The sequence below is a fragment of the Raphanus sativus genome, chromosome 1 (assembly GCF_000801105.2).
Source record: "Raphanus sativus cultivar WK10039 chromosome 1, ASM80110v3, whole genome shotgun sequence".
NCBI lineage: Eukaryota > Viridiplantae > Streptophyta > Magnoliopsida > Brassicales > Brassicaceae > Raphanus > Raphanus sativus.
In genome coordinates, this window is record NC_079511.1 from 6,481,288 (window position 1) to 6,549,206 (window position 67,919).

Below are 67,919 nucleotides of genomic sequence, written 5' to 3' on the forward strand. Positions count from 1 at the left end.
TACACATATCTGAAGTCACATTCATCACATCCAGTTTATTAGAAAGCCCACCTCTTGCTTGTGATTTTCACCATTTTAACTTTGCCGGAAAGTACTGCAACCAATAAACAACCGCCCGGTTAGGTCTCCAAAACAATAAATTAAAGTTTGTTTCAAAATTGTAAATATGAAAATTAGAATTTACATTTTGTATATAGATATACAAACCTTGTTGATAAGGGAGAGATAGTATGGTTTCACTTCCTCCACGTTTATACGGACTTTGCTTTTGCTGTAGAGATCATACTTGTTGAATACTTTCAGCCACTTCATGTTCTCTCTGTCTTCATCGTTCATCAAATGCTTGTATGCTTCTGATTTGTGAAGCGCTATCAACACACACACACACACACACACACACACACAAAACATGGATAAGAACCAGTAGCTGTATAATCTTACACTTCTTAAATTTTTTAAAAAATCAGACTGTATGTCATATATACCGTAGAACGAGTGGTATCTGATAATGAAAAGGCCAGCCGATGGTAATGTAGTTTTGTTCGCCTTGGCAACCTGTGAAACAGAGCGACTGCATCAAACAAAGATTCTTATAATAAACGTAAACAAGTGTTGAGACTGTAGTTTGTTTGCTTACAAGGTACATGTAATCATCATGTCCCCAAGACATGAACACGTTGTCAAGCCCACAGCCTTCTTTATATATCCCGTGCTCGGTGTTGTAACTCGGGTTGTTGAAGTCTGGATTCTCCTTGAAGTACTGCATCAAGAAAACATGGAATCAGTTTTCAAAAGTTTTCAAAGTGTATTAAGGGGATCTCTCTTATAATACCTTGTGGTGAACAATGGACTCATCAAAAGCACATCCCACTGGATAAGTATCACCAACAACAGCCCATTGAGGCAGCTCACCAAATGAAGGGTGGAGAAGAACTTTTCCAAGATCTGATTCACATAGACACACACCAAAAACAAAATCATTACAAAACGTTGGTTTAATATACTATCAATATATAGAAGTTACCATGGATAAGACCGGTCAGATGGAGCCAGTCTTCATCAGGGTAATCTTTTCTGATAGCTTCAGCAGTCTGAAGCAAATGTTCGATCTGAGGCTCGTCCAAATCAGGATCACTCTCGTCGACAAACTCATTGAGAAGCTCACAGCATTCCCAAATGCTCATCTCGGTTCGGTTTAGCTTCCCGTATTCCTCTCTCATCCTCCTAACAAAGTCAACTGTTTGGCCAATATGATTGGTTTTGTAGAACTCCTCCACGCTTCTTCTCCTCTCACTTTGAGCATCATAATCTCTTTTTTTTTTTAATATGACAACAAGAAGTTTCAATATTGCAATATATTGACCTATGTAATAATAAAAATTATGAAAATATTCCAAGAGAGAAACTACCTGAAGGTGTGACCAAAAGAGTTGGTGTGAGGAGCCACAAAACCTCCATCTAACACCAACTCTGTTTCTTCCTCTGTTACATTCTTCTCTACGATATCATCCCCTGCATCTTCATAAAGGCAAAACTCAATCATCAAAATGGATCCAAGATCCCAAAGCATAATCCAAACAAACCCACACACAAAAAAAAGAGAAGCTCTTAAATTTTATCTGAAATATCCACCGGAAGATCTTATGAGCAGACAAGAATAGGAAAAGGAGAAACAAAAGAGTCACTAACCATTGTGATCAGAGTGGTGATCGATGAGAATCGTCATGGAGATCGAGAAACCAAAGGATGAGGAGGAGAGAGAGACGAAGCTAGGGTTTGTTGGTGATGACGGCGAAAGAAAGAATGACACTAAGGTTTATATAGGAGAGAAGTGTGTCCTGAAGTGTGAATAAAGGAGGAAGCGAGCCCTTCGCCATGTTTTCAGAATCAGGACTCGTAAAGAGTCCTTCGATGGCAATAAGTTCAAAAGAACTCCCTCTTTATTAGGTTAGTGTTCATGCAGACAAAACGGACCAAAAAGAAACAGCTGTACTAAAAGTAGAGATGAGTTAAGACAATGACTTGGTGCGTGATTAAGTGTGTTTTTAATGATTTCTTTGTACATTTGTTAGATCTTAGTGATTAATTAACAAAACGTTTTATCTTACTCTTTTGCTTTTAAACTACTTTGAAATTTGCTTTTTCTCGGTTTTTAAAAGTTGACAAACTACTTTTGATTTGATAAACCTAGGTTTTGTAAAAAGGTAGTAATAAACCTAACTGGTCCAAAAAGGATCTACAGTATATGTTATCAAACCAAATCATAATAAAACACAGCAGTAATTAAATTGGTCCTGTGATTCTGTAATCTTAATAATTAAGTAGATGTTAAAATTAAAACATAAAAGATTCATGTTTTTTGGACAAAACATAAAAGATTCTTTTTATAAAATGAAAGGGCCTAAAATGTAACGGATGAGTACTCATATTTATTTCATTTTGTTTAAAACCTTGTATATTACACGTGAGCCGCAAAAAGATTGCTGAGCAACCACGTCACTTTAACGTAAGATTCACAAGAAAAAGCAGAAGAAGCCAACTTCGGTCGGCTCCACATGACGGTGGTGCTTCTCTCTCGTCTTAAATAGATAGTTTTATCCTTGTGCTATATCACACCGTCATTTTCTTGAGAAAAGCGATGGAGGCTTCTTATGAGTCCTTGGATCGGTAAGTTTTGTTTTTTTATTGATCCGAGGACGTGTGAGAGTTTAAAGAGGAAGACGTCTCGATTGCATGTGTGCTTACTAATCTTAGCAGCACGTAACAAAATAATACCCTACAATTCTCACGGTTTCTACTGGTTGCGTCTTCCTTTGCCTCTGAGCTTTGTTGTAAGCTTTAATTAGAACTATCGAATTTTGATCAATTGACGAAATAATAAAATTTGGAAAGATGATTCTTAATTCTTCCTGTAATCTCAAATTTATCAACTTAAACCGTTATATACCACTAATTTCGTAAGTTCTACATGCTTCAAAATTGCCATAAAATAGGTAAAAATAAGTTGCGATGCAAACAAATAAACTTCAAACTAATTAACATCCAGGCAAGGGAGAACAATTTGTTATGTGTACGTGAAGATTTCACCTAAGCTTCAATTGGGTGAAACAGAGAGGAAAAGAATGGTAGCAAGATAACCAACAACCAGTCAAAAGCGATCAATTGCATCTGTTCTTTTCTTAAAAGCAAACACTCGACGAACCTGGCAACCATGATCCATAAATACCAATGATCATTAAATTTTAAACACAAACCATTCCTTCTTCGCATAACACAAAGTTAGAAATCTCAATTCCTTTGTCTCATAACACAAAGTTAGAAATCTCAATTAAACCACTGAAAGGTATGAACTAACTACTTTGAATTAGTTAAGAAGAAGAGAGACTATACTACTAGTTAACCATATTCATTTAGTCTAAGAAGAAATCACAACTGATCATTCTTCAATCCTTTTACATGTACAAATTATATATCTATGAAGAGCAATAAGAACTCCCCCCAACGATCTAACTCCTGCTTAAAAAACAAGAGATTTAACTTTCCACAATTTTCAGCTGTTTGACATGCTCCTCTTTATATTATTGTATTACCTCAGGTGTTTCGATTGTTTGCATCCATCTCCATGGGACACAATCTCAGTTCACTGAATCTGATGGTACTGTGTGATACCACGTTTTGGTGGAAGCTTCCTTAGGATAAAGAGGACCAGAGTAGAAGGCAATATCTCCACCAACTGTAATTTAAACCAGATAACACAACTTCTGTTAGAGATTCTCAAAAGAAGTTTTATACTTCCATTTTAAGATCCATGATCCACTATATATATATGGCAGTCCAAGAGGTTGATCAGAGAGCTTACCAGGTAATATATGAAGTTTAGGATTGGGTGATCCAAGACATCAAGATCTGCTGCATCGTCGAACGCATTAAAGCACATCTACACCATTAATAAAATAAAAGCTCTGCTTAGCTGTAGGCTTCAAAATTTGATCACTAGAATCACTAATATGCTTACCATGATACACCTGATGAGGAAACAGGTAAAGCATATGGATGTCACGTAACCGACCTGTCATACAGATAACAGCAAATACAATAGGTAAAAGTTCCAAGAAACGGAAATAGGAAACATTTTAGTTTGAAAATTCAAGTTTAACCTCTTGCAGCTTCTTGCGCCTCCCTTTGGATTCTACTGGAAACCGTTGCAGCATTAGGAAAAGCCTGCAAGGAGATAGTTTTTGTAATCAACAATGAAATCAAGCTCAGATGCGCCACTGCCTCCACAGCAGTGGCAGCAGGTTAACAAGAATATAAACTTAGCTACCATATGCAAGTGAGAAACGACTTATTACCTTCCTCCATATAATAAAAATCCAAGGGCTGCGAACAATGACACACCTGCAATATACATTCACAAGAGGTGAGATGTAGAGTACAAAAAAAAACGAATACAACCAATCTGTGTGCGCAAAGGATGAATACCACTTCAAGCTATTACCTGCAAAGAACATCTTGGAAATGATTACCATAACGTGAACAGGCTTCCACCACAATACCAACCAAAGAGCAATCTGAAATCACACACGAAAGAATAAAGCTGGGGAAGCCACATCAATCATACACAATGTATCCTCAGGCCTGATGGCTCCACTAAGTTGAAGGTTAAAAAATTTCACAGGATTACAAAGGCCTCACCTGAACTACATATACAAGAGCATTAATAGTGAAGAAACTTGGCCTCAGTCCATCAGTTGATACAGCACGTGCCTGTTGGGTTAGGACAGAGTAAACATCAAAACTAACAACGAACCATAGTAAACACTAATTAAACCAAAAATCAGTCTCTACCAACCTGGTAGTATATCTCAGCCCAAAAGAGGACGAGAAGAGCATACGTAGTGAAGAAAACAAGACTTGGAATGTCAAGCAAGATATGCTGTAGAATCTACAACAAGCAAAATTAGACCCATCAATCAGAGGTGGTTTAATCAACAATAAGTGAATGAAGAAGAGACCAAAACCTCTGGCTGCATGTTCTGCGCATCACGCCTGAAGACAAACACTAGAGCTCGAACTACAAAGACAAAAAATCAACACAAGACGACAAAAAATAATCATGTATTTGCAGCTAGCTAGCTACACACACAGACCTCCGTTCACGAGGAAATTGAGAAAGTGAAAGACTTTCTGCGTCGTCCATCCGTACTCTGGAACTCTCAATTGTATTCTCACCAATTGAATCTATAATAAAGAAGGGAGCTTTGATCAATTAATTTGAACCACAAAATCAAACCGAAAAGCTCAAAGAGGTGGTACAGGTACCACGGCAATGACGGAAACGATTGCGTATAGAACAGCGAGGATGTGGAAGATACGGTCCTGCCAGACCGGAGATTCGTTCACGTCCCACCACCAATTCGTTGCCTCCTTCAGATTAAGCGAAGAAGAAGACGACGACGACGGAGAGGACAGAGAGTGCATCAGATACAAGCCGCCGCCGGTTCTCATCGCTTAGGAATCAATGTAGTTTGGATTCGTTGATGGGTTTAGCTTCGATGAACGAAAAGAGAATCGATCGAATCGCTTTATCCTCTCTCTTTCTCCTTCCTTCCTTGTTTAGTTCTTTTTTTGCTTTTGCTTTTTCCTGTTTTTATAGTGTTCCAGAAAATTAGATTTGAGAACGACCCGTGACGGGGAAATACCGAGGATGACGTGGAAGCAATAGAGGGCATATTTATGAAGTCACTGGAAATAGCCGGTGATTCTTTCCAAGGGGAAGAGTTGTGGTGACCGACACGCGACGTTGTAACTATTGATCCGCGTGTCGCATTCGTGGAAAAGCCAGTGTTAGCTGGAAATAAACTTTAAATTTTTATAACACCTCTCGTGAATTCTCAAAAGATATCTCACAATTAACAAAAAAAAAAAAAGAAGGAATTTTGAGTCTTATTTGAAATATTTTTTTTTTGTTACTAAAATATTTTTTTTTTGAAAATATTTAAAATCTCATGAAAACCTAAATAATGTTTACCTCTCATTTATTGATTAGTTTATTTTCTAAACTAAATTTTAATTATGTAGTAAGAATATTTATCTTATTTTTGTTTGAATACTACGTACATGAATATATTGATGTTCTTAATAATGTAAACCATAGTTATAATTCAATCAAAATTATAAGGAATTTGATTTCAATTCCATTTTTTCAGGTTTATTATCAAATTAAAGAAACTTCAGTTTTAAAAGAAAAATAATGAAATTTGGTTGGTTTAGTTTTATAAAATCAAAACCATGTAAAATATGAACAACATGAATTACTATTATTTTAATAATATTCAAACGACAAACAAATCAATGCAGAAATAAGTTACATACAATTACAACAATGAAGCAAACTGAATGAGTAAATTTAAAAATAACAACATGAATTACAAGTCTCGAGACTTTCTTGGAGAAGGGTGGTAATCAATCTCTTTTTAATTAACAGCAGTGCAGATCCTTCGAATTTGTCCAGCTGAGCCGGTGAGCGTCTGAATATCTCCCATTTTGATCATTGCATCTCCAAAATCAGACGCAAATCTAGAAGGGTTTCTGCTATATTCCGACACAATACTGTCCGCGGAAGCCCCGGTTCCGAACAAAACTTGATCAGACGCCAAGAGTCCTTTCTTCTGCATCAAGTTTCTGTAATAGTTATTGTCGAACGAGTTTGGTGTCACTAGATCTAGAGGTGCTAGATTCGTATCCCCACCGTTGACCGGACAGCGACGCTTACGGGTGCTGGAGAATCCGGCGTCGATGTCACTCGAGTTGTCGTACAGCCTTTCCTTGAACGTTACGCATTGAGCCTGCCCTAATGTATGAGCTCCTGTACATAGGGTTCATCACGTGTGTCAAAAGCAAGCTATTAAGGAGAAAAATCGATAACAAATAAGTTTTTTTTTATTGGGACTGACCTGAGAGAGCGACAAGGTCTCTAGTGTTGAGACCTTTTCGAAGGAAGAGATCAGAGAGTTCGTCGAGACTTGCCTTGAAACTGGGGAGATCGCCACTGTCAGCGATAGCTCTGAACGCAGCGGTGGAATCTCTCCGGCCAACCTTCACTGCATATCTTGGACCTCCGACCTATTGATGATTCCAAAGTTTACATTATTTAAGATTTAGTTAAATTTAGGAGAAATCGAAGTAAACTGTTGTAGTCCAATATATTGTTTATGCGTTGCCTTTTATATTTAACTGTTATAAATAGTAGCAGTGCATGTGTTTTCCTCAAATTTAACAACGCACGACACTTAATGAACATATATGTGTTTGTGATCGAGTGACAGATATTCTTAAGGACTTACGTATTCAGAAGCGTCTCTAGCGGCAACGGCAATGATATCAGCGCAAGAAACGACACCAGGACACACTCTCTCAACAGCAGATTTGGCTTGATCGATAACTTCAAACCCTCTCGCTGATTGAAAGTTTGGCACTGCATCTCTCTCACTCTCCATGGTAGGAGTTGCCACGAGCATGACTGATGCATCACAACCCTAGAAAAAAGACACAAATTTTAGACCGGTCTATGAACATGAACACACACATGACACATATATATACATGTTAGATCATATGTTAATAATATACATACATTAACGAAGCAGTCGTGGAAATGGAGACGGATGAGAGAAGCAGCCATTCTACGTTCACGGCTGATGGCAGTTCGGATTGAGGATCGGATGGTTGATAGAGCGTTAGGGCAACTTTGGTCGTAGAAAGTAGGAGAGAGTTGTGCTTGACAGAAACAAAACAAGCTTAATAACAACACAAGAATCTTGAAGATCGCCATAGTATTGTTACAACAAGAAGCTTTCTCACTTTCCGAAGTAATAAACAAATTTTGCAAAGAGCTAACTGGTAAGTGATTTGATGAATTGAAGATGTGGAAATGAGAGGAGCTTGCTCTCAATATATATACAAGGCAAATAATCAAGTGCGGTCCCTTTTAGCTGCGGGAGCGCGTGGAAGTACCCTTCTGACTTTTTCAAATACGTTACATATAGTTTTTATTATTTTGCTTGATATTGAAACAAACAAACAAAATAATAATTTATCTTAAGATTAAACTATTTGAAATTATAATTATTTTTATGTTGAATACTAAACTGTAATAATTTACTTTGATAATGAATTATATTTTATTTTAAATTCAACACTTCTTTAAACTCAGATTAAATTTTTACGATCATTAAGATATATACTAGATAATTACCCGCGCTACGCTGCGGGATTGTCTCTTCAATATTCGGCCATAGCATCAAATTATGTATTTTAGTATGTTTAGTCTATAGTCTCTTAGGTTAGTTTTTTTCTTCTACAACCTCAAAGGTTTTGTGATGTAATTACCCATTGCAGAAGATAACTCATTGATGTGCACTGCATCTTTCTGTGCAGATTTTCTTTCTTTTAGACACAGATTCCACTTACTTGTTGGAACCATCTAACATAAAACCTAAGTTTCTTGCTTATATCAGGCATGTGCTCAATCTCAGCCTATGATATCCCAAGAAACCAAAAAATAAACAGTTTTTCAGTGAGACTGCAATAGGCTTTTTCAAAAATTTCTGAGTGAAACCTAATTGGATCTTGGTTAACAAATCTTGGAATCAAAAACTATCCAGCATTTTTTTCAGTATCGTCGTTATTATTCCAACACTTGTTGAAATGATGAAATATAATAATTCACTGGTGTCATTGTTATTTGCCACCAAGCTTGATATTTCGGAGTACATGGAAAAAAATGAAGAGTTCATCAAACATATTTCCAATCCACAATGATGAAATCTAATAATACTATAATCTGTTTCCAAATTAAATTTTCTTTTGTTATCCAAAATCAAATCTATACTATTATTTAAAAAGTGATTTGGCTTATGTGTCAGCTTCTCCATATTTTTAGGTTTTTTATTTATTTGTCATGTTTTCTATAATTTTAGGTTTATTCATATTTTATTCTTAATTATTAATATTAGTAAATATTTTAATGATTTACTTATAATTTATCATTATCTTTATCTTGAGAATAACTTAAAAATTCTAATCATAATGTCATATTTGAATTGATATTATATATATTTAAGTAAAATTAAAAAAATTATATAATTTTTATATTATATTTGTCATGTTTCCTGTAATTTTAGGTTTAGTCATATTTATTTTTAATTATTAATCTTAATATATATATTTTAGTGATTTTGCTTATAATTTGTCATTATCTTGAGAATAACAAAAAAATTCTAACCACAATGTCATATTTATATTATATTTACTTAAGTATAATTAGAAAAAATATATATATATATGTTTATATTATCTTTGGTTTAGTAATATCAAACCGATTACTTTTCATACTCTCCATAATTTTAGTTTTTTTGCTTATTTGTCATGGTTCCCGTAATTTTATGTTTAGTTATATTTTATTTTCAATAATTAATCTTTATAAATATTTTAATTATTTTTCTTATAATTTATCTTTATATTTATCTTGAGAATAACTAAAAACTATAACCAAAATGTCATAATTAAATTTATATTATATTTATTTAAGTATAACTAAAATATCTATTTATATGTTTATATTATATTTGGTTTAGTAATATCAAACCGACTTTATTTCAATATATATATATAGCAAATAATTAAAAGTATTTATATTTATTATGTGAAGTGACTTTTTTGTTCTCACTTTAATCCATAAAGCGTTAAAGTCTTTATTATTTTTAATAGATAATTCAATAAGTTTTGTTAATACATAATTATTCAGAAATTTTTAAAAATTTCATTAACTTGATAATCATCATTATCTAAAAGATTCTATATTATGTTATCCATAAATATTGTACATCATAAGATTTTAAAAATAAATATAAATCCACATATATAATTTTATGTATATATGAATGTTTTAAGTTTATTCTGCATAACGAAAGATGTTTTCTTAAAATAGAAAAAAATTGTATGATAAATTTTAATTCTTAACTAATTATTAAATATTTCAAAAGCATAAAAATACTTTATTTTAGTGAATTTTGAATTGATAATATATTCATGTATAACTTTTTTGTAAAATTGTTAAGCCCGCAAGTGCGGTTAAAACTCTTAGTTATATAAATATAATAGGTTCCTTCCGGTTATAAAAACAGGTTCTCGTCTTCTGCTTTTTTCTTTAAAAATCAACATTCATATCAGATTCAACATCATCTAATCGCTTTGGTTTACTAAAACCGGTTTGGTTTGTCTAATTAATCTCTTTTATCAAACCAAAGCTCAATTTTTCTTATTCACGTTAACCTAACACGTGTATAAATTATATAAGTATATCTATCTCCTTCTACCTAAAGCCAAACCGTCATCTTCCTTGTGTGGTAATCACCAATGCTTCTAACCACTTCTTCGTATTATCTTCTCTTCTTCCCCTCGTCAGCCTTCGTATTGTTCTTGGTTCTTCCTTCAAATCTTCTTCTCTTTCTTGTGTGAGGAAAAGATGTGGTGTTTGTCTCAGATCGTCACCACCACCTTCCTCTTGCGAACTACTCACCTCTGGATCCACCGCATCTGCTGTCCATAGACTCATCTTTGCTCTTGTTGGTGTTATGCGGCAGAACCAAGACGTGGAGGAGAAAGGAGCGACGTCAGAGCTGCCGGTCTTCACCATCACTCGACGCCCCGAATCTTCACAATCCACCGATGATACCATCCGAGCGGTACCAACCACCAAAGTCGAGATCCGAGCAAGTCAGATTACCATCCACTCTTGCTTGCGCCCCAAGAGTTTTCCTTCCCCACTTTCAATCAATCTGATCGATGGCGACGTATACGGTGGTTAAGGCATGAGGAGGGGGCTTACGGCGTGAAAGGAGGCCGCACAGTAGCAGTAGAAGCCCATCTGATTTTCAATATTTCTGATCGTAAATCTTGGACAAGTGAAAGTGGTGATACAAACAAAGAAGAAAAGGCAAAGCACGAGACAAAACTGATGTGTAGAAACGAAATGATTTGATTGGTTTTCATAGTTTTTTCATTTATTGACATGGCAATCTCACAAACTTCTAAAAATCTGATGTGTCATGTTCTGGAGAGTTACTTGTGTTATTATTGAATATTTATTTATTAAGTTTTATTCTGTTTGGTAATAGTTATTTGTTTAAATTTAATTTTATTAATACTTTTTGTGCAAATTTTGATTAGTAGAAATATGATGTTCTGTTAGAAAAATTAGTCGAGTAATAAAATTGAATAAAATTTACATTCAAAACAATCCTAATATTGGCGGTGTCACAAGTGTCCTTCTAAAGTTGGCAAATCACAAAATCGATATCAGCACCAACTTCCACCTAAAAGCTATTGCTAATTTGCTATATTCTTCACGAGGCCAACAAGCATTTGTATTGGAAAAAAATCTGTAACCAACAACCATATATACATATTGTTCTTGAACGGAAGAACTTAGTGATTTGAGAACTAACCAACAAGCCAATTGCTACCAAACTCCGGAACTATAAATCAATATCTGCAAATTCTCTTATGCAATCTGTTTAGAGATTCATGTTTTCTAGGCCAAAGATTGATAACACAATACACTGGTTATCATTCTGATATATTACTATGCCAGAAGAGATTCATTTCAATAGTAAAATATGAATGTGATATATGCATGATGGTGAAAATGACCAAAGTTAATCTTACCTGCAACGCTTTGGAAAAGACTTGAGCCTGGCCTTAAGCTTTCGATGGTATAATTGGAAGATATGATTCTCTGTTGCAAGATCCTGAAAGAGTAACACAATGGAAGTATAAAAGGCTACACTTTGGAAGTAAAATACTATCAATGGAACTAACAAGTCTTGGATTCAATAAACATAGATTTCAATTCCACTAAGGTCATACGACTTACATAAAACTGATTAGCCATCATAGGTGATGGATCACACGTTCCAAGAGTAATTTTCCACTGCTTAAACTCTCCTCTGAGAATCCCTTAGATATGCTTTCCATTCCACTTCTGCAATAACCAGTACTATTTGTTCAAAATGTAAGCCACAAAAATTATGGCCAGCAGAACCAAGAGAGTAATCTGCTTTGATACCCCCATTCCTCTGAGTGGAACCCCTTGGGAATTGGGATGCATATGATTAAAAAATTTCTTTGGTGAAAGGATCGATGGTTACTTTCTGTAAGCGAACACAAATTAAATCTCTAAGATAAAGACCAAAACTTATCAGCAGAATATTACTAAACTCTATATGAACGATAGTACTATAAAACACTTTAGTTATTGATACAAATAGTTAAATTACCCTTCCATGAGAAGATCTCTTCTCTAACGTAAGACCATAACCATATCCCCAACCGTACCTGTACATTTGGGATATTTTGGCATCAAAGAAAACACAAACCATACACTGATACACATATGAAAATAAGGAAACAATAAAAGAGTTCTGGGATACATGCACCAGATCAGGTCCATGTAACGGTAAACCCATAGTTAAACCTGTAGCAGTGCCGCCGGCTCAAATGTTTCCGTCTCGGTATTGTCGCGGAGGCCTCTACAGACACCTGAGGAAGAGACAGATGAAGTAGAAGCTGGGCCAGAGCTAGAGCTACGAATCAGGGTGGGATCGATCATCGGAATCAGCCGCCGACGACAATACTCCCTTTGATGCTTCGTCTTTGAGCATCGTCCGTGAACGGTAAAATTAAGAAAGTGGAAACGTTTAGAACAAAAACAATGTGAATGACGTGTATGAATGACATGGAAAAACAAAATATTTTCATTGGATCTTCAACTTTTTTCATTTATTGACATGTCTATCTCTGATGTCTCTAAAAATCTGATGTGTCAACAGCATAGGAGAACCTTGTTTCATTACTGTGTGGATTTGTTTTTAAGAGAAGAGTCATATACACTCGGAGTATTCGATTGCATCCTCTACATTTTCTACTCTTCAATCACTTTAACATGTTAATCAAAAGAAAACTTAATAATGTATCCGAATTAGGTTTAGATTATGGAGAATGGCCTGAGTTGACCACGCCATATAGTTTAATATCTATCCTATTAAAACAGAAACATTTTGTTGGACCTAACATTTATTTTGTAAGTTTTTAAATTAAATACACCTTTATACTTTATAGTTAAACATACATTAAGTCACTAATGTTCCTTTCTTTATACTACTATCTATGTTTCCAAACAATATACTTATTTCTTTATACTACTATCAATGTTTCCAAACAATATATTTTTTATACTACTATAAATGCTTCCAAATAATACAATAATTAATCTTAGTTATTTTATATCTATCATTTTCTCTTTAAAATTTTGTAGAAACGTCATAATTTCATAAATTGCAAAATAGTGAACTTTAAAATTTCGATTATAAGATTACAAATTATGAAACTATTACAATTTAAATCCAATTAGATTACATATGGTCATCCATCAGTTCAATCGGTAGTCTCGGATTTTAGTGATTTTTTAATATGAATATTTTAAAAACATAAATTGAATTGTCAGATCTCCGGATTAACCGGTATAATCACAATCGGGTTGAATTTAAAAATACTGATTTAAATGCAAAAGTATTTTAAATACACACTCTTTAAAAATAACCAAAATATTTGTTAAATTATTAGTGAAATTTTTCATTGTAAAATATCTCGCGCTTTAAAAGCGCGGGTCAAAATCTAGTACATAGTTAAATGGTACGCGAAATTTTGAAAACTGATTTTTTGACTTTGGAAATGCAGCGAGAGCATCTTTGATAGGGCTAGTGTCATCAGGAATTGTCCATACCATAACCGCAACAAGTGGTGATGAGGTTGCTTCTTAACTTGTTCTTCTTTGCCTTCCTCTTTTTGGGATTCTTTTCCCTCCTCTTTTGGGAAGACAGTCTGGAGCTTACTAGACGAACAAAATTGAGTTGACCTTTTCATAAAAACAATTAAAAATGAAAGCTCGAGACAAACACATTCATATGTACTACATATGCATGCATCTATAGTTCTATATATTTGTGGTGGCTGACAAATTTTTAAAAAATCGGGGTATTTCAGACAGGCTAATTTTCAAAAGGAAGTGTATCCCACACATATAGATTATTTATCTGAACATTCAAATAAGCCGTAAACATAGATCCGTATTTGTGACCACATGATGGAATGTAATGATGGAGTGTATTGATGGTTTCAAATCCATATTGTTTAGTAACCCAAATCCCGTCTCCCATTAGACCACCATCACGTAATTAAAGTTCTATACATTTGTGGTGGCTGACACGTATTGGTGTGAAACTAATGGTCCTAGGTTTCCACTGACATAATATCTAGTTTTTATCTCTTTTACGGTTTTTTTTTTACATTCAGACGTTTTGAGATGCTTCTGATAAAATTTTAAGAAATAATCAAAAGAAAAACCCAAACAATGTATAACACAGAATTTAGAGTCTACATGTAAAATTTTAACGTATCCTCAAAGTTTTAACTCTTGATGTATATAAAAAGAAAATTATTAATCGAAACCCCTTAAAATTTAAAAGACACTTCCATTTGGATTCAAATATTGTGATGTTTTTTGTGTTTGATCTCTATCTACCATTGTCCTTACACATATTAGCAATCCAAACAAAACTACTGCTCAATGAATAAAATTTGACCGTAAGCATAAACATGGGTATAGTGATCACTGATCAGAAAATGATGTATTTTATAATGATGGCGTAGAATTGTAAATGAAATTGTACCGGAAAAAGTAAACACATTTTGATAACATATATAACCAAAACAATTCTTTTAAACATTTATACTACGTATACTAGAGATTAGAAATATTCCACCAGTCAGATTCAGAACGTTTTGTTATCGAACATATCATTCGTCTGTGCTGAGGTTTGTTTTGTAAGTATGGCTAGGAACTTAATTTTGTTTCTCTAATTAAAAACTTCTGATCATTGTTTTATATAGTGTTCTTCAAATTTTGACTTTGAATTTTCTTGTAGTCAATTATTCCTTTCAAACTAATCGTACTAAATAATTGCTGGCAAGAGGTCTTCAGATCCTAACTCCAAATCTACATTATTATAAGATTAAACTAATCGCTTACTAATTAATATGATGTTCTTTCTTCCTCGTTTTCTTACTTTCTTTTAGTTTATAATACAAGTTAACAAGTTGACAATTGACCAAATCCAAAGTAATAATTAATCCAATTTTGGATTGTGTAGATGAACTCGACAACAAACTTCTCAAATATCATTCTTGATAGATATTCCCTAACAAGAAAATATAATGAGTTTTTATTATCAGAAAAGAAAAAGAAGAAAATTCATTCTCATGTTTTACGTACGGAATAGAGAGAGACCGAGTGTGATGCGATTTCATTAACGGTGAAGATGCACAAAAGAAGCCAGTTATAACTAATATAACATACTAAGTATATTTTAATATTTTTTAGTTATGTCATTATTTTATTTTCTAAAAAAATATAAAACACTAAATATGAAAACTTGTCACTTGAATTAGAGGACCGATTCTTAAAACTCTAGATAAAGGACTGATCACATATTTCTCCGAACATTTGTCTTCATATGGGTGCACCGCAAAGGGTATTCGTCGCTCATTAGTGTTAATGGCGAGTTGATCTAGGGACTGATCAGTGATCACATATTCCATTTTCCGACATATGACAAATGACAACAAATGTAAGGCTGTAGCAAATGACTGATCCAGATAAAGGACTAATCACATATAACAACGATCTGAGGTCCAAACTGGCGGTGAAAGTCGGGAGGAGAGATTCCGCTGAATTTAAGGCTGTAGCAAATAGTGGTGACCTTGATCAACTTTTCTTTTCCGAACACTTGTGACCTTGATCAACGTTTCTGGTCTCTTCACGCTTTAACACAAGATATATATCTCGTCGCTCTCTCGAGTATGTCAAACAAATTGTTTTAGTATGTATAACGTTCTGTTAAGATTAGTATATATCAGTGTTTTTACACTCGGACCAAACCGACAATTGGAATGGATTAAACCACAATCCGGATCAAAATCCAATTAAATTTGAACTAGTTAAAAACTTTTATCTAATCGTAAAAAATTTGGGAATCGGTAAACCATTGAACCGACCAAACTCTGATTTGTATATAAACCAAAATTTTATTGATAAAATAATTAAATTTTCTTCTTTTAAAGTAAAAATAGGATTTATGAAAGATTAAAAAAATATTGTTTTTTGTTTTTTTTACATCTTTACAATTCACAAATCAGAAGATTCGCAAAGTTTTATTTAGTCGAGATTCACAAATCTTTGTTTTGGATAAGTAAGTTTGCGTAACATGCATGCAAATGCAATTCGTTTGGATAATTTTTTTTAATTATTTGTTGTATTTGTCTTGTTATACCAAATTTGATACTTTTTGGATATTCGAATCAAGTAAAAAACAGGGCCTTATTGGTAATGGGCCAGGCCAACAAATGTATCAGTATGGTCTAATGAAAGAGTGTCACGTTGTATACAAACGTCGTTTTCGGTGCGCATGGAATATACTTACTTCACCTCGTAAAAAAGAGTTAAAAAAGAGGGAAAATGCACTGCGCGACCCAGTACGTAAACAGAGCAGAGCACTAGCAGAGACGAACTTTGAATCAAAATGACCTTTCTTCTTCATCATTTCTCCTCCTCTCAGAAATTTTATAGCCAGCCTTCATTAAAGTCCCCCTGAATCTTCTCCTAGATAACTACTTGATTGGTTCGTTTGGATCTGAATCGATATTGACAGGATTTTTCGTAGGTTCTGTGGAATTGTATCTCGATCTGTCAAATTTTGAAGATTAGTTTGATTCTTATGCGGTTGGACTATCTGCATGATTTGATCTTCTGGTTTGGTTGATCGTCGCAGTTAATGAATATTTGCTGTAACCTGCAACAGAGGCCGTGTTCTTTTATTGAAGAATCTCTCATCTTATTCAATGGCTCTGATTATATATATATATATGCATTGAGTTTTCACCATCTAATGATTGTGTATACCTCTGGTTTCAACACCAGACTAGAACTAACGACTATAGGTCCCTTGGTTTGTCCCACTCACTAAAGAAGGTCTTACTCTCGGATTCTACAAGTAGGTACCTTTGTGGGTTTTATAAGTCTTTGTGTTTGGGCTAGCTCACTGCACTAAATCTCTTGTTCTTTACATAACTCTTGCAGAGGAGGATTATTCCTTATGCCGCCCTTCATTTACATGACTTATGAAGTGTATCGTGGCCGGATTTTGGAAAACAACCTTCCTTTAGGTTATGGTCCCTTTGTTGATCTTAGTGGCTGGTTCAGCTGGAGGTGGAACAACAGTTTTGTGCACATATCCCCTCGATTTTAGCTCGTACTAAAAACTAGCTTACCAGGTACCTGGAATTTGAATATCTTGCTTCTATTGTTTGGTTAACTGGGAATGACTTGACGAATATTTTTTAGTTTCTCTGCTGATAAAGGTTTCTGACACAGGACACAGTTTCCGAGGTGATGCTGTACAATGGCTTATAAAGAAGGGGGACCACGTGGGCTTTATCGAGGCATAGGTAGACTGTCACAAAATTTTGCAGGGCCAACGCTGATCGGCATCCTTCCATACGACGGGCCTTAAGTTCTACATATATGAAGAACTAAAAAGACATGTTCCATCAAAACTCTGTTCGAATGCATCTACCTTGTGAGCTTTAGCTGGTTTATTTGGCCAGACTTTGACTTACACATTAGATGTTGTCAGGAGGCAAATGCAGATAAAAATAATCAAACTAGAAACGAGATTCAAACTTTGCAATCATTTCAAAATCTATTTGGTTTCTCGTGTGACAACAGGTGGAGAATCTGCAGCCTATATATGACCGAGTGATATGGCAGCAACAAACGTTACAAGAACACATTTGATGGGCTTAACACGATTGTTCGAACTCAGGGTTGGATACAGTTGTTTTGCTGGTCTAAACATCAACTACATTAAGGTAAATCCGATACAAAGTTTTCAACTTTCAAGTGTTTTAAGAGAATGACTCCAAGAAAACTCAATCTGTTTCCATTTTGTTAGATTGTTTTATCCGTTGCAATTGGATTCACGGTGTATGAGTCAATGAAATCATGGTTGCGAATCCCACGACGTGAGAGATCAAAACCAGCATAAGGGCTTCGTTCATTATTGATGATACACACTCTCAGAACAGGACACAAAAGATAACACAGTTTCTTTTATTTACTTTCCAGCCAAATTGGCCCCTTGTTTTTTCCTTTGTAGTGATAATATTCTTTTTTTTTTTTTTTTGATAACCGTGGTGTGATCCCAAAGGCTTTCTAGGCCCAAGGACTAATCACCACGAGGCCCGCAAGATCCGCGTTTTCTTACCACTTAAGGCGCTCCGGGTGGCCAAGTGGAATCGAACCCAGGGCGGAAACTCCAGCCGGAGCCCCTTTACCACTAGGCCAAGACCACTTGGTTAAATATTCTTTGTAGTGATAATATTCTTTGGATAAATGAAGCAAAAAATTAACACGTTATCGAATACACATATATACACAAAAAGGTTTGATTTATATGTTGTGCAGTAAAAAGATTTCACTTTTTTTCTTTGCTTATGCTCTTTCTATTTCAAAATAATGCATATTTAGAATTTTTACACATATTAAATAAATATTTAGTTTTAACTATAATTATATAAATTTTGTGATTATCTATTTTCATAATTTTAAACCAATAAAAATTTAATAAAATATATTTTTCTCGAAATTCATTTTAATCATTATAAAGTGCATTAAAATATAATTGAGGTATTAAGTATACTACAAGCTAATGATATGATTAAAGACTAATAACGTGGGGAATGAACTTGATAGTTACATTTAATGATGGGCCAATTTCACATGCGTATGACGTTTGGGAAAATGTCACAAGCAACCCCCACACTCACCTTCAAAAATAACTTGACTTGTAGGGCTAAAATCGTCTTTTAACCGGCGACAAATCCTCCGATACAGTAGAGAGAGATATATATGCGTGTAAATATTGTGGCAGTGAGATGTAAAAGTATCTCTTCCCTTCACCACCACCTCCTCCTCCTCTCCGCTGGGTTCGACTCTACAGATTCATCTTCATTAGAAAGTTCGATTCTTTTAGTATTGATTCACGGATTTTTTCTTATTTTTCTTCAGATCATTCGAAAAAAGTTGGCCTTTTTTTGGTGTTTCTCTCACATATTTAGATGTTTTTTAATTCTTCAGGTTTGGTTTGTTTGTCGGATTTGAGCAGTAATGGAGGGAATGCTCTCTCCCAGTGATCAGCAGAGATTAGTCTCTTCTTTCCTTGAGATCGCTGTCGGTCAGACATCTGAAACTGCTCGCCAGTTCTTAGAGGTTCGTTATTAGATTTGTCTGTTTCTTCCCTCTAGTCAAACTGATGATGTGATTGGTCTCAGTTACAGCTTATATCCTTTGATTTGAGTTTCTGACTTCAGCTTTAGATTTAAAAAATATCGAAAGGTTGACACTTTTGGGATGTCGAACTTGAAACCCTAGATTAGACTGCAAGAGTTTAGTTTGTTCCTTTCGGCTGATCTGGCTTTTCGTGTAATAGGAGGATCTCTATGATGGAGAGAGACTAGATTTGAGTTAAACTACTGACATTAGTATTGATTTTTTATATGGGAAAGGCAACAAGCTGGAAACTTGAGGAAGCTGTTCAGCTTTTCTATGTCGGAGGAGAAGGTGGTATTCTTCCTTCTGGTACAAACACTCAGCCAACGGTGGACGATCCAATGGCTGCACAGTCTTGGGGGTATGTATGAATCAATGTTGTTATTCATTTATTGTAAAGTATTGCTTTTTTTTTTGTTATTTGTTGAACCTGATGTTATGTTTTTCTTATAGGGCGGCTGATACAGGAAATGAAAGGATGCAGAACGATGTAGTAGATGATGAAGTGCGTGCTCCTTTACCTGTTGTGAGGGAGACTCTTTATGGTGACTCTATGTATTACGGGTTAGTCTCTTTTTCTACACTAGCTAGTTGTCATTACTTACTGACTAAACAATGCAGGTTCCTCAATTCTTGAGCTGTCGGTTTTAGTTTCTTGATGGTCTAGTTGATTTTTTTGTGCTGGTTTCCATTTACTTGCAGTTTTTCGGATTCACTTTTCTTATCTAGATTTAGTTTGATACTGTAAACTCAAATCAGATCTGAATATCCCCCACAATGGCTCTAGTTAGGCTTCTAGGGGTCTGGTCAAAAGCGTTGTTGTGTTCCTGTTAGTTCTGTTGCTTAAAAGACTTAACAGCTAATCCAGGGAAGCCAAACTCTCAAGCACACAAAACAATGTATCCGTGTATGCTGATCTAAGTTGTAATAATTTTCACTTGCATGTTTGTGATTTAGGGCAACGAGGGTGGGAAACTCTCAGCGTGAACCAGCTTCTTTGATTGCTTTCCGTAACTTCAGCGAAGAGCCAAAAAGCCCTGGAATTTGGGAGCCAGATGAGGTTGGTGCTTCCTCTGCCTCTGCATCTGGCTCAGCTTCTGCGCCAGAGGCAGCAGCATCAGCTCCTCGGGATAGCTTGGCCTCCTTGTACCGTCCTCCTTTTCATCTTATGTTACACGGCTCCTTTGAACAGGTTCTCTTACAAAGTTTCTTGCTTTGTCTGCTTTCTTTACTCTCTACACCTCTATTTTTATGCCTCTCTTTTTATTTTTTTTTTGTGGTTCAGGCAAAAGCTACGTCTAGCTCTCAGGATAAATGGCTTCTCGTTAACCTCCAATCTACCACGGAGTTCAGCTCTCACATGGTTACTCTCTAATAATTTCATTTTTTGTGGATAAGTTAAAGAGCAAACTCAATCACTCACATCCAGTTTTTGGTTGTGTGTCTTTCTGAAAGCTAAATCGAGATACATGGGCAAATGAAGCTGTTTCTCAGACTATCAAGGCCAACTTCATCTTCTGGCAGGTAATAAATAGTATAAAAAACTTCCACTTGCTTAAACCGAAACTATCTTCTTTACAGAATTAGCTAAAGTCCTGACTTTTCCGGGACACTTAGGTCTATGATGATACCACGGAAGGAAAGAAGGTTTGCACATACTACAAGCTCGAGTCCATTCCTGTGGTGCTTGTAATTGATCCTACAACTGGTCAAAAGATGAGAATGTGGTCTGGAATGGTCGAACCAGAGAATTTGCTAGAGGATTTAGTGCCCTTCATGGACGGTGGTCCTCGTGAACACTTTGCTTCTCTCTCAAAGAAACGTCCAAGAGGCAGCTTCTCACTGGCTCCTCATTCCAAACCCAAAGGTTTATTATAATAGTTTTTTTTTTTTAACTTTTTTCAGCAACTTCAATTCTCTGATTTGATCTTTTGGAATCCGACTTTGTTCCTTTTAGAGGTTGTAGCGAAAGATGATGATGAAGAAGCAGAACTGCAACGAGCATTGGCTGCTTCCTTGGAAGACAACGACATGAAAGAATCTTCAGATGATAATAAATCAGCAATAACGCCTGAAGAAGTAGTAGCGGTTGAAGAAGCTGTTACAACAACGGTGCTGCCAACATTCCCACCTCTGCCTGAAGAACCAAAGGGAGGCGACCGCAGCGTTCAGTGCAGAGTCGGGATACGTTTACCAAACGGACAGAGAGTCCAGAGGAACTTCCTCAAAACCGACTCAATTCAGGTCTGCAAACAAACATTGACACTTGTGTTCTTTTTTATTTTGTCTGAGATTTTTTGAGATCTTGTTGCTGTCTCTATTGTAGCTTCTCTGGTCGTTCTGCTATTCTCAGCTTGAGGAATCAGAGAGGAAGAAGCCACTGAAGCTAACACAGGCGATTCCAGGTGAATCAAAGACATTGGAGTATGAGTCTAACTTGACCTTGGAGCAATCTGGTGTTGCCAATTCCATGATCTCTGCTACATGGGAATGACAATACCATATCTATTAAACTTATCTCTATGATGCTGTGTTTTAACTTTTTTAAGGTTTATTAGATTTGTTCTTTTAAGATTCTGACCTTTTGAAGAATGAAAAGTTTGTGGTATTTTATTTGCTACGAATTAAAAAAATATATCTATCATCGGTTTAAAATTTTGAGTTCTTAAAATATTTGAAATTTAATGTTATAAAAATCTCACCTAGTTTAATTGGATTAATGATGTTTTATACTAAATGGTCACTACTATAATAAAATTCCGCATCTATTAACTTTGCTGGGCTAACTTATACTTTAGTTTTTTTTTTGTCAACAACTTATACTTTAGTTAGATTAAGGACTTTTACACAAGAAAAAAAGAAAGACTAAATTGGGTTATAACACATGTATATGATTAAGATTTTAATTATTTATACTATTATTTATGAATTGAATTGACTGATTTGTGGTATTTTCTATGATTTTAGGTAATTTTGATTATTTTTTATATTTAATAATTATAATTAATATTTTTACTTATTTTTTATATTTTTAATTAAACACGTGGTCTAAGACAATCACAATATTATAACATCTTATTTACAATACAATCTTTTTAACTATTAAATTTTTTGATATATGCTGGTTGATATATTACTTTAGATTTAGTCATATTTTATGTTTTAATTGTTCTTTTTAATAAATAAGTTTAATGATTTAACTGATATTTTGTTATTATCTTGAGAGAATAATTTAAATTATAACGATAATATTATAATTAAATTTACTTTAATAATATATGTTTTTATTATATTTGGTTTAATATATATATATATATATATGTATTACATAATATAGAATGAATCATTTATCTTTAAGATAAATTTCTTAAAACGATCAAAGTCACTCAATGTGATATTTTTTAAAAAAAAGGTTAGCAAAGAATTCAAAAATATGTATAATATATTTTGTGAAGTAGTTTTCTGCTCTCACGTAAAAAAAATTAGAACGTTTAAAGTTTTTATTATCCTTAATAATTAATTAGATTATATTTATTAATATATAGTTATCCATAAATTAAAATGAATTTTATTAATTTGATAATCATCATTATCTAAAAAGATTATGTATTATGATCCAAAAATATTGTACATTATAATATTTTAAAAAGTAAATATAAATCTCTAAACTATATTATATATGAATGTTTTATGTTTATTTTAAGTAATAAATATATATATATTTTATCAAAATTAAAAAAAACTTTATTATATATAAAAACTTTAATATTTAATCAATTGTTGAATATTTCAAAAGCATAAAATAATTTATTGTAATGTTTTTGAATTGATAATATATCTATTTATAATTTTTGTAAAATTATTAAATCCGCAAGTACGGACAAAATATCTAGTCGTAAATTAACTAATATGTTCATTTGAACAGATTTATCACATAATTTAGTACAGAAAATGTACAAAGCACAATGGATTGATTAATCTATTGGTAAAGTCCACTTATTTCGGTCTAACGGGATATATCATAGTCTGAGGTAGCAAATTCTGAATCCACGGTTATTGATGAATATAATTATTGATATCCAATATATACATTTTTTTACATGTTAAAAAAGATTGTAAATTTTAATAATGCTTAATGTTATTATATAAATAGAGTATTGTAATTACTAATTTTTCACTTTCTAATGAAAAGAGTCATAAGTAGTAATAATTGAGTTGATACTTTTTATTTCCATCACAAACTGGAGCCCACTGAACAACTAAGTTTTAATTGTAGTCAATGCAATATATGGTATTTTGTTTTAACAAAAGTTAAGAATTATATTTACTTATGATATACTACGTTGGTCAAACTGGTATTTTATTTGTATTTTCTTGTTAATCATCATTGACAAGAAAATGGATATCCGAGTTTCGGTTCAATATATTTTAATATATATCGAATACATATTAAAAATTGCGGTCATGTTTGGTACAAGATCTTTTTAGGATTTGGATATTTCTGATTCTATCGGATATCCATTTAGATTTGGGTTCGGTTCGGATAATACACATAATTCGAAATACCATAAAACAAGATTTATTCGGTATTTATGTCAGGTTTGGATCAGTTCAGATTCATTTATAATCGGATCGGATTCGGTTCGTGTTTTCGGGTTCAGTTTATTTGCCCAACCCTATTCTAAGACAAAGATATATATTATTTTTTATTTTATGACCAAAAGATAAATACGTAAAAATTAAACTAATTTTTAAATAAAATAATATTATTTTAATATGTCATATACTTACAATAGCTAATTAATCATGGTCAAAATTACAAATGTATAAGTTTGAACAATGATTTCAGTATCTAAAACTAATTTTCAATAATTAATCACCAAACGGTTACAGAGTTGAAACGTATTGAAAAATTAATTAATGTACTAAAAAATCTTTTTAGGAAAAGTTGAAATGGACTAGATATGGCTATATAAATTGAGATATTACAAGACTCACTTCTAATCATTAAAGAGCAGAGCAAGAGAGAAAGAGAGAGATAGGATTGTTTGAGGTGTGGATTTATATACTTATAAATATAGTTTGCCTAAGGCTTCTTCTTCTTCACCCTCAAACATTTATCATCATCATCTACTTGGTTTCTTTCTTTGCATCTCAAGACTATTAGTACAATAGAAAACAACTTTATTATATGTCTTCTTTCAAAAAGTTGCAAATGAAATCTAACTCTTTCGATTTATATTTGTTCTACTTCTAAATGTCTTCTAGTGGCTTTTATCCTTTTCATGTCTTCAATCTCTGTGGCTTGTTCCTGCTCTTCTAAATACTTGCTTTCGTTTTATTCTGCATCATATTTCATTTCTACCTTTTTTTTTCTTTTACAAATTATTTTACTAATGGATCTTTGTAGAATAAGCAAAAGCAAACCCTGAGAAGATGTCTTCATCAAACAACAACACAATATCATCATCCTCCTCTCTGTCTTTCCCCCTCTTAGCCACCGGAGCAAACAACTTCAACCGTGAAGAGACGGCGATGACAATGAATCAACAACGCAACTCCGTTTCTCCACCACCCAGGAGACAAAGAAACAAACCAGGAAACCCAAGTACCTTTTTTGTTAGCATATGCTGTTATAAATGAAGTGTTCCAAATAACCTTGACCTCTTGTTATCATATGTTGTTATAAATGAAGTGTTCCAAATAACCTTTAACTTAATTCATTATTTTTATAATATCAGTATTAATATTATCATCATTTGACCGGATTATATTTTATATTATTCGATTTTATTCCGCTCTATTCAACATTTTTTACAAGATGGTTATTTTTTTAAACAAGAAGATTAGTCTATTCAATTACTTATTATATCATTGTCTCTTTTTTTTTTGTAACTATATCATTGTCTCTTGCCTAATGGGTTTTGTTGTGGTGATTCATTAGGTTCAGATGCTGAAGTGATAGCCTTGACTCCAGAGGAGATAATGGCGACGTACAGGTTTATCTGTGAAGTATGCAACAAAGGATTTCAAAGAGAACAGAATCTCCAGCTTCACAGGAGAGGACACGGCCTTTCATATACCTTGAAACAAAAGTCTGACGAAGAAGTAAGGAGGAAGGTGTATGTTTGTCCGGAGCCCACGTGCGTCTACCATGATCCGTCCCGTGCTCTCGGAGACCTCACAGGAATCAAGAAGCATTATTACCGAAAGCACGGTGAGAAGAAGTTTAAATGCGATAAATGCTCAAGGTGTTACGCTGTTGAATCTGATTACAAAGCCCACTCTAAGATTTGTGGTACCAAAGAGTATCGATGTGTTTGTGGTACCAAATTCTCTAGGTAAACTATATATCTTATTTTTATATTCCATTCAATAATTCTTTCTTTTCCTTAGTTTTATTTATATTATGAATCATATTATATTGAGAATCGGTTATGCTATACTGTGACAAGAACATTAAGTTACTAAACATTAAAAACGAGTTAGTTAATCCAACATGTTTATAATATGTTATAGTCTATAGCCATTAACATTTGTTATTCCAAATTCAAATGGTTTTTAGGTGAATTGATAATATTGAGCCAATCTTAATTAAATATATGTCTTTGGGGGTGTTATTGCAGAAAAGACAGTTACGACACGCATAGGTCATTCTGTGCATTACTAGTAGAGCCAGCAAGAAACCCTACCGTGGGCTTCACGGAAATGGCAGCAGCCGCTAGTGGAAGTGGTGGCAGACATGGCTTTTACGGCGGCGCTTCTCCTGCTCTCACTCACAACCATTTTGGTAACAACTCAAACACTGGTTTTGCCCCTCTAGCTGCAGGTTACAATCTGAACCGTTCATCGCCCCAAACATATGAAGACTTTGTTCCTCAGCCCACAAACCCTAACCATGGTCCTACTAATTTCCCCATGCGATACCCTTCGAACCAAGAACTGTTGGCACAGAACGACCAGAATCTCATGAACCAGCAAGGTCTGATCAACAGCAACAACAATAACAACTTGTTCAATCCAGGATACTTTCAAGACAACACTAAGAACCTTTCTGATCAGACAGGTGTTCCTTCTCTTTTCAACCATGCTGACAACAACGTTCCTTCTGCTCTGCCTAGAGGGTCAAGTGTGGCCGCTAATAACTTTGGAGGCAGTGGTAATGGAAACTTTCAAGGTCAAATGAACTCTCTAGCTGCGACAAGTGATCATCAAGCCCGGCCCGGTAGCAGCATTTTCGACCATCGTTTCGGGAACAATCTAAGCATGGGAGGCACTGGTAGGCAGACATTGGACTTTCTTGGCGTTAATGGTCGTGGTGGTCGTAATGGACCTCCTTTGGACGTTAACATGAAGTTTCCAGATCCAAATAATCCATTCGGAAATGTTTGAGAAGATCGTGCACCTCCTATAATCTTGCTGGATTCATTCCTTGGAGATTTTATCTTTAAGCCTATTTAACCATCTATAAGCCAGTGACAAAAGAAAAAAAAACTATCTATAAGTAAAGTTAAAAGAAAAAAACTATCTATAAGTATTTCTTTAAGTTGTTTCTAATGATGTAATGGGAATCTTGAAACAGAGTGCCTTTGGGAAAATTTGGTTTCGTTAATTATATATTTTATTAACTATATTATTTGATCTTCTTAAGTTATGAATTTTAATATAATTCCATGACTGCAATATTATATACATAATATATAGAGTTGTTCGTTGCTCTATCAAGATGAACAATTTGGATGGAGATGAAAGTTTTATTTTTTTAGACACTAATAATACAAATCATTTAGATGGTTTATTTGAATGATTTTAAAAATTTAGATTTAATTTTGAAGATCAATTGTCTGATTCAAACTGGATTATTTCGATTAGGATGAGTTTGTCAAAATGGTATATTGTCTATTATATCTTTACTAGGTGTTTTCCTGCACCATGTGCAGTAAAATTGTTTTCAAAATTTAATTTATATTTAAAATAAGTTTATTAAATATTATAGATTTATTATTTTTTACCGATATTTAATACAGATTTTATTTATTTAAATATTAAATTAAGATAAAATGATTTTTTATTTTAAAATATATTGCATAATTATCAAAAATTTGAACTAACAATATTTATAGAATTTGTAGATATATAAGAATCTAATGATTTTACGATTAGAAATCAAATTTTTTAAAAAATTGTAGCAATTTTTTGAAGATTAGTAATACAAATGTATAATTATAGAAAATAAAATAAAATATAATTTCGAAATTTTAATGTTATATATGAATATATTTATTTTATAGATGATGTATGCGATATTACCATATTTAAAGAAATTTAACAAAAATAAATATCAATATTAAATGTAAGGTATGAGTTATTACCATATTCTAAAAAGTTTACCAAATATAAATCATCATTAAATGAAATAATACATGTCATATTTTCGGAAGCCATGTCATCAATTTTAGTAGTCATGTCATATTTTTTTTGTGAAACTAATTTAAAAACTGTATAATTTTGAAGAATTGTTTTATTAATAATAATTATAAAATAGAATTAACTTTGAAAAATCCAAAATAACATTATATTTCTCTTTATAACATTATATTATTTATTTCTATATTAATGATGATCTATGAGTTATTACCATATTTTAAAAACTTACTAAAATACAAATCAACAATAAATGTAAATGTCCATGTCACTATTTAAAGAAAATTATTATTTTTTAAAAAAAATGCATAGTATTTTGAAGAATTGTTTTTAATAAAAAATTATGTACTTATAAAATATAGCTAAATAATATTTCGAAATTTTTATTATTATTATATCTCTATTTAATTTATTATTTAATTGTTATATTAATTATGATATATAAATTATTAACATATTTTAAAAACTTACCTTAAATGTAAATCAATATTAAATGTAAATATGTCATAATTATCTATAAGTTATTACCATATTTTTTAAAATTATCTTAAATATAAATCAACACTAAATGTAAATATCCATGTCATAATTTATTTCAAGCCATGTCATCAATGTTAGTGTTATTTATTGTTATATTAATTATGATATATAAATTATTAACATATTTTAAAAATTTACCTTAAATGTAAATCAATATTAAATGTAAATATGTCATAATTATCTATAAGTTATTACCATATTTTTTAAAATTATCTTAAATATAAATCAACACTAAATGTAAATATCCATGTCATAATTTATTTCAAGCCATGTCATCAATGTTAGTGTGCCATGTCATAATTTTTCTTTCAAAATTAATATGGTGATGACACATGTCAAAATCACTTCTCAAATATAGAGTAGGGGATATAATTCAAAAACTACAACTTCAAAACCTAATAATATTTTATCATTCACAAAAATGACAAACCACCAAAAACAAATGAATAAATTTCTTGAAAGATTCATTTATAAATTATTAAATTACATATCCCACACAGAAGTGTTCGCCGACTTTGATAGGTATAGCATTGCGAGCAAATAGAGCAGAGAGCTTACCCTTTCTTTGTATGAGAGTCGCGAGCTTGTTGTAGTCGGTCCGTTATGCAAGTTATGAGCCAGATCTGGACCCTTTAACTTATACACACTTTTATAGAATTTAGCATGACTAAATAATAAACTGAGAGTATGAAATTAAATTTGGGCCTTTAAAATTACTGGATTCTATTTCTACGCACACACTTTTCAATCAAGAATATGCTTTCAAAAAAGGTCTCACACACACTTTTCAATCTTGAGATTTGTCTGGTGGATCGCTCTCTTCATCATCCACAGATTGATCGTAACGTCTGAGAGAATCAAGACTGGAAAATATTTTAAAAACGTTTTCATTATCACGTATCAGTGATGGTAGTGAATACTTCCTGTAATAAAACCAAACACACCACTTGGATGCATTCACCAAAGTAAACGAGTACACAATTTAGTAGCTTCAGAGCGATCATATTAGATCAAGATTCATAACCACTGAGCATAGTCACGCTACGATCAACGTATTCTCTCTCCATTCTTCTCTCCGTTTCTGAGATAGAGATTCTAGACTATTCACACATTAAAAACCAATGAATATTTGCAACTACATTTATCAAGTATTTTTGTTATACGCTTTCTAATAATTATCAACCAGTAATACTTATCAATTAACTTTTCTCACTTAATGTTTTTTTTAAATGTACAAAAATATTTTAAAATATAAAAAAGTACATCTTTGTGAAAAACAAAAAAAAAGATCATACTTTCGAGAATGGAAAAATTATTAGTTTAATTTATATTATTATTTTCGTCCTCAGAAGAAATGGTTACAAAAAAGTAATGCGTTTCATAATTCACACGCCTACTACCAAACGGTGTGTTTTAGGAACCAAACGGTGCGGTCAACCGCTTTTTCTTGAGTACAACAGAAATTGGCGCGCATATACTTACTAATCACCGGATGAAACGTTAACTTTCACTCATACAAGAACAAATGTAATCCGAGGACCGTGACACTGTAGTAGACACCCAAAAAAACATACCACGTCCACAATAGAAATCTAGCTACAAGATTACGTTCCCTATTTTAAAAGGTTTTCAAACAAATTTGAATGGTAACTCCAACTAATATTATTATAAAACATAGGAACGAAGCTTCAGCTACGGAGTAGAGAAGGAAAAGAGAGATTAAGATTGAGATCAATCTTCGAAGAAGCAAAACAATCCCTGGAGGTGAAAGGAGATGAGAGTGCTTCGCTTGCTTCACTAAGTGACGATGACGCATTGCTTCTCCAACGTTGTTCATGATTAGGAGGAAGATTCAACGACAGAGACAGCGATAGTTCTTCTTCTTCTTCTTCGTGTTCGTTTTCCATGTTGCTCTTCATGCTCTGAGCCTAATCAGTTCCAAAGATGTAACTTCTTAGTTTCTGTTTAAGTGTTAGTTTTGTTTTATTAGAAAAAAAACTTATCAATGTGACAAAAAAAAACCTTATCAAGTAATAACATTTCTTAAGATAAAAACTTTAAAATGTGTCATATTTATTTGAGATACTCTAGGTAGGTCATAAAATCGAAAAATATTACGAGTAGAATATGCATTGATTCACGCAGGAACGTCGCGTACTGACTGACTGTTGATGGACCATAATAAATATCTCTATCAAAACATCAGAAAATGGGCCAAGTTTTATTTATTTCAATTTTTCGAGCATCTAATGAATAAATCACAGGCCATTTATTTGAGGAAGTTGATTGATGAGTTGCATTATTATTAGTCAAATGTATTTGAGAATGTGAAACATAAAATTCGGTACTGCAATAATTGTACGAACTTCTCGACATAAATCAACATTATAAAAGAAAAATCTTAAGACATGTCTAGGATTCCAAAATCAATTGACTAGCCTAACCTGATCTAATGCTTTCAATATCGGATGATTTTATATTCTATAAGATCATTATTTACAATGGTTTATCATAATAAAGAATTGAACAATTAGTGCTTACTACTAAATAAGTAATTCATCGATAATTCAGTATACATCTTTAAAAAACTCAGTACTCAGCCCCATGCCTACCCTAGTGTTGACCCATACCAATGTTCAATGGTTTATCTTTGAGCCTTAAATATTTTTTACTAATGATGTTACTTTTCGTAACGGCTATATATGAAACATTAAAATTAAATAATATTCAATACCTCGAGAAAGTGATGAGGCTGAAATTTGATGGACTCGCCATCGCCTGCAAATGTCTTCGTTCTCGCCATATTCGTGATGTTAAGAAAGTCATCGTCATCATTATCAGTCCCTGAAGTCTGCTCTCTTCTCCCCCAAACAAAGAAAAAGAAAAGAGAAAACAAAAATTATGGAAATGCGACAATTCATATTCAAACAAAACTGTATGATAGCACACCTATTTTCTGGAATAAAATTAAAACACTTGTCAGAAACAAATTAATATTCTCTTTCCATTTCTTCCAAAAAGTAAAACGGAACAAAAATAAAATAAAATTTACCTGAAGCTAAAAGAGTGAAACCCAAAAAGACAATCATTCCTTGCGTGTTCAGACAAGTTGTCATGAAGCTGATCTCCATTGTCCTGTCTTCTTCTTCTTCTTGAAGATGATGAAGAACTCTCTTCTGTCCCCCAAAAATATTGTATAACAAAAACATTATTGATATGACCATGATGAATATTCTCTTCTCCCTACTGTTGTCGTTCCATTAAATTAAAAGAAACATCTATTTATCTATTAGGCTATAGCCAAATTCTTTTTTTCCTTGTTTTAATAAATACTTACTATTTCACCAGCATTTCTTTATATATTTATGACAACGGTCTAATGATACTTTCATTTATGCAATTTATGCATTACGATTACAGTTTTGATGTGAATGGTGGAAATTCGAAAAGAACTATATATCCTTTTTTTAGCAACAAAGAACTCTATATCAAAAATCTTTTTCCTTGCGTTAGCTAACATTTCACCAGCATATGCTTATTATTTATGACAATGGTCTAGTGAGACTTAAATAATTTATACATTTAGAGTTTCGATGTGTATAGACCATAGTTGAAATTTATGCATTAGAGTTTAAAGTCTAGTATGCTGTCTTATTTTAACCAAAACATATGTAAAATTTATTACCTAGTCTTCCAAGAAGAGTGGGTCTGGATCCTCTATACATCTGAGGTATGATTAAAAACAAAGAAGAAACGTTTTAAATATTCAGATTACTATAAAATTTAACAAAAAAAACAAATCAAATATTTGAAAGTTAAGTGAAGAAATCAGCGTGAGGGTGCAAAGCAGTAGAAAACAGTAAAAAATATTTGAAATGTTTTTATCAGTTGTTTGACCTGGAGATGGCTCTTGACGTGTGAAATGGTTAGTCCCTTCACATCCATTATCTTAAGAACAAGTTTTGGAGTTGCTTCTGTTTCATTCAAACCCAAAAAGAAAGACATTAAATCTTCGAGATGATACGACGATAATCAATATGGATAAGATAATTGTATACTGCAAACAAATTCTAAATTAAACGTAAAAGAGCAGAACATAAGATATTTCTAAAATAAAATAGCAAAACTAGTTTTGAGTTGCTTTGATGAGACTGACTGTATTGACCGCCGAGCAAATCAACAGCATGCACAAAGTTCCGGTGAAGCTCCGGCGTCCATCTCAGGCGAGGAACCGGAGATCGAACGTACGGTCTAACTCCACTAATCCCTCCGTCGCTGCTCCTTCCGCACTTACCCATTTAGATACGAACCACGAAAACCCTAATCCTTTTGCTTTGGATCTCTGAACTATTTTTTTTCTTTTTTTTGAGAAAAGAAGAAGCAGAAGAAGAGAGAGAGAGGTGGTGAAGAACAAGAATCCTAAGAGGAAACTATGATCTTCTGCGAGTGCAGTAAGGCTAAAGATTTAACAAGGACGAAACCTTTCTGTTTTTTATAAAAGATAAAGGTTTCTATTTTCCTTAGTCCCTTTTGTCTCTTTTTGGAAGAACTCGTGCTTATATGTATGTATATTTGGTTGTGTGGTGTGAATATATATTTTTATGTGTGTATACAAAGGCTAAAAGAGAAATAAAATTGTGGTATGATAACTTCTAGTCGACCAAATAGAAAGAAAGGAAGGATGGGATATTTATTTTTATAATTAGTAACCAGCTGGAATGTTGTCATACTTTTATACAGTTTGAGGTGACATGTATTTTTGACCTAACAGAATATAATACATTCAACACAAATTTATGATACAGTTGACTTTGCATGCATTAGTAGAAAATAGCTTTAAAAATATTTTGAATTTTGGGTGGTATAATCCATGGACAACTCCCGTTGGAGAATGTTGTTTTTCGAAGTTAATTAAGTACTAATCAGAGAAATGGTTTCCTTTGAATTTTCTTAATTATAGTACTTATTAAAAAACCACAAACATCCACTACAATATCTCTAATTGTTCTGATTTATTTTTTTCTAAAATAAAATAACACTATAAAAAGTTGGTTATTGCTTCAATGATATTTTATTTTAAAGTGAAAAATAGAATGATGAAAAAAAAATTTAGATAAAAATAAATCTATTTTCAGTTTATTATAGATTATAAAATATATTACCACTGCAACACTTTTACTCTAAATTATATTTTAAAATAGAAAATATAGCAAAATAGAAGTACCCTTACAGAATAATTGCTTTTGTTTTGTCCAGTCTCCTAATAGCTTTAAAGAATTGCCATACTGGGATCTCTGGGAGTAACCCAAATGAAGAAGTTTAACTTTATTTTTATTTTCTTAGACAAATTAAAATAAATATAACAAAAAATGAAAATAGGCCAACTGCTAAGCTTTGACCTTAGGATCATCATTCCCTTATTTTTAAGTTTCTTATTTTCTTTCTTGGTTTCCGTGTGATTTAATATTCACTTCCCCTAAAAGTTTTATTAATGGTCCTTCGTACGTATTCTAAACCAACCTTTTGACTTCATTCCCCTATTTTTTATTTTCGTCCGTTTCCAATTCATTCTTCTTTTTCTTTCTTTCTTTCTTTCTTTCTTTTTGTTCTTCTCTATAGTGTAGCTATGCACGCAATAAAATAAAATGTAATGATATTTTTACACACATACCCCTATGCTTCTACTCCTTTTTCTAGTTTGTCCTTTTACTTTTATCTGATCCCTTCCTGCATTTTGAAAACAAATCAAAATGATTCCCCCTATATGGTAGCCCATTAAAATCACTGGTTTGCAATTCTTGTTTTTCGTTTTTTTTTGTTAAAGGATTTCTTGAATTTTCAAAATTTTAATGCAAAATTCATATACATATATTAAACAAATACGTATTTGCATCCATCGTAATGCATTAAAGAATATGGTCCCTAAACATGTAAAAGTACTAAACCAGCAAACTAAATTGCAATGCTTCGCAGAACTATTGTGATCTTAACTCTTAGTTTCCTTTAAAATAATTATCAGACCGCAAACGAACACCATAAGCATAGGGTATCAGACATTACAGATCGAAGACCATTAGCATATTGTCTCTGAGCTATTGGTGTAAGTGATTCCGTCATTGTTGCAGATAAATTAAATTCAAAATAAAAAAAAAAAAAAGAAGAGGAGCACGAAGAGAAAAAACGTAGGAGGTTGCTTAAAGTGGGAAGGTGGGACGTAAATGTCGTCGATGACCAAATGACCAAATGAGTATGTAAGTAGTACACATTCATTTTCTTGACCATAACCCCGATTTTTTTTCATTTTCTTGATTATTTATATATTTATTATATCAGTTTTGTTTCCCTGATCTTGGGTTTCGTCTATGTTTTTTGTAGAATAATGAAACTAAGCAAATAGTAGACAAAATTATCTAGATAAACTTTATAATCATTGCGTTTGCTTTGCAGTATGATAACTTATTTCGCATGTCGTCGAACTTATTTTACACCATTTCTTACAAATGTAGCATTCATATTTGTTTTCTGATGTGTATCATTTATATGTCATATATTCAACAAAACTACATATGCAGGAATTCCAACAAAACCGACCAAGATGAGAAAATTGTATGTATAAAATTCTAAAAAATCAAAGCAAGCCGTGATACTAAAATAATTCGGAGGTTACGTACAAAGTAGACCTTTTTACCTCATGTTAAACACGGAACCTCATACTAGAATATGTCAAGGTGATGTTCAAGATAGACTTATAACATATATAATGTTATTGATTGGTTAAGTTTGTACTTATTGAACTTACGTAGAGCAATTTATCACATACTGAGTTTGTACAGAGAAATTGATTCTGTGGTTACATGTCGCACATTGGTTTTGCTTTCTGAAATCTATGAAATGAAAAATGAAAAATCAAACATGCAATGAATTCCCAAATAATTCCAAAAGAAATTTAATGTGAAATTGACTGCAAGTCCATGATTCATGGCTTTTAGCATTTTGCTAAAATCCACCATTCAATAAATTTATTCGGCTGATATTGTGTTTAGATATGTACATTCAGCCTTAGTGCTTGACAATATAGGACTGTTGGAAAAAGGTTTTGGATTATCACAACGGCTAAATTCTATCTTGATTCAGAAAGTTCCACCGAACCATTAAAGACTTGACCATTATTTTAGTATTATTTTATTGGAAAATCGGATTATACAGCCATCAAACAAAAGTAAATTCACTCCATATCTAAAATACTTATCTCATCAATATACCATCTCCACATTATAAAAAATAGCTATATTGCCCTTCTCAAACAATCTGGAAACCGTCTACATTTTTTAATTTTTTTTTATCATCGTAACTGTTCAAATGAAATCGTGGCCTTTTGGTTTTCACCCACTTCCTCTATTTACTTTACCTTTATCATTTGTCGGGTAGCGTGAACAGTTTCTCCTACTTCACATTCTCTCCTCCTCCGATTTCTTGACACCGTTACCATTCTTCGACAAGCACTCCGGCTTTTATCAAACCGAAGGGAAATTCAAAGAAATCGTTTCGTCTGTTGGATTCTGGTTGATTCTCAACAGTCTCTGCGGGAACGGTGACGGGACTTCGTAACAAGTAATTTCAATTCTCTTTCACTGTATCTTTTTTGTTCTCTAGGGTGATAAAATTTGGGAGATGTGTAAATTGAAGATGTAACTTAGTTGATTGTTTAACTCCCTAGGATAGAATTTTCATTAACCCATTTATTTTACTTACCTCCGATAATGGCAGAAATAGGGTTGTGGTAATGGTTGTAAATCGCGTGAGAGCACCGACTTCTGTGGTCCCGTAAATGGATTTGGTTTGTCGTATAGAGTTGTTTTTGTATATTTCTTGATTATGCATTATGGGATGTCTATTCCACTCTATTTGACAGTCTATCACATTCTATGTGATTTCTTACTATGGTATATTTTATATTTAACTGTTATATAATTTTTTTTGTTTCAGGTTTATCATCGACGAATTAGGCCTTCCTAGTAAACTATTAGAGACAGGCTTCGACGCATATGGCCGAAAGCGTGTTAATAGCTACTTCAACCTCTGGTGGATCGATCTGATCAAGAAAGCCTTAAAGGATGATCGTACTATGAATGATTGTACTATTCCATATGAGTGTATACTGTAGAATGGTATTACGAATTACTGTACTATTCCATATGAGTGTATACTAACCGTACTATTCCATATGCTTGCGAGATATATGATTCTTCCCTAATGTAAAATGGTATTACGCATGGGATGTAATACCATCCTTGACAGCTTGGGGGTATTGTTCATATCTTGGATGTGGGTTGACATCTCTTGAGTTTGGGTATAGTTTAACCTATTATCACATATTACTCCAAATTACTAAAAACGATTAATGCTATACGAAATGATATAGTATTAATTAATTGCATTACAATTTACATTCCTATCAACATATGGTTACTTCGCCTTCATAAACTTCTTCACACTATTTTCAGATGAATGTTTGTTAAAAAATTAAGGTAATTACAAACTGGATTTGGGTTAACATATCTATATTAGGGTATAGTTAACCATATAACACCAGATTACTACAACTAACTCGATAACTATACTATACACTATGACATAGAATAGTATATAAGATGGTGATGAGCTTATATACTTCTAAAAGCATTTTCCGATAATTATAGGCTTGATTTGAGTTGATATATCCATATTAGGGTATAGTTACCAATAATAGGGTATAGTTATCCATTTCCCCAGATTACGCCAACTAACTCGTTGGCCATACTATACCACTTACCATAGAATACTATAGAATAGTATATAAGCTGGTGATGAGTTTGTATACTTTTAAAAGCGTTTTCCGGTAATTATAAACTGGATTTGGGTTGACATACCCATATTAGGGTATAGTTACCCATATTAGGGTATAGTTATTCATTTCCATAGATTACGCCAACTAACACGATGACCATACTATACCACATACCATAGAATAGTATGTTATAGTGTGAAGAGCATCCTGAATTATGGAATCTTTTCTTTCTTCTAATTTTCCAGGGGATTGTACTTTACTATATCAGATGTTATAGTATTAAATATAGGGAGAATCTTGGTCACTTTATATGCGGCCAAAACAGTAAACCGTATGCGATTAGGAATGGATGTGATGTGGTTGATTTTCTTCCTTCATATATGTACAGTGCACGGTAAATGCAGACCATATTTATCTGGACCTACGTAGACTTACCTTTTCCTCTTTACCGTCTACTTGTTTGTCACAGGGTTATAACCGGAGGAAAGTGGGCACAATTGTTAGTTTCTTAATTCAGTCAAAATCAATGCTCCGTACCTAATTAACTTGTCAAACTTAGACATTTCGCAAATAAGCCTTATTTTATTGGCCGTATTTTATTCCGCTAACATTTTAATTGATTCTAATCATAGCACATGCACGAGCGAAAGAAAATTCGAAATGTATAATAAAAGGTGTAATCAACCAAGAGAGAAAAACACCTAGATAGGATTTGTTTAAAAGTGAGATTTGAGAATAATGGTCCACCAAATCAACATATTTAATATATAACTTTTCTCTTAGACAATTTAACATAAAAACTTTATACCAAAGAGTATGCTATTACTAATCCATATATAAAATAATATATTTACAATATGTCTTTTTTGGTGTAAATATATTTACAATATGTTAGTATCACTATTCAATATATATACTGATGTAGATGTTGTTATGTGAATAAGATTTTAGGTAGTGAATATCTATTCAGTAGGAATAAAAACCGAACAACCCTTTTAAGACTTTGTCTTTCCTTAAAACATTGGAAGCAGTGCCGGTTCTGAGATATTCATGGTCCAATACGAAATATAAAACTGAGGCCCTTAGATAATATATAAAAATTCTGTCGATAAAAAACTCAAGTCTATAATAAGAAAATTACAATATCCTCAAAACTAATAAAGTTATCAGTTCTTAAATATAGATCTTCTTGCATTTTTTCCTGCAAAATCATCCATCAAACTCTCGTAATCAAGGTTCTTGATCATATCCTTTTCAATCGCCAATATAGCCAAACCATTCAATCTTTCTTGTGACATAGTTGACCGCAAGTAAGACTTTATCAACTTCAGCTTCGAGAAGCTTCTTTCGGCTGAGGCAACTGAAACCGGGATTGTAAACATTACTAGATAGGCAATCCATATATTTGGATAACCCTTCTTGTACCTTCTCAAAAAGTTTAGTATCTCAACACTCTTCTTGATATCTTCAGGCAGAATTTCTCGAAAAAGCTTGATTTCAGAAAATAAATCATTTCCATCGACATCAGAATGTTCTCCATGCCTAAGAGAATCTTCAAGGTTGCTACATGATATCTTCAAGCTATCATCGCTTAATGAGTTGAGCTTTCTCAGATCAAACAAAAAACCAAAAGTTTTCTCATATTCTTGAAATTGTTCTAACCTTGTTTGAAAAGACACTAGAGCTTGATCCATGATTTTGATGAAATAATCTATCCTGAAACTCTCTTCCTCGCTCAGAACCACATTGTCACCAATAGCTTGGCATGACTCTTCACCAAAATGTGTTTTCTTTTTAATAAGTCGCTTATTTTTCACAAGAAAAATGGGTTCAATATCCATAGCAGCTGCAATTTTTTTGGCTTCAGCTTTGGCTTCTTCAAATCCTGTCTCTCTATACTTCTGAAAAAAAGAGACTAATCCCTTTAGCTGAGTGATAGCAGCATCTATATCAATATCTTCAGCCTGCAAAGTCTTACTTGCAATATTAATGGCAGCTAAAATATCATACCATATAACCATACCAAACAAAAACTCAAATCCTCCAATTCCATGTGTTTCACTTATTGCAAGGCATTCAGCAGTACTCCGGGTTTGAGGATCATTAGTAGTTTCTGCCAAGTAAAACAAAGCATCTCGGATTTCTGGAGCTTGAAAACGTATTGCTTTAATACTGTCAATGTGACTTTCCCAGCGAGTATCTGATAAGGGTTTAAGTGTAGGACCTCCTACCATCTTTTTATATATATCCCACCTGGTCGTAGAAGGTGAAAATAAATTATATAAACGCTGGATGATCCCAAAGAAATCAATCGCTTTATCAGACGACTTAGCCATATCACAAAGTGCCAAATTCAGATTGTGACAACCACAAGGTGTGTAAAAAGCTCTTGGATTAACATCGAGCAATCTTTTTTGCACACCTTTATTTTTTCCCTTCATATTTGAGCCATTGTCGTAGCCTTGTCCCCTCACATCATCAATGTCCAAATTAAGATCAACCAGTGTGTCACAAAGTAGATCAAAAAGTCCTTTCCCTGACTTATCATCAACTTCCAAAAAGTGGATAAAATATTCTTCAACTTGAGCTGAATCCACCGAGACATCGACACATCGAATAATAAGAGACATTTGCTCTTTGTGACTAATATCAGGAGTACAATCAAGTATGACTGAGAAATACTTAGCATCTCGAATCTTCTTAATGATCATTAGCTTCATCTCAGATCCTAACATTGATATTATTTCATTCTGAATTGTATGGCTGAGATAGTGATAATGAGTTTCTCCTCCTTTAATTCGCCTTATGTGCTCTTGGATAAATGGATCAGTGTCTCCAAGCATTTCAATAAAGCCAAGAAAATTTCCATTGTTATCCTGACCAATCTTGTCATTGCTTCCACGAAATGCTATATTGCATTTAGCCATAGTCTTCACTAGTGAAAACAATCTCAATAAAACTTCTCTCCAATGCTTTTTCTCTTTCTTGATCTCTTCTTGGATATGCTTGTCGATTGTTAGATTTTTTTGCAATCTCAACTCTAATTCTATCCAATGGCTCATGCACTTGATGTGACAATGACTACTTTCATGTTGGCTAAGCCTTAACTGAACATTGTTCCAATCCTTGAATCCTATACTAGCCAACTGAGTAGTATCTTTGTCTCCTCCAAACAACTTGCAGCAAAAGCAATAAATTTTCTCTGACTTTTTTGAATAAACCAGCCATTGTCGATCTTGTGTATCCCCATTCTTCATCTGTCTTTTGTAATGCCTATGAGAGAAGTGTCTACCAATGGCGTTTTTAGGAAAAGTATAATCATGAGATGGTCTTGCTAGAGGACCTTTACTAACCAAAGAATCCCTCGTTGCTTGATCAATTTTTCCCCAGTTTGCAGGATCCGAAACATCAACAAAAGAATCATGTTCTGTGGAAACATCTGCATTTTGATTATCATCCTCATCATCTTTCTCAGCCATATTATCACTTGATTCTTTTTCTTTACTTTCACAGTCCACTCCAATTCCATCTTCTTCTCCGTTTTTAGAAGTCTCACAGTGTTCATCTTCTCTTCTAACATCTTTATCAATTTCACTATCCTGATCAGTACTAGAAGATTTCGGTTTCTTAAAGTACCTCAACATTGCACCTGACTGAGATTTTATCAATTCTTCTTCTCTCTTTTTCTTCTCCCGCTTCTTAGCTCCACTTTCATATTTTGACTTCATTGTTCTAAAACTAGAAAATATAGAAACACAATTAAACAAAACTATTATGACTTCTCATCTATGATGTTAATGACAAGAAATCAAGCATAAAGTTGAAACTAAAATTATAATCTGAGACTTTGGTACCTGATTGGAAGAGGCTAAGTGGCGTGAAAGAATGTTAGGCGAAGAAAAAAAAATTAACCTAGAAGATAATTATTCTAAATCAGTTATTTTCCTTTTTTTTTGTCATCACAATATTTTTCCTTTTTGTACTTTTTAATTTGCTCATGTTTAATAAGATAAAAGTATGTCCACCACTTTCCTTAATCCTTACTTATCGACATATATAATATAGTACATATAACAAAATTTCTATGTTTATAATTAATACTAATGGAAAAACTAGGCCCTAAAATTTTACAAAATTAATAGGCCCCAAACAGATGTTTCTAATGTTTGTGGTCAAAGCCGGCACTGATTGGAAGTTTACTATAAAAATCCTTCTAAAATGGTTTAAATCCACCTGAATCCTGACAAAGGATACGGCTATGTAAACAATAGACGCAAATAAAGGGAAATCATAACACGTTGAAAATTCGAGAGAAGCTTTAGGTTTTCATGAGGCAGCACACATGGTTGTAATCATAGAAACAGAGATAATTGAAGAATAACACAAGTTTGATTGTCTAGATTGTAATATGGCAGGTGAGGAGAGGAAGAAGGAGAGGGACATAAAGAGAATAATTCTCCCTTTACAGGCTTTGTATGTATATAAGTTCTCTTATCCACCAGTCCATAATTGCGTTTTTTTTTGCAGATTCTTCTATACAACTAAATGCAGAGTATTTATAACATGTGCCCATTTCATTTATTTTTAAACGTAGATAAAAGCATATCGAAACGTGTTTCTAAAGATTTGATGCCCAAAGCCTCAGGATCTTTTAGATGTATTCTAGACCGGTAATGAGAGTATCTGTCTACTCTGGTTCTATATATTTGTTGGAATGCACATCATTTGGTATGGAAATTTGCATTACATGATTTGTTAGACACAAACAAAAAACATATGGAAACTTTCAAATCTATAGATAAAGGGTTGAGAGTATATGCATACATAGCCAACTTGGAATTCTGACCAGCCTAATAATAACCTTTTACCAAACAAATGTTCTCAACAAAGAGAAAAAACAGACACTTACCTAATGTTCCAGGGAAAAGCGGTAACGAGGAATAATGGGCATAAAGAAATATGCAAAGATTCATCAGAAAGAGTATCATTACATCAAAGAATGAAACCGAGACCAAATGTTAGATAACACTCCGAAGAAATGAAAAGGCTGCGGCAAAGCAATTGTGGGTCCAATAATACTTATTCAAATTTTTGGTTTGCTTTGATAAATTTATATCATACTCCCTCCGTTTCAATATACTTGATGTTTTAGAGAAGTTTTGTTGTTTCATAATAGATGATGTTTGCACAAATCTATGTAATTTTAACTTTATCAAAAACTGTGTAACCAATTGAATTTTTATTATTTCTATTTATAATTAAATAAATTAGTTTTAAATTGTAATTTAGTAATATTTTAAATAAAAAATAGTTTTCCTTAATATTTGTGCATTGAGGTAAAACATCAAATAATATGGAACAGAGGGAGTAGATCAGAAGAGTATGAACACAAATAAAAATGACGAATTTCTACAGATGAATTTGATAATTTTTATGTTCTAATAAGAAGAAAAACCATGCATACATACAAAAGTCACAGTTACGACATCGTCTTCTGTTTGTAATTAACAGCGGAAAAAACATAAACCAATGCATTCAAAATGCTTAAACCGGCCAGTAACCAGAAGAAGTAATCGAGATGTCCCTCGTTGAGATCATCCGTAATCCATCCATCTCCACCGTCCTTGGTCGTGAAGTACGTCACCACCGTGAGGATCAACGAGCTCAAGTAACTCCCCAACGCGTTAGCCAACAGTCCCAACGCACTACACACACTCCTCATCGAGTCTGGTGACTGACCATAGAAGAACTCGAGCTGTCCTACAAAGTAGAAAACCTCTGCTGCACCGAATATGAATATCTGCGGAACCTGCCAAAACACGGTTAACGAAACATCGGTTCCGGTTTCCGCCATACCGAGCCGAACCGTTTCAACGACAGCTGCTGCTGCTATACCGAAGATAGAGATGAAAAGACCTATTCCCATTCGTTGAAGCACGGTGAACCCGTTGTCGTTGTTTCTCGTGAGAAGTTTAGCGACCGGGACGTTGAACCGGTCGTAGAGTGGGACCCAAATGAGGACGGTGATGCAGTCGAAGACCCCGAGAGTCGCTGGAGGAAGCTTGAAAGAGCCGATGTTGCAGTTCATGGCTCTTCCTTGTTGGATAAACATGGTGGTTGCTTGAGCATAGAGAGATGAGAAGATGATACCTGAAGCCCATATGGGTAGCATTCGGATAAGAATCTTGACTTCTTCGACCTGTGTAACGGTGCATAGGCTCCACGGATTGAAAAATTCCAAGGAGTTTGCTTCTTCTAATGATATAACAGCAGCTTTATCAAGATACCTGCATCATATCGACATGGTATATACCAGAGTTGTCTGAACAAAGCTGATCTGAGATTTATAGGACCATAACCATTTTTTAGGTTAATCTTAATTAAAAAATGACTATTTACATTTTGAATGTAACTATGTGAATAGTTTTAAAAATTTAGGAGCCAGGGCGAATTTTTCATTTCAGGACCGTCTTGAATTGTTTATAGATCCTGTTCAAAAAATATTAATGGTATATTTAATGATATAGTGGAAATAGTTTTAAAAATTTATAGCTTTATTTATATATTGACGTTTTTTTAAAATTATCAGCTCAAAATTTAGAACTATGTCTAAAAGTAAAAAAAAATTATATCATAACTTATATATTATTTTTAAATTTTTTTAATTTTTCAGCTCGGACTCTATTCGACCGCTCTACTTGCATGTGCGTGCTGATAGACGGCCCTGTTTCATTTGATTGTATAACTCTAAAGATCTTGCTCGATATACATCCGCCTCGACTCCATCAACTATGTATAATAGCTTTTTAAAAATTAGTAGATGAGGCGAATGTTTCATCTGGTTTGTGTCTAGAACCGGCTGTATACAAACCGAACCAAATGACTGATGATAAGAGAAGAAAGGATTACTTGTAATCATCTGTATGCTCGAGTTTCCTACTTGCAACGATCAGCTCTTGTGTTTCAGTTTCATACAGAAGTGTTGCGTCTTCAGGGACTCTGAGACTCGTCTTACGAAATGAAGCGACAAGAACTTGGCAGATCCGTGTTATAGGACTACCTTTAGGTTTCTGAAACCTATAAAGAGGAGTGCCAAAGAAGAAACTGATGATAGCTAACCCCATGAACACAGTTGGTATCCCGAAACCTAAACCCCATCCGATATTCTCCTGAACCAACACAAGAAGAAAGGCTCCAAACGCACCGATATTGATGCAGAAGTAGAACCAGTTGAAGAAAGAAGACTTTCTAACACGTTCACTCGGGTCCTTGTCGTCAAACTGATCAGCACCAAAGGAGGAGACGCAGGGTTTGATTCCTCCCGTGCCAAGAGCTATAAGGTAAAGACCGAGAAAGAACGTTAAGTACTGAGGTGTGGTTGGTGAAGGGCAAAAGTCTCCGGTGCAGTCGGAGGGTTTCAGATATGGAACTGTAGCAGAGAGAGTCAGAGCAGACATTCCCTTGAAGATCAAATAAAGACCAGAACAGAGTTCAACACACAAAACACAAGAATGTGATATTGTATAGATAAGACTTACGATGAAATAAATGGAGGAGAAGCAAGCAATGGTCCAGTATCTACCCCAGTAAGCATCGGCTAAGACGGCTCCAATGAGAGAAGTGATATAACAAGTTCCTTGCCATGTCGTGACGTTTCTAGCTGCGGAAACGTTTCCTTGGTGGAGTTCAGCGGTGAGATAAGTAATGAGGTTGATAGCAATACCGTAGTAAGCCAACCGCTCACAACATTCATTGCCTGCACATTTCAGAGAGATGATGATAACTCAAATTAAAATTAAAAAAAAAAGTTAAAAGAAACAAAAGTAAGTTAAAGTGTTTGACCTAGAATAAAAGGACAAGCTTTCCAGTTCCCAGTTCTCTGCTTTAATGGTGGGTTTCCATTGTTGTCGATGGAACCATCTTCTGCATATAGTTTCAGTTTCTCCTGGTGAAATTTGGAAAATGTAATCGAGTTTTTAACCCACATTAGTCATAATGTGGTAGAGTAAGTAGAGAGAAAATTATTAGAGAAAAAATAAACAGCAAATAAATTAGGAATCGATGCCCAAAATCCACAAGACATCACATAGCATTAACCATTATCCAACATTCAGAGAGCAAAGAAAAAAACACCTAAACGATCAACAACTTATAGATAAACCGGAAAACATATCTTTGATAAAACTAAATCAGAGCAAGCTCAAGTGAAAAAGTATATTTAAACTTAAACCAACAAGCAAACAAATGATGATATCATCTTTTGACCAACAAAACGATGATATCATCAATGGAACCCTGTAAGAAACAAAATTTTAATTCAAGAGACACAATTGACAAGGCAAGGAGAGCTCGAACCTGTATTAAAACTTGCTCGATTAGGAGCTCTTCTTCGACGGAACCCATTTGTCTTTTTTTTCCGACAGAAACTTATTTTTTATCTATTCTATTAATTCTTCAACGTGTCCAATTGATTAAAGGTTGTGTCCAACTTATTTTTTCAAACAATACATTTTTAATCTAACCGTCCACTCCTATCTAACCGTCCGCTCCTATCATAACACTCTTATATAACCGTTCACTCTTATCTAACCATTCATTCCTATTATGTCTATTACACTAATTGACTTTCGTGTACATCCCCATATACATTTTGGTTAGTGGACGTATATTTTCGTTTGTTAACTACAATCCCTCTTTTTATTAACAGCTATAATTGTTCTTTAAATACCGTGCTCCTATGACTTTTACATATGTGTCTTATGAATAATCAAACAATTCATTTAATCAATATAATTAATCTGATTGATGTTATTACTATTAAAATTTGATTGATGTTATCAATACTATTAAAACAGGAGCAATATTTATCGACTATTTTTGACTATCAAAAAAGTCTAGGTTGGTCATAGTACTTCTCTTCATATATTTATATATATAATTTAATTATCTTTCATATTATTTCTATTCATATATATAATTTAATTGAAATTAAATATACATTATGCCTAAAATTAAGGAACTAACTAACTAATCTATTATTTTTTAAATCAATGACTTTAATTTTATATAAATACGAAATTTCAATAAAAATAAATTATATTTTATTTATTACTGTAATAAATAATTATATATGTCTATTAATTCGTATATATACAACTATATATTAATCCAAATGAAAAAAAAAAAATTCTTCAAACACTAACTAAATACATAAAAATATAATTCTTATTAAATTAGATATACATATACATAAATCTATATATATATATGATAAAAATATTAATAGTTCGATACTATTAATATTTAAAACAAGATGAAACATGTTACTTGATTTTTATGAATATATTTTTACGGGTTATTCAAACACAAAAATATATTTATAAAATATTAACTAATTCAACATATATATTAACACAATTATATCATAAAATTACATTAACATAAATTGATGCAAGAGAGTGTGGATCAATGGTTTAATTAGTTGTAAAACATAATTACATATATATATATATATATATATATATATATAATAAAATATATATATATAGATAAAATTACTAAATATTTACATTTCTAATGCGAATTATGAAATTAAATTTAAATTTTAAATAAGTTTAAATAAGTAATAAACAAAACATAAAAAAATCTAATAACATGTGAATAATAAAAGTAAACTAACTAAATAAATAAAAATTATATTTACAAACATAAAAAAACATAAAAAAATCTAATAACATGTGAATAATAAAAGTAAACTAATTAAACAAATGAAAATTATATTTACAAACATAAATCATTAAATTATAATATAAATATACACAAATTATTGATGCTCACATATATTTCATTTTTAGTATGCATACTCTCGAATATTGATCTATTACCCTTACAACAAAATGAAAATTTAATTTGACTATAATAATTTAAGTCAAACCGAATTACGTAAAGATATATAGAGAGAGAGAGAGAGAGAGCATATTCTAATAATACAACTAAAAAGCATATGCGTTAATAATTAAAAATTACGTATTGGTTCAACCAATAGTTCAACTGGTAACCGGTTTTGAGTTATACCGGATTATTAATAATTTTTTTCCTAAAACACAACCAAATTAAAACCGAATTGTTGGGTTTATCAGTTTAACTGCAGGTCCGGATCCGATTTAAACAAAAATTGGGTATAAGTATATAGTTATGCAACATCACAAATTCAATACAATTATAAAAAATCTTACTAATATTTTAAAAAATAGTATACAAAAAATATAATTACAAAAAACACAAATATGATTACAAATATAAAAGTTAATTGCTAAAATTTAAATTAAAAACAAAAATATACCCGCCCTCTGAAGGGCGGGTCAGAATCTAGTGATCACTTAAAGCTTTTTTCAAAAGAAAACTTTGATGATCACTCAAATATTCACTTTCAAAAAGTCTTGTTGTAATCATTACTAGATCTTGATCCGCGCTTCCAAAGCGCGGAATATTTTACGATGAAAAAATTCACTAATAACTTAACAAATATTTTGGTAATTTTTAAAGAGTATGTATTTAAAATATTTTTGCATTTAAATCAGTGTTTTTAAATTTAACCCGATTGTAATTATGCCGGTTAATCCGGAGATCTGACAATTCAATTTAAGTTTTTAAAATATTCATATTAAAAATTCACTAAAACCCGAGACTAACCGATTGAACTGATGGATGACCGATATGTAATCTAATTTGATTTAAATTGTAATAATTTCATAATTTGTAATCTTATAATCCAAATTTTAAAGTTCATTATTTTGCAATTTATGAAATTATGATGTTTCTACAAATTTTTAAAGAGAAAAATGATAGATATAAAATAACTAAGATTAATTATTATATTGTTTGGAAACATTGATAGTAGTATAAAATATATTGTTTGGAAACATTGATAGTAGTATAAAGAAATAAGTATATTGTTTGGAAACATGGATAGCAGTATAAAGAAAGGAACATTAGTGATTTAATATAGGTTTAACTATAAAGTATAAATGTATATTTAATTTAAAAACTTACAAAATAAATGTTAGGTCTAACAGAATATTTCTGTTTTAATAAGATAGATAAGATAGATATGACACATATATTAATATGTATGTATAAATATTGATATGTATAAATCATCGACCGTTGAAAAGGCGACAGGTGTTAAGAGAATCTCTTAAAATGGTAAGTGTGTCTTTTTCTCTTACTTTTTTCCTTACTGTTGATGTCCTAATGAAACTCTGTAATCTGACATGCAAGCCACGTGCTTTACTAAACCCGTGAAACATCCTTTTGTCCATATATTTTGATTTGTTTACAATGACCCATGAACTTTCCTAATTACAATTACTTCCCTTCATTAGTTATTAGGCTGGATCGAGGAGGCTGCGTTTATATGCGGATCCATTCGGTTTTCAGATCACCCTAAGGTCAGATTCACATCATTATTATTGAAAACAGTTCAAATACATGTAATAAAAAAAAGATAAAACCCGATTCACAATAACATCAAGTCGTCAACATAGTACAATTTCTTTCTTTTTTCCTTTTAAGCCGTATCAACCTAGTTTAATTAACGAGAAATATTTCATAAGCTTGTGTTTTTCAGACAACTATGACTCTCTGTCTCTCATTTCTTCTGCTCCACTTGTTGATTTCCCGAGGTTTCCGTCTCTGCAACGAGACGAGCACTCTCCTTCTCAAAGAAATCGAATTCTTGGAGAATCTTAGCGAGCTTTGTGGCGTTATCTTCTTTAATGTTTGCAGGGACCTTCTCTTCGTACCCAGACACACTCATCATCTTCTGCAGCTTCTCCTTTTGTCTGATGAAACGAGAAATCAAATGGTCAAAACGAGACAAACATTTTTGTTTCGATTCCGTTATGAGTTTAGGGGGATTACTTTTGTAGTTCGTCAATCTTGTTTCTGATCTTTTCTTGCTCAGCTTCTGTGTTAATAGCTCTGTCCACTTTAAGATATACCTTGAGGTTCTCGTTCACCGTCTCAACTGCAGAACCAGCTGGGGCTGCGTGTTCTCCCTTTAACAGAACCTATACCAAATCCCCCCCCCCATAGAAAAAACTCAATACAGAAACACGAAACAGTAGAGAAACCATAACCAAAGGTGGACTTGTTGTTTACCTCTAACGACGATAGATTTGCGAGTGTTCTGATCTCCAACTCGTGAGATTTTACAATTTCAGATGTTACGTTGTTTTCACACAGAGCAAAGGCAGGTAACCTGAGATACAAAATGTACACAACGAAACATAGATTTGTTTAATGACTTTGTATAATCCAAAAATGCAGGATCATTATAAAAAAAGGGGGCTTGACCTTTCATTCTTCTGTTTCTCCAGCAACTCTGCACGGAGTGCCCTCAGGCACTTCACACTCGCTAGAACGGTTTCCATTTCGGTCTCGACTTTTTCATTTGTCCAATTCTGAGCTCACGACATCAAACATCAGACGAGAAAAAAGGTTAGAAAACAGAATAAACTATGAGAGGCAAAGTCACTAAGAAGATCTTTACTCACCTCTATACCAGAGGGGTAGTCACATATCATGATAGACGCCTTTCTTTCAGAGTTTTTGGGTGAAGGCAAACGTTGCCATAGCTCTTCAGTAACAAAAGGCATCAGAGGGTGAAGCAGTCTCAAACCAGTCTCCAACGATACCCAGAGAGCATGCTGTGCATGAGCCCTCTCTGAAGCAAACGCAGGGTTGTCACCAGCAAAATAAGGCTTGATGGCTTCAATGTACACATCACAGAACTGGTATTGCCACCATGCATATACTGTGTTGGCAGCATCCGAGAATTCAAATGCGTTCAGTGAATCCACAGTCTTTGATATTGCTTTATTTAGTACAGAGAGAATCCATTGGCAGCTGAATGGCATCGTTTCAGGGCTTAGAGTCAGCGGAGGGGAATAATCATCGCCAAGCCTCATCATCGCAAATCTGACAGCGTTCCAAAGCTTGTTACACCATTGACGGTAACCAACCACTCGGAGGATGTCCAGGTTTATTTTGTCAGACTATAAAACAAGCAAAAGAGCAGAGCAATATTCTTAGTTTACAAGACAACAAACTGAAGAAGCAAATAAGAGGTTCTGAGGCTGCGTGCAATGGGTAGTACCTGAGCAGTGTAAGAGACAAGTGCAAACCGAAGAGCGTCCGCACCACATTCGGAAATACCATTTGGAAAGTCCTTCACTTGTCCTTCTTTGGCAACAACCAGCTCTTTTGGATCCAAGTTACCCTCTTCTAATCTCTTATGAAGACCATCAAGAGTTACCCCGTTTATTACTTCAAGCGGATCAATGACATTTCCAAGAGATTTTGACATCTTACGCCCATGTGCATCACGTATCATAGGATGCAAATAAACCTACAGCAAAAACAACAAATGCGTTTAGGTAACAAGATATGACTTGGCATCTGTTAAGAAGGGTAACATCCCAGTTTAACTTAAAATTTTACACGTACCTTACTGAATGGAACGTCACCACCTAGTTTCATTCCCATCATAACCATACGAGCAACCCAAAAAAAGAGAATATCATGCCCAGTTTCTAGGACAGATGTCGGATAGAAGGCTTTGAAGTCATCGGTTTCATCAGGCCATCCCAGAACAGATAATGGAAAGAGCCCAGAAGAGAACCACGTATCAAGCACATCATGATCTTGAGTGAGTTCAAATTTCTTCCCAGAAAATTTTTCAGCAGCCTCTTTTCGAGCTTCTTCCTCGGTTCTTGCAACAACCCAATGGTCAATGTACGCACCGATCTCCTTGCGTTGATCTTCCTCTAGTGTTGCATACCATGCTGGAATTCGGTGGCCCCACCAAAGCTGTCTTGAAATACACCAGTCACGTATGTTCTCTAGCCATCTGTTAAGGTCCATTGACATTATTAATAGATGGTTAATTATAGAACCACAGAGAAAATGATAAATGAAAGAAACCTTCTCCACTCTGCCGTGTACTGCTTTGGTATAAACTCGAGCTTCTTGTTTTCATCAGTGATAGCAACATCGAGAGCCTCCTTTGCAATCATGCTGCAATTGACGTACCATTGAGGCTTAATCATAGGCTCAATGACATCACCGTTCTTTGGCAAAGTCCAAGCCTCATTTCATTGTTTTGGGCACCTCTGTACAGCCCCTGGAATACATATAATGAAAGAAACATTTAAGGTAAGATATGAAAGACACCTACAAGCAACCACCCTCGGTAACAATATCTCCTCAAACGAAGATTCAAGTTGCTATTATTCGTTGCGTGAAAGTAACTAATGAATTACCTTGTTCTTCAGAGCTTCAACAACTGCCTCACGCGCTGCAAAGCGCGGCATACCTGTGAAGTCAGACCCGCCGTTTGTGTTGATTTTTCCATCATCCGTTAGTATGTTTATAAATTCAAGATTGTGACGCTTTCCGACCTCACAATCATTGGGGTCATGGGCTGGAGTGATCTACAAAAGAAGCATAACGCAACTTTAAAGCAACTATTATAAGCAGAAACCTAGCATCGAAATATAAAGGGTAAGTATGTACCTTAACACAACCAGTACCAAAGTTTGGATCAACAAGTATTCCATCACAGATAATTGGTAACCTCCGTCCATTAAATGGATGCACAGCAAATTTGCCATGAAGATGCTTGTATCTTGCATCATCAGGATGGATAGCAATGGCAGTATCCCCAAGCATTGTTTCCACCCTTGTAGTGGCAACGATAACCTCGCCCAAGCCTCCCTCCAGAGGGTAAGCAAATGAAGTAAGCAGACCAAATTCTACTGCCTTCTCATAGCCAGGAACTTTAAGTAGCGTTTTCTCTTTGATATCGATATGCTCAACCTACAGAAATAGACACACTCCGCATAAAAAGGATGCCGTCTAATAATCATAGTCTAACAGTTGTTGGCTTACCTCAACGTCAGATACGGCTGTTTTCAAAACACAATCCCAATTGACAAGCCGAACATCCCTGCACAAGTTTACATGTGCTTTCTATCAACAAAGTAACTGAAAAAGTAAAAGAGTACTCCTGATTTTTGTACATTTCTGTTTCCAAGTACTTTTACCAAAAGTAATTCTATAGCCAAAGAACAAAGTCAGACTTAAACAAACCTATAGATAAGCCCTTCCTTGTATAACCGTACAAAGCCCTCAGTAACAGCTTTTGATCTTTGCTCGTCCATTGTAAAACACTACAAAATACGGGCAGAGTATAATAAATAATAACAGTGACAATTTTCCATAACATTTGACCAACAAAGGTCGGATCACCGAATTTTACCTCACGAGACCAATCAAGAGAAGCTCCTAGACGCCGGAGTTGTGTTAGAATCGTGCTACCATGTTGGTTCTTCCACTTCCACACCTTTTACATGATCATGAATGAACCACAAAGGATTTTTATAACCCCATACAAAACCGAAATTGATTCGTGAGCGTATTTTTATTTCCAACTTACTTCATTTATGAATTCTTCACGGCCAACGTCATGCCTAGTCAATCCTCTTTCACGCATAAGCTTTTTCTCAACCACAACCTAGAATGTAAACAATGTGCAACAAATAAATATTCTACAACCATGGATAAAGAAGATTTTTACTCTATGGGCCGAAGTTATAGTAATTTAGGACAAGAGATAGGGTGGGAATAATGATGGTAATGGCTAACCTGTGTAGCTATACCAGCATGGTCCATCCCGGGCACCCACAGAGCATTATAACCAGACATTCTCTTCCAACGAATAATCGTATCCTGCATTAGATAATTTCATGTCGTTGATCATAAGGACGAACAATAGACAGAGCAATAGCACCAATATGTTTTGTGAGAATGAAACCTCAATGGCAGATGTCAGAGCATGGCCAATATGCAAGGCTCCAGTCACATTTGGAGGAGGAAGAACCTGCAAAATCAACAATAGGATTAAAGAAAACCTTGAACACTTAAATAACTCAAAAGACTTTCTTAACTGACTTTCGTAGGACGACTTAAAGAAGACAACAAAAACAAGGTCCAATCCAGAATGAACATGAACTCAAGAATTAAAATAAGGGCTTACAATAACAAACGGCGGCTTGGAACTCTTAGCATCCGCCTTAAAGAAGTCAGAATTCTCCCACCAAGCATACCATCTGACACCACGCAACCAAAGTATAACACATAGATTATACAGACGTGTTTTGTGGGATTATAATGAAACACCAAGCTCAAATCTCAACGGACTTACGATTTCTCAACGGCAGCAGGACTGTACTGTTTAGCCATCTGTGAAGAGAGCCTTTTCCTCTCACCAAGAGGAGTTTCAGGGTCCACAAAATCTGCAGGATTCTCTTCGATCGCATCGCGTTTGGAACTCTTCTTTGAGCTCTTTTTAGGTGCAGTAGTTCCATCTTTCGCCTGTTTTGCCTAAATACCACAAGCAAGCACCATGAACAAAACGAATTCCATTATTCCATGTTCCAGGGGAGAAACAAAGTACGTGGCTTTCCTCAGAGAGGTTACCTTGAGTTCTGCAAGCTTTGCTTTCTCCGCAGCTTTTTGCTTCTTCAACTCCTTTTCTCTAGCCTATACAAAATGTTCTTTAAAAAATCACTTCCAGAGTTGATAGTACTGTTACTAATTTCATTCTCATATAGCAAAGATGGTTGATCTAACTTTACTATCTAACTGTACTAACTGCATCACTAATCTAATAATCTCTTCCAATACTCTAACGAATATTCCTTGATTGAACAATAGAATAAAACCACATTGGTCTATGAGATTTTGAATGTTAAAATCCTTTGTAATCAAGCTGCACGAGAGCAACATAGAAACAAGGCCTGATTCTAACTTTTTATGAATTTTTTTTTTGGAAAAGAGGATCAGAATTGAAACCTTCTCATCCTTCTTCTTCTTTCGTTCGAGCTCCTCTTCTGTGAGGATCTTCTTCTCTGCTTCGGACTGCGAATTCATAAAAAAAAACAAACATCAGATTCTCTGAGACTGGCAGAAACGATCGAAAATCCTTCGTACCATTATTCTCGAACCGTGAAACGAACGACGTAGTAGATTCGTAAGGCTTGGAGCTGCGAAGAAGCTGGCCTGAGAAGGAGAAGGAGATGTAAATAACGGCTTGGTTCGACTGAGGAAGAGCAGTGACATAGACTAACGAAACCTTCTAGGGCTTATTGTTATCTTTCATGTTTTTGACGCTAATACAACAAATAAAAATTGAGATTTGGGTTTGTAAAACGAGTCGAGTGCTGTCGTTTTAGGCCCAGTGGGCTAGGAATTACAATTGACTTTTTTGTACTTGTCTACTTAAAATTTTAATTTGTCTAATGTAAGTAAGATTTGACATATTTGTCCAACGTAGGTTTGCTGGGAGGAGAAGAACACAAGCAAGAAACGGTTTGTGCCTATCAAAGATATAACTACTTTCGAGTCTCTTCTGTTAACCATTTATGGCACAAGCCCAACACAAGTCCAATAAGCTCGATGAAGAGAAGAAGTATTAACGAGTAAAATGTGTTTTAGAGTTTTTTTATGAGTATAAATACGTCTCGGTCTCACTTCATTTGTATTGTAGATTGTGAAAAATCTCCTCAAACCAAGTTTTATAGTGTGGCCATGACTTGACTTGTTTAGTATTGAAAGCAATGGGTCCAACCGTCCAAGTACTAGCAGCCGCCAACATCTTCAAGTGAAGCTGAATATGAGTATCAATCATCACCGTTTGATTCACGATAATTATCGATCTCTAGCCGTCTGATGAGCAGCCCTATGTACAAACACACCTGCAAAGATAAATATAGCACGTCTTTGATAAAGACAAAGGTTCTCTTAATTTGTATTTGTTTATGAATGTATAATTTAAAATGAGGTGTTTAGCCGAAGTTATATATTGCAATTATTTGCACTAAAAATATTATATTATATATGGGAAGAATCGGGTCCGAAAAGACCCCACAACATGATATGAATCAATGTTTTAAGCTTCATTTGAAAATCCGAAGAGAATTGCATTTTGCCGGTTTAAAAGATTCTAAAAAAAAAAGGTTATATATAAGAATGTATGGTCATCATTCTTTTGGTTGATATTAAACATTTATTTTTGGTTTGAATGTCTTTTTATTGCAGAAAGTTTTATATAGCAGTTGCAAGGCTTGGAAGGTAGATTGAATTTCAGGCAAAAAAAGTAGAATAAAAATCATTGTTACTGAAACAACGATTCAAATTATAGATGATTAGGTTAAATGAAGATGTATTATTGTTTGAACTAATGATTATTAACCTTTTCTGTCCTATATTACATAACTATATCATAATGCCATAAAACCTTGGTTGAAAGAATTATGTTTAAGCAGTGTGTTGCCAGTGTTGCCTTGTTGGTATATAATCTCAGGGATCCAGCAATGTAAGATTTTCAAAATCCAACTCGGACCCATATATACAATTAAATAGGCTTATATCATGGATCAACCATATCGTTTAAAATTTAATGTATTTTCTATGCTACGTATGAAAAGAAAACTAATAGTTTGTGATTTTTAACAACTGGCTTTTTTATGCATTATGTATGCCTAATAATGTACAACATATATTGAGCTAAGTGGACAAGCCTCAATGGTTGAAAATCAAGTGAGATTTGTTGGGTCTAAACGATTGAATGCTGCGAGTTTCAATAACTATGTGGTGGGGTATGTTTATTGTTATAGACCTCGATACAAACAACCAAACAAAAAGAAGGGTTGACAACCAAACTTTTTCATATAAACATAATCGAAAATGAGAAAATAATACAACTTCATATAACCGTGTGACTGATATATGTGCATATTTTCTCACTGACCAGGGTTAAGAAAATAAAGTAAACTGCAATCATCAGACTTGACCAAAGAGTACTGTAATATGTTGATGGTCTCGAACCTCAGTGTGCATTGGACCATTCAAAGGCGAATTTGAAGAAGTATGCCCTACAAGCGATACGGTTGCCATCTTTCTGATTTTTCAAATGGGCCCCGCAGGCATGCATACATTCGGGCCCACTGAAAATTCATGTGCCGGCTATAAAAAGCATACCGGGAGACAAAAGACAAATGTTTTTCTTTTGTCGCACTAATAGACACTGTATATAAATACGTGTAAAATGAAAATTATACATTTTTCAAACAGATAGCTAAGTTTATATTATCTTATAAATCATAATCCAGTGAACTCAAACATAAGCTTCACTAATCTTATAATTTCATAGAGTCTAAAGCCAAGATAGTAGTAATTAGCTTGGTTGTGATGTGCTGCTACATTCTCATCATATTAGACATATCAAATATTTCGTATAGAGAAAGATGTGCAAGTTATAAATAACAATATATTGAAATAAATAAAGGTAGGCAATGATGGAGTAAATGTGATAGGTATGACATGACCCCACGATGGCGAAGAAATGAAAGTAAAAACATTAGAAAAAGTACCTAATGATAGAAGAACAGGTTGTTCCCCAAATCTGAAAGCAAAAATTATTTTGAAGAATAATATACACACAAGGATAAAGCTGGAAATTTGAATTTATCTTGTAACTTTTGAATTTTGATGTTTTTGTTTGGTCAACAACTGATCAGCATGCATGACCTTGATAAACCTTCTTTTTTACTTCACTACTTGGTACATTCATATTTAGATGGCTTGACTTTACTAGTTACATTTTGTTCTCTATAAAATGTGAATCTTTCACAGTACACAATAACTAATGAAGAATATGTAGAGTTTTTCGCATTATGTGGTTGAATCACACATTAACCATAAGATTAATTGACGAAGTTTCTTGTTTCAACATATGTTGAAATATGAATATAGAGGGCATAGCCTTGATTAGATTTTGATCGTTTTTTACTCTCTTAGCTTACGTTCTTATTGTAGTTGAACCCACTTTAATTTGACCATGTTCCTAATTTTGAAGGACTTTTATATTCACTAGCAGTCTAATTCAAACTTCAAAACCCAGCCCAAGGACAATATTCCCAACTGTCGATAAGTAGATTTCTCCTTCTGAATACATCATAGTATTGATGATCGCATTCATGTAGATGTACAAACCAAACATAAAAATAACTTATCATTGCTTTAAATATAGTACTAATAGTTTAGTACATAACAGAACTACAAATCAATTTGTATGTCATGTATCTTCGACGTATTTTTTTTTGTCAGCCCACGTTGTCGATCTTCCATGAATAACATACATGAGAAGCAATAGAACATTGAAATCATGATGATAGTATCATCGCCTTTGGCCATTATTCAGTTACCCATTTACCTAACCCCACTCAAATTTTAAAACGTTTTTTTTTGACAAAAGGCTTCAAATTTTAAAACGTTAATGGCCATTTTTCATTTTTGTTTTATACACTGGTCAATGTCGATAAATTTGTATTGGAGGAATACATAGAAATCGTATTAAAAAAATATGCACACAATGCGGTTAAGAAATAGTATAACAAAATGACAATTCACCATCTCACGAACAAACCAGTAAAATTTGTTTTCGTGAAATTAATCTTGATGGACACACACTATCCAACCCTTATTGTTAGTTGTTCAACATATTATTTACAATTTGAATGTGTTAAGAAATAAATTTTCTCCTTAATTTTTCAGTGGTTTAACTTTTTTTCTCCTTTTTGTTATTTAATTTAATTTAAACTTTTTCCTCACAACCCACCAAGATAAATAGGTACATGGTATCCCCTGAATTCAACCATTCACACAACGAATATCTCTAAAGAAACAATGAGTGAGCTTTTCAACTCTCTCCCTACTTGGGATCTCCATAACCTTGGATCACTCTTCAACCAAAACTTCAATTTAGGTATATACATCTGACACACATTCACATATATATATGATTTATGTTGGGCATGCTGGTATACATACGTGTGTGGTTTCATGCAGACAAAAAAATGTATTGTTGTTGAAAGATGATGTAGTTGTATTAGTAATCCTATAAGTTCCATCTAATAATGCTCGCGAGGAATTTGGCCGTGCAATGTACTTGTAGATGCATGTTACAACCTCGATGAATCGCCGGAGCATGTACTCCGTTCGCCGGAGGTGGATATTATCGGCGACGTATCCACGGGCTACCTCGAAGACGCACTCATCGAATTCAGTGTGAAAAGCAAACGGAGACGTCTTTCGTTCAACGCCGAGGACAAACCAAATAATCACTTTGACAATTATCAGGTTTGCATATTTACTCTGTTTTTTCGTTAGTCATAACATAATTGTTCAATATTTTTTATAACTTTTCTGGTTAAAGAACGTTTTAAAATTCTTGTGAAACTGATTTAGTTGACTGCGGACTATAATTATGCAGAATGATTGGAGAATCTGTGAGAATCATAGCTGCACGAGTAGTCAGTTTGCAGGTGAGTCCTACTTCTTTATAATTGTCACGCATATGATATAATATAATATAATAGATATGTGCTTAATATTTTAGTAGTTTGATTTCATAGTCCTCGTGAGTAAATTTATGTTTTTGACTTGATTTTCTTGTATATTGAGCAGATGAATCTCCAAATTCATCCATCAATATTTTTTCAGAATCTTCAAATCATCCGAAACACTCTTTCGAGCCGTCTTCATCCACTTCAAGTATGTATGCTTTACTTCCTTCAGATGAATTGTATAATCTGGGATCAGATTGTTTTTTCTCATTTCTGTTTAGCTGTCTACATAATATGATAGTTCGTGTTAATCCTTAAATACATACTAATCTCACACGTGTACAGAGAAAAATTACTGTGAGAATAAGAAGAGAGTGGTGTATCCATTTGGAGTGGTGAAACCAGGTGGTCGAGAAGAAGATGTAACCCTAAACGACATAAATAAGAGGATTCTCATGCCGTCGGCTCGGCCAGTTCGGCATCCGGTTGGAGCCTTTGCATGCCGTCCGTGTCTCTCTGCTAATGGACCGGGTCTTTCAGGCAAAGCCGTGGTTGCTTTCACAAAGATTCAAACATCAGGGAGGGGTACAATTACTATAATAAGAACTAAGGGCGATGAGATATGTAATACTGGTAACTAGACATGCGATCTTTATAGATAGTGTGTAGTGTGTGCTAGAGATGATGAGACAACGTTAATCACTGGTTGGCATGCTTAAACCTGTTGTTGTATATAATGAAAAAATGGTTATGTGTTCATTTTTTTTTTTGTTTATTCTGAAATATTGTATAGTTTCCTCGATAAAGAACCAAGAATTATTTACAATCATGTTAACCAAAATTTTGAATCAACAAAAAAGTTCTAAGATATTCGTTTTGGTTTTTATTATGTTTTTGCATGTTCGTGCTTTTTGTTCTTTACTCTTTTTCCCCATAGCATCCCTTTGTTCTTTAAGGAAATATTCAGTAGAGCTGAGTCAAAAAAATATTCAGTAGAGCTGAGTCAAAAAAATATTCAGTAGAGTAGAGACTAACAGATAAATAAAGGCCCCAATAAGCAAACAAAGCGTGAAGAAGAATACATACTACAGAAAATAAAGTAAAAGAGATGAATATATCGAAAATCAAGTAAAAAAGTGAGAGTATTTAGGACCTTATAATTCCAATTTTCTTAACGCAACAAATCGTTACTATCTTGCGTATATGTTCAACATATTTGATTCTTTTTGTCTACCATGTAAGTCGGTACAAAAGGGCATAGGAAATTTTAAATTAAAATATAAACTCTAAGATAAGAAATTTTGATTCCGTATAAACTTTTTTTTTTGATTCCGTATAAACTTGATGACTTTTAAAGTGATAAATTATGAGATATACAAGGAATCAGTCTTATAAGTAACATTTTTTAATTTGAATCACTCTTTAGTTCAAAGTTATTCCAAAGTATATAATTTATTAAAATGAAACCAAATCCAACATAATTTACGATGAGACCCAGATCGATCTGTCCTCGGTCAGATACACGGCAAAAAAATTAAATTGCACTACTGTTTTATTTTTCATCTGATAACAAGTGTGTAGCATGTATACAATGTTAGTGCAAAAATGACATCACAATTAAGTAATGCAGAAGGTAAACTAAGAGACAAAATAGATACAAGCAAACAACAATTGCTTTATTAGAAACCGCCTTGTAAACCCTATTACAAGTTCTGCTTAATCAGTCTCGCTAGCCTGTTAACACTCTAACAGCTGCTACTGAACAATTTCTAATCTACCCAAACTTGTCTCTCCATCGTCAGTACTTCAGCAACTGTTTCAGCACGACCCAAGAACATCCTAAGGGATTTTCACCCTTCCTCTATAACAATAGCCCCCAGTGTCTCATTGGAATACCCACGACTCCATAGCTCTTTTATAGTGATTTCCACGTTTCTGAAACCTAGTCTCCAAGGCAACATGGATATATGGACAAATTCCATATTAATAAGTATACTTTCCTTTTCTTAGAATGTACTTATTTTTCAAGGCGTAAACTTGCTCCCCAAATTTATCTCTTGCCTTTTTTCCATGGTATAAATTTGCTCCTCAAGTTTATCCCATGCCAGCTCAGCATCTCGCATCCACATGGTCTCCACCACTCCGCATGCCTCCTGGTTCACTCTCTGACACACACTGCATCAACAACTTCTTCAACGACTACGTCAAGATATAAACCCTCAGTTTATTCTTCTCCATCTCAGCATATCCTTACATCCACATAGTAACCCACCACTCCGCATACCTTATGTAGTAACGACTAATGCCTGCAGCATCAGTAATTTTGTCGCCTAATTAGTTACGGAAGACTATTGACATCTACAAGCTCTTCTTGGATCTTCATACAAAACATACATGTCTTCAGGTGGAATGTGACGTGGATTGGTTAGCAAATCAACAATACTAGCGCTCTTTGTTTCGTAGACTAATCTAAATAAAATTGAACATTAGTTACTAATTTACTGGTCGCTACGATTAGGCCTGGGCACGGATCGGATATCCGGGTTTTTGAAGGTATTTGCGATTTGCTTCGAATGTTACGGATATCTAATTTTCCGATTTGCTTTGATTCGGAAAAATACGGATATTCGGAAAAACGGATATCCGGAAAATAAATAGATATTTGTGGATATTTGCGGATACTTACGGATATCTCATTTGTTTTGATTAATACAAATAATCTTAAAAATTTGATACAAATTTTTTTTGGAAAATATTTTTTTTTGCATGATATAAAAGATAAAAATTAAAAGATATAGTGAATCTACATATTTTGTAAAATTTTAAACTTAATTAACAATTATAATAACACAAAACTTAAGAAAAAATTATAATTGTCATAAATGTTTTTTCCTTTTATGTAATACTTTTATATAAGTAATAATGTGAATAGAATCTGTCAAATCATATGTTAGAATAATAATTGTATACATTTAAAATTTTAAATATAATCAAAATATACATGTATTTATATATTGACGGATCGGATCGGATATCCGCTTCCCAAAATTTTAATATTTGTGATTTGCTTCGATATTAACGGATATTGAATTTTAGTATTTGCTTTGCTTCGAAAGCTTACGGATATTCGGAATTTTCGGATCGAATAGCAACGGATAACGAATCGAATCAAATTTCACGGATAAAATGCCCACCCCTAGCTACGATTATTTTTCCTTTTGCAAAGGACCAGTGTAGCTTTTGACTTTAGTGGCTTGGGACTTGGGTCCACTTCATAAGACCACTAGCTAAATTTAATAATGATGAGAAAAAACTATAATATTTTGAATGATCTCTCCGCAAGTCTCGTTATTAGAAAATTACAGTGTAAATTAATAGAGCAATTTAAAGATCTTGTAAAGTTCACTAATTTATAATGAAACAAATTTCAGAATCAAACGTGTGAAATTCTAACTAGTAATATATTTAGCATCCCGTTAAAAAAATAAGAATGTTTCCCCTCACACTGTAGTTTGTGTATTATTTAACTACAAATATAATTTTAGACTTGTTAACTTTCGATCTAATAAAGCTTAATTTTGAGTAAACGTTCAAATTAATTGTGTATTAGAACGTATTCATGAAAAAGGTTTTCCAGATTTTGATCAAAGAAAAGAAAGAAAAAGATTAAGATTGATACTATCTCAAAAATAAATAGAGGCTGCACTGTAAAGACTACATTAATTTGACACAGAGATTCATTAGACCAAAATTTCAAATTAATAGCTCAGTTCATACTATATAATACATGAAATTTGATATTATAAATTGCATTGAAGAATAAAACAATAGAGGGTTTATCAAAAAGAATACAATGGAGGCGAGCCTACTTAAGAAAAGGCCGTCAATCCATCGTTGAATAGGTCTTAACAATTACAATGGATCGAAACTATAAAGCCCAAATTAAAAGGCCCATTTAAAAAAAAACCTGAATATCAAACTGTCGTGTTCATAAATCTCCTAGGGCTCAGTTCAATTCTTCCTCAGGAGGATTTTCTCCATCATCTCCTTCTTCGTATCGTCCTTCTAAGCTTTTCAAATCTCCACTTCTCCTCCACGTCACGACAGGTTCTCTCCGCGGAGCTCACTCTTCCTTAACAGCTGAGGTACGAAGTTTCTCATCTCTATCTCCTAAACCCTAGGCATCACTCTATTCCTCCCCCTTTCGATATCGCATCTTGGTTTTGAGTAGAATCGATAGTTTATAGAAGCCGAGTTCAATTAGGTCAAAACTAAACGAAGATCTGATTTGAAATTCATTTGCAGGAATCAAAAAAATGTTCAGTTCGTCGAAGATACTGCCCCTCGAGGCTCCTCCCACCGACGGGAACCTCGGTCCACTTCCTCCGTCGCAGCTAACGGAGCAGGAAGCCGAAGAGAGAGAGCTTCAAAACAGCAGCTCGAATCAAGCTGCTCCGGTGGAGTCCGTAGCGACTCACACGAGGACCATCGGAATCATCCACCCGCCTCCCGATATCAGAAGCATCGTAGAGAAGACTGCTCAGTTCGTCTCCAAGAACGGATTGGAGTTCGAGAAGAGGATCGTCGCTAGCAACGCCAAGAACGCGAAGTTCAACTTCTTGACGAGCTCGGATCCTTATCACGCCTTTTATCAGCACAAGCTCGCTGAGTACCGTGCTCAGAATCAAGATGGAGCTCAGGGTAATGATGATGATACTGATGGTCAGAATCTCCAACTTGATGCTACTGGTGGTGGTGGTGGTGATGGTGAAGCAGGTGAGGGACAAGCTGATCTTCAGGCTCAGTTTCGGGTTCCTCCCAAGCCTTTAGAACCTCCGGAGCCTGAGAAGTATACGGTTAGACTTCCTGAAGGGATTACAGGCGAGGAGCTTGAGTACATTAAGCTCACGGCGCAGTTTGTGGCGCGGAATGGGAAGTCTTTCTTGACTGGGTTGCAGAGTAGAGAGAGTAACAATCCTCAGTTTCATTTTATGAAGCCGACTCATAGCTTGTTCTCTTTTTTCACTGCTCTGGTTGATGCGTATTTCGATGTGTTAAAGCCTCCGGAAGACTTGAAGGAGAAGCTGAGGAAGAGCGCTGCTGATTTGACAACTGTTCTTGAGCGCTGTTTGCATCGTCTTGAATGGGATCGTTCTCAGGAGCAGCAGAGGAAGAAGGAAGAGGACGAGAAAGAGCAGGAGAGAGTGCAGATGGCTATGATTGATTGGCATGATTTTGTGGTTGTTGAATCGATTGACTTTGCTGACGAGGAGGACGATGAGTTGCCACCGCCTATGACGCTCGAGGACGTCATAAGGAGGAGCAAAGTATCGGCAGCCATGGAAGAAGATGAAGTTGTGGAGCCTGGCAAGGAAGTTGAGATGGAAATGGATGAGGAAGAAGTCAGGCTCGTTGCGGAAGGAATGAGAGCAGCCAACTTGGAAGCGAATGGTGGCTCTGTGAAGATTGAAAGTTTGAACGATGAGGAAGCACCAATGAGGATTGTTAAGAACTGGAAGAGGCCAGAAGATAGGATCCCGACAGAGAGAGATCCTACTAAAGTTGTTATATCTCCAATTACTGGCGAGCTGATTCCCATTAGCGAGATGTCTGAGCACATGCGGATTTCGCTTATTGATCCTAAGTTCAAAGAGCAGAAGGATCGGATGTTTGCTAAGATTCGTGAGACTACTCTTGCACAAGACGACGAGATTGCTAAGAACATAGTGGGACTTGCGCGTCTGCGTCCTGATATTTTCGGGACAACTGAAGAAGAAGTCTCAAATGCTGTAAAAGCAGAGATTGAGAAGAAGAAAGATGAGCAGCCAACCCAAGTAATATGGGATGGTCACACAGGAAGTATAGGTCGCACAGCAAACCAAGCCTTGGCTCAGAATGCTAATGGAGAGGAGCAATACGGAGATCCAAACAGCTTCCCTGGTCCAGCTGCACTACCTCCTCCTCGACCAGGTGTCCCAATAGTCCGGCCATTGCCACCACCTCCTAATCTCGCCTTGAACCTCCCTCGTCCTCCCCCGTCTGTTCAGTACCCTGGTCCGCCCAGGCCATTAGGTGTTCCAATGATGCAACCCATGCATCCACAACACCAGCTCTCGATGCCTGGGCCACCTGGACACCAGCAGATGATGATGAACCGGCCTCCACCAATGCAGCATGGCATGCCTGTGCCACCTCCACCGGGATCACAGTTTGCTCATCATCAAGTTCCAAGACCTTATGGTCAGCTTCCACCACCTATGCATGGGATGATGCAACCACCACCTATGCATGGGATGCCGCCTCCTCCACCACATGAGGAGGCACCACCGCCTCTTCCTGAGGAGCCAGAGCCTAAGAGACAAAAATTCGACGAGTCAGCTCTCGTTCCAGAAGAACAGTTCCTTGCTCAGCATCCGGTAATGTTTTTTCTTTAAACCTTTCAGTTCTTTTCTTTTATATTTTGTCTGAGTTGTATCTTTATATATTTTCGCTTTATATGTATTGCAGGGTGCTGCTACAATCAGGGTCTCTGTTCCAAACGTGGATGATGGGCAAGTCATTGAGATCACAGTGCAGTCATTATCAGAAAACGTGGGAAGTTTGAAAGAGAAGATAGCCGGTGAAACACAAATCCCAGCAAACAAACAGAAGTTGAGTGGAAAAGCTGGGTTCTTAAAGGACAACATGTCGCTTGCACATTACAATGTCGGAGCAGGTGAAATCTTAACACTGTCTTTGAGAGAGCGTGGTGGGAGAAAGAGATAGAGAGTCAGCTGGTGGATGCAGAGAAATGCATTTGGTTTCTTCTTTAGATGTTTTCAAAACTTGGTGGCCAAAACTATTTGTACTGCTATCTTTTTTACTCTTGGCCCATCGCATCTAGTATCTATTGAAGTTTTAGATTGAAAAAAAAAAGAATATCACTGAGTTAAGTTTGTGTCGGATCTGCAAGCAACGTTTTGGATAACTCATCTTTACTATATGATACTCTGTTTTGCCTTTGTCTTGATCATGTGTTATCTTACTATGTTACACTATGTATTACAATATAGTTAAGATATGGCTGAAACATAGCATTGCTAATTACCAGTAGTATAAGCTCTCAGAACCAAACTCTTGCTTTAACCATGGTACTATTTTACTTGCTTCACTTCGATTGTATCAAACAATAACGTTACAATAGATGAGACATGTTTGAAACAAATACTAAACAAAAACAGAAAATAAAACTGACTTTAAGTTTCTCTAGAGATTTATGGTTACACAAAAGATAAAGTAAACACTAAAGTTGCCTATACATAATAACTACAACATTTTTGAAGTGGATGACTCTGAAACCATCTTGTATCGTATGGGTCGGGTCGTTGACTCTTTACTAAGAAACAAGTTGAAAAAAGAAAACAGAGAAGTTGGGTTTCATCCTTATTTGGTTGATCCTAATATAGAATAAAGTTCCCTAATGCTTGATGATTTCAAGAGAAGGTGTGACGAAAGAAGATGATCGGACACGAGACTGTCTGCTTCTCCGGGAAGACAACCAAAGACAAGAAGAGAAAACAACTCTCAAAACTCTTCTCAGGACTTCTCCTCTCCTTGGGACTAGGCTAGTTTCTCTTCCAACCATTTCTTTCTTTTTTTCTCTTTCCTGCCCGGTTTATGTCGGGTTGATTTGGTTTAGTAGTAATGATGAGATATGTGTCAAAACTGGAACTGCCGACGTGACTCTAATATAGTGAAGTGTTGTAAAGATATACAGAGACCGCGTTAGGATTACAATACGCGTTGGCTCGTTCTTAGTTTTCTTCAGTTCATACATAAATCATTTATGATTTTGGAAATTCGAACATATTTTGGGATCTAATACCTGTTGCATACAAGTGATTAGTATAGGTTTAGTTTTGAATTGTTACTGTTCGCAGTTTGAAGTGGTCCTAGACTCTTCTTTCTATGGTAACGCGTTTTCAGTTTTGTTATTGATATTGATATTGATATTGATTTCCCTTCAATCCCAATTTAAACCATAACTTAAATTTTATTTATTTATTTTTTGCCTCTCAAATTTATTCATAACTAATTTACAATTTCCACTTGAAAATGTATTTTCTCTACAAGCAAAAACTATATGCATGAACCCGGATCCTGAAACTACAAAATAAAAAAGAGAAAAAAGTAAAGAACGAGTTGCTGACCCGCTCATGAAACTGAGTCTCCTCGAGTTGATTCTGACAAGAAGAGTCTTAGTTGAAAATCATGAAACCAACAGGAAAGGTTCATGACTCTGTCTTGTCCATGGCCAAAAAACTCCATGAAGCTTGAGCTAACATTGCTCAGAGAGGTCTCAACAAAGGATTAGTGGTGATCAAATCGTTTGCATTTGGAAGTTTTAGTAAAGGAGGATTTCTCAGGAGCTTCTTCAAGTCAGACTGAAATAAAAATCAAGAGACAAAAAAAAAGATAAAGAACAGTGAGGACAAATGAATCTAAACAATTGTGTGGGTAGCGTACCTGGACAGCATCATGAAGATGACAAACCTCTTTTCCTTGTAACAGTCCAACCTTCTCGAGGTTTTTGATATAACCATTTAGATGATCCAGCACATAATGCGTTACTTGTCTTGTTCTCAAAACACTCAAAACCTGGACGCTCATAACTTATATGTAACATGACCATATATAAACTAATACCTAACGTAATTCATGGGGTTTCCAAGAAAAATAAATGGTTTCAGACCTGAGGAAATGAATGGCGGACATCTTCCAAGAACTGTTTTGCTTCTTCTCCTTCCAACTCACTTTCATTGATTACAATAGAAGCAATGTGACTGTTACCTGCGTCAAGGAAACAAATATGACCTAACAGTAAATGATGGGGCAAAGGTTTTCATTTGATATGCAATACCTAGAAAGCCATGCAATTGGTGTCGCGCGATCCTATGGGCACGGAGAAATGCAGAGGAAACGTAGCAAGCAGATTCGAGTCTTTCAACGATTAAATAACTGACCAACTTGCGGGGGATAATTCTTGATTGGAGAAACTTGTAATACTTTGGGAAATGAACACACGGTTTTAAACCTCTCCAGTCGCATAGAGACTCTGTAGAAACAAGGTCGAGTGCCTCATCTACTGATTGCATCAAAACGTTGGCAGTAC

At 34.2% G+C, this 67,919-nt stretch overlaps 10 protein-coding genes, 1 long non-coding RNA gene and 3 pseudogenes across 21 annotated transcripts in view; 5 read left to right on the top strand and 9 right to left on the bottom strand.

The window, feature by feature from the left end:
• LOC108810564 (inositol oxygenase 1) overlaps nt 1-1,945 on the bottom strand; it is a 2,001-nt gene extending 56 nt beyond the window's left edge. Inside the window, exons 1-8 of one of the 2 annotated variants that reach the window (XM_018582770.2) lie at nt 1,690-1,945; nt 1,410-1,512; nt 1,025-1,311; nt 833-945; nt 638-760; nt 486-555; nt 208-368; nt 1-94 (exon numbers count right to left, since the gene is read on the bottom strand). The exon at nt 1-94 is cut by the window's left edge and continues 56 nt beyond it. In XM_018582770.2, the coding sequence (XP_018438272.1) occupies nt 68-94; nt 208-368; nt 486-555; nt 638-760; nt 833-945; nt 1,025-1,311; nt 1,410-1,512; nt 1,690-1,726 (921 nt within the window). In that variant the 5' untranslated portion in view covers nt 1,727-1,945 and the 3' untranslated portion in view covers nt 1-67. Of the gene's footprint in view, nt 95-207; nt 369-485; nt 556-637; nt 761-832; nt 946-1,024; nt 1,312-1,409; nt 1,519-1,689 lie in introns of both variants that reach the window. The other variant, XM_018582702.2, reaches the window with a different exon arrangement.
• Nucleotides 1,946-3,004: 1,059 nt separating this feature from the next.
• On the bottom strand, nt 3,005-5,637 carry LOC108810743 (protein TOM THREE HOMOLOG 1). 3 transcript variants are annotated; one of them, XR_001943199.2, is made up of 12 exons: nt 5,323-5,637; nt 5,151-5,241; nt 5,022-5,074; nt 4,853-4,945; nt 4,696-4,767; nt 4,499-4,571; nt 4,353-4,398; nt 4,158-4,221; nt 4,016-4,069; nt 3,860-3,937; nt 3,591-3,733; nt 3,005-3,202 (listed from the first exon to the last, which is right to left on the bottom strand). XR_001943199.2 is itself a non-coding variant. In XM_018582862.2 (11 exons), exons 1-11 carry the CDS (start codon nt 5,506-5,508, stop codon nt 3,641-3,643), a joined length of 903 nt encoding a protein of 300 aa, XP_018438364.1. In that variant the 5' UTR covers nt 5,509-5,637; the 3' UTR covers nt 3,388-3,640. The 3 variants fall into 3 exon arrangements, 1 of the variants encoding a protein (XP_018438364.1); XR_001943194.2 differs by lacking the exon at nt 3,005-3,202 and adding an exon at nt 3,388-3,513; XM_018582862.2 differs by lacking the exon at nt 3,005-3,202 and having other exon boundaries at nt 3,388-3,733.
• Nucleotides 5,638-6,292: 655 nt separating this feature from the next.
• Nucleotides 6,293-7,914, bottom strand: LOC108856351 (peroxidase 4-like). The gene is made up of 4 exons (XM_018630132.2): nt 7,637-7,914; nt 7,347-7,538; nt 6,957-7,125; nt 6,293-6,868 (listed from the first exon to the last, which is right to left on the bottom strand). The coding sequence occupies exons 1-4, from the start codon at nt 7,832-7,834 to the stop codon at nt 6,477-6,479; spliced, it is 951 nt and encodes a 316-aa protein (XP_018485634.1). The 5' UTR covers nt 7,835-7,914; the 3' UTR covers nt 6,293-6,476.
• A 2,749-nt stretch (nt 7,915-10,663) lies between these two features.
• Nucleotides 10,664-12,799, bottom strand: LOC108859748 (uncharacterized). Of its 3 annotated transcripts, none has more exons than XR_001950525.2 (5): nt 12,539-12,799; nt 12,342-12,399; nt 11,939-12,046; nt 11,731-11,813; nt 10,664-10,930 (listed from the first exon to the last, which is right to left on the bottom strand). It is a non-coding gene; the product is annotated as an uncharacterized LOC108859748 (long non-coding RNA). The 3 variants fall into 3 exon arrangements; XR_001950526.2 differs by lacking the exon at nt 10,664-10,930 and adding an exon at nt 10,989-11,554; XR_001950524.2 differs by lacking the exon at nt 10,664-10,930 and having other exon boundaries at nt 10,989-11,813; nt 12,539-12,794.
• Nucleotides 12,800-17,291: 4,492 nt separating this feature from the next.
• LOC130494643 (mitochondrial carrier protein CoAc1-like) lies at nt 17,292-18,595 on the top strand (annotated as a pseudogene).
• Nucleotides 18,596-19,024: 429 nt separating this feature from the next.
• LOC130510884 (plant UBX domain-containing protein 7) lies at nt 19,025-22,115 on the top strand. Of its 2 annotated transcripts, none has more exons than XM_057007586.1 (10): nt 19,025-19,164; nt 19,316-19,447; nt 19,744-19,868; nt 19,961-20,071; nt 20,465-20,699; nt 20,793-20,870; nt 20,963-21,031; nt 21,125-21,374; nt 21,465-21,751; nt 21,834-22,115. In XM_057007586.1, exons 2-10 carry the CDS (start codon nt 19,346-19,348, stop codon nt 21,999-22,001), a joined length of 1,425 nt encoding a protein of 474 aa, XP_056863566.1. In that variant the 5' UTR covers nt 19,025-19,164; nt 19,316-19,345; the 3' UTR covers nt 22,002-22,115. The 2 variants fall into 2 exon arrangements, with proteins under 2 accessions (XP_056863566.1, XP_056863563.1); XM_057007583.1 differs by having other exon boundaries at nt 19,044-19,196.
• A 2,788-nt stretch (nt 22,116-24,903) lies between these two features.
• Nucleotides 24,904-26,899, top strand: LOC130510888 (protein indeterminate-domain 6, chloroplastic-like; annotated as a pseudogene).
• A 3,035-nt stretch (nt 26,900-29,934) lies between these two features.
• Nucleotides 29,935-33,093, bottom strand: LOC130510909 (putative Myb family transcription factor At1g14600). 2 transcript variants are annotated; one of them, XM_057007620.1, is made up of 6 exons: nt 32,628-33,093; nt 32,369-32,445; nt 32,157-32,196; nt 31,524-31,644; nt 31,206-31,329; nt 29,935-30,399 (listed from the first exon to the last, which is right to left on the bottom strand). In XM_057007620.1, the coding sequence occupies exons 1-6, from the start codon at nt 32,767-32,769 to the stop codon at nt 30,160-30,162; spliced, it is 744 nt and encodes a 247-aa protein (XP_056863600.1). In that variant the 5' UTR covers nt 32,770-33,093; the 3' UTR covers nt 29,935-30,159. The 2 variants fall into 2 exon arrangements, with proteins under 2 accessions (XP_056863600.1, XP_056863598.1); XM_057007618.1 differs by having other exon boundaries at nt 31,524-31,647; nt 32,628-33,091.
• Nucleotides 33,094-38,332: 5,239 nt separating this feature from the next.
• On the bottom strand, nt 38,333-41,474 carry LOC108843641 (uncharacterized; annotated as a pseudogene).
• Nucleotides 41,475-42,718: 1,244 nt separating this feature from the next.
• On the bottom strand, nt 42,719-45,771 carry LOC130510928 (protein NRT1/ PTR FAMILY 8.3-like). The gene is made up of 5 exons (XM_057007642.1): nt 45,654-45,771; nt 45,141-45,243; nt 44,837-45,054; nt 44,208-44,758; nt 42,719-43,585 (listed from the first exon to the last, which is right to left on the bottom strand). Exons 1-5 carry the CDS (start codon nt 45,699-45,701, stop codon nt 42,778-42,780), a joined length of 1,728 nt encoding a protein of 575 aa, XP_056863622.1. The 5' UTR covers nt 45,702-45,771; the 3' UTR covers nt 42,719-42,777.
• Nucleotides 45,772-48,738: 2,967 nt separating this feature from the next.
• Nucleotides 48,739-54,514, bottom strand: LOC108843648 (valine--tRNA ligase, mitochondrial 1). The gene is given in 22 exon segments (XM_057007652.1): nt 48,739-49,141; nt 49,221-49,369; nt 49,461-49,560; nt 49,656-49,762; nt 49,856-50,356; nt 50,458-50,709; nt 50,808-51,210; nt 51,285-51,426; nt 51,429-51,483; nt 51,623-51,793; nt 51,876-52,178; nt 52,251-52,308; nt 52,452-52,531; nt 52,621-52,704; nt 52,798-52,875; nt 53,007-53,090; nt 53,176-53,241; nt 53,398-53,470; nt 53,566-53,744; nt 53,841-53,903; nt 54,216-54,281; nt 54,354-54,514. Coding segments are annotated over 22 exon segments (3,336 nt in total). The 5' UTR covers nt 54,483-54,514; the 3' UTR covers nt 48,739-48,948.
• A 3,571-nt stretch (nt 54,515-58,085) lies between these two features.
• On the top strand, nt 58,086-59,638 carry LOC108854456 (uncharacterized). The gene is made up of 5 exons (XM_018628024.1): nt 58,086-58,188; nt 58,378-58,562; nt 58,696-58,747; nt 58,890-58,976; nt 59,114-59,638. Exons 1-5 carry the CDS (start codon nt 58,110-58,112, stop codon nt 59,407-59,409), a joined length of 699 nt encoding a protein of 232 aa, XP_018483526.1. The 5' UTR covers nt 58,086-58,109; the 3' UTR covers nt 59,410-59,638.
• A 3,121-nt stretch (nt 59,639-62,759) lies between these two features.
• On the top strand, nt 62,760-65,773 carry LOC108807696 (probable splicing factor 3A subunit 1). The gene is made up of 3 exons (XM_018579950.2): nt 62,760-62,913; nt 63,074-65,184; nt 65,276-65,773. Exons 2-3 carry the CDS (start codon nt 63,085-63,087, stop codon nt 65,531-65,533), a joined length of 2,358 nt encoding a protein of 785 aa, XP_018435452.2. The 5' UTR covers nt 62,760-62,913; nt 63,074-63,084; the 3' UTR covers nt 65,534-65,773.
• Nucleotides 65,774-66,780: 1,007 nt separating this feature from the next.
• Nucleotides 66,781-67,919, bottom strand: part of LOC108811128 (sodium/hydrogen exchanger 8) — a 4,821-nt gene continuing 3,682 nt past the window's right edge. For all 4 annotated transcript variants that reach the window (XM_018583274.2, XM_018583206.2, XM_018583409.2 and 1 more), the window contains 4 exons: nt 67,668-67,919; nt 67,500-67,597; nt 67,274-67,405; nt 66,781-67,191 (listed from right to left, as the gene is read on the bottom strand). The exon at nt 67,668-67,919 is cut by the window's right edge and continues 51 nt beyond it. In XM_018583274.2, coding sequence (XP_018438776.1) covers nt 67,096-67,191; nt 67,274-67,405; nt 67,500-67,597; nt 67,668-67,919 — 578 coding nt within the window. In that variant the 3' untranslated portion in view covers nt 66,781-67,095. The remainder of the gene's footprint in view (nt 67,192-67,273; nt 67,406-67,499; nt 67,598-67,667) is intronic.

Bases quoted from the DNA above. Each gene is read 5' to 3' on its own strand.
- LOC108810743 (XM_018582862.2), bottom strand. From the start codon at position 5,508: ATGAGAACCGGCGGCGGCTTGTATCTGATGCACTCTCTGTCCTCTCCG. The intron at 5,242-5,322 runs GTACCTGTACCA...TCTTTATTATAG, and splicing joins TCGTTTCCGTCATTGCCGTG to ATTCAATTGGTGAGAATACA. The intron at 4,572-4,695 runs GTGAGGCCTTTG...GTGTGATTTCAG, and splicing joins CTCTTGTATATGTAGTTCAG to ATTGCTCTTTGGTTGGTATT.
- LOC108856351 (XM_018630132.2), bottom strand. From the start codon at position 7,834: ATGGCGATCTTCAAGATTCTTGTGTTGTTATTAAGCTTGTTTTGTTTC. The intron at 7,126-7,346 runs GTAAGTCCTTAA...AATCATCAATAG, and splicing joins CTAGAGACGCTTCTGAATAC to GTCGGAGGTCCAAGATATGC. The intron at 6,869-6,956 runs GTCAGTCCCAAT...CCCTATGTACAG, and splicing joins AGACCTTGTCGCTCTCTCAG to GAGCTCATACATTAGGGCAG.
- LOC130510884 (XM_057007586.1), top strand. From the start codon at position 19,346: ATGGAGGGAATGCTCTCTCCCAGTGATCAGCAGAGATTAGTCTCTTCT. The intron at 20,700-20,792 runs GTTCTCTTACAA...TTTGTGGTTCAG, and splicing joins TACACGGCTCCTTTGAACAG to GCAAAAGCTACGTCTAGCTC. The intron at 20,871-20,962 runs GTTACTCTCTAA...TCTTTCTGAAAG, and splicing joins CGGAGTTCAGCTCTCACATG to CTAAATCGAGATACATGGGC.
- LOC130510909 (XM_057007618.1), bottom strand. From the start codon at position 32,769: ATGGGTAAGTGCGGAAGGAGCAGCGACGGAGGGATTAGTGGAGTTAGA. The intron at 31,648-32,156 runs GTAATAAATTTT...TTTGGGGGACAG, and splicing joins CACTCTTCTTGGAAGACTAG to AAGAGAGTTCTTCATCATCT. The intron at 30,400-31,205 runs GTATTGAATATT...GGAACTGATTAG, and splicing joins AGCCTCATCACTTTCTCGAG to GCTCAGAGCATGAAGAGCAA.
- LOC130510928 (XM_057007642.1), bottom strand. From the start codon at position 45,701: ATGGGTTCCGTCGAAGAAGAGCTCCTAATCGAGCAAGTTTTAATACAG. The intron at 45,244-45,653 runs GTTCGAGCTCTC...AAATTTCACCAG, and splicing joins TCGAGCAAGTTTTAATACAG to GAGAAACTGAAACTATATGC. The intron at 43,586-44,207 runs GTAATCCTTTCT...GATATGATGCAG, and splicing joins GAGCATACAGATGATTACAA to GTATCTTGATAAAGCTGCTG.
- LOC108854456 (XM_018628024.1), top strand. From the start codon at position 58,110: ATGAGTGAGCTTTTCAACTCTCTCCCTACTTGGGATCTCCATAACCTT. The intron at 58,748-58,889 runs GTGAGTCCTACT...TATATTGAGCAG, and splicing joins CACGAGTAGTCAGTTTGCAG to ATGAATCTCCAAATTCATCC. The intron at 58,977-59,113 runs GTATGTATGCTT...ACACGTGTACAG, and splicing joins GCCGTCTTCATCCACTTCAA to AGAAAAATTACTGTGAGAAT.
- LOC108807696 (XM_018579950.2), top strand. From the start codon at position 63,085: ATGTTCAGTTCGTCGAAGATACTGCCCCTCGAGGCTCCTCCCACCGAC. The intron at 65,185-65,275 runs GTAATGTTTTTT...TATGTATTGCAG, and splicing joins AGTTCCTTGCTCAGCATCCG to GGTGCTGCTACAATCAGGGT.